Raw genomic sequence first — 60948 nt, 5'->3', positions numbered from 1 at the left:
GACTTATATACCGGCACAATTATACTGTCCGCCAAGTATTTGGAAAAAATCCTGTATTAAGAATCTTATTAAATAAATCGCGAAATAAAGGTGTTATCAGATGCATCGTACTTTTAAAAAATTCCGCCCCAAGGCCATCGGTCCCTTGCGATTTTCCATCTTTGAGTTTTGAAATACTTTTGATTATTTCTTCGTTAGTGATTTATGTGTTTAAAATTTGATCTTGATCATCTTCAGTTTCGTTAACCTCTAGGTTTATATCATTTAGACTTGGTTGATTGTCTTCACAAAGAAGGCTTATAAAATAATCGCACCATGCTAATGGAGCTATATTACAAGAAACTTTGTTGTTCTTCTTATTACTACCTTATATTATTTTCCAGAACAACTCTGGTTTAGTACGCGATAAAACCAATTCGTTCCTTTTCGTCGTCTGATACGCTTGTTTTTTGGCAGAGCACATATTTTTAAACCCCTACGGAGTGATATATGGTATTGATAGTCCGATATATCATTACTTAACCGGAATCTTCTTAATGCTGCGTACTTCGTTTGTTTAGCCGCGTTGCATTCTCTATCCCACCACGGTTGATTTACTGAAGTGTCCTTTTCATTAAGATAGTTTGTTTTATAATTAACCTTCATATCGGATGCAGTGTATTTGAATAAATTTAATATTTTATCGATCGCTTCGGCAATATCCGTGCACGCGATTGCTTCAAATATTTGCGTATGTTGAATGTTAAAACTGTTTTCAAATACTCTCAGGAAATCTTGCTTGTGCGCGTCTTTCCATTTATACTTTTCTATTTTTGGATAGTGTTCGATACCGTTATTTAAGTAATATTGATTGACGAAGTTAGCATGAATGATTTTCTTTTTGCCCAAAACTATTTTAGAACTAATAGGCATATGATCAGACTCGTCCCTCATCTCCACGCAAAAATAAGTAATATGAGAAAATAGCTCAGTGGATACAACATGGTAATCAACAACACTAGCGCCATTATATGTAAGACATGTAAAATGTCCTAAAAAATCATCGTTGCTACGCCCATTTAAAATATGCATACCTTGCGTGCAACAAAGTTCAATGAGTGTTTTCCCGAAATTGTTATATCGTTCAGAGTCTTTATTCAAAGATTGACTTATTCTGCATATTCCCCCTCCCCCCCCCCCCCACACACAAAAAGTAAAATAACAAATGAAAGCGAACGATGTGTGCAATTTATTTTGTCATTTTTCGCATATACATGACATCTCATTTACATATATTAATAGAAATTAAAGTAGGATATGCCACGTCTACGATTAATAACACACAACGAGAGCATCATTTGAGCAATCTAGGGCTTTGTCACAGGTGTCACTAATACCCGGCACCGCTTTGTCGGCTCTGTTCAAAGGCAAATAGCTTAGGAATGTTTGGTGGATCAAAGGGAGTATCAAATGTATCTTACACAACCATATTTCATGCTGCTACACTATTCAATATAATGTTCAAGTTTCAACTTTATTTCTTGAGATGTGGCAGAATTTAGCTCCACAAACTTAATAAAGAATGGAGAGAGACGAACGGACCGACAGATTGAATCCAATATACCCCTTCTCCTGCAGGAGTATGATTTACACATGTTCAACTTTAAAACGGATATTATCTAAAACAATTAAACAGAAAAGATACTTTTTTGCGGAAATGTCTTCATAATTTACTTTTTCAGTCAGTCATTCAGTAGTATGATAACATAAACGAACAATGGACCCTATGAATACAAAATTTATTGAATACAATAACATGAAAAAAAGAAATACACCTAACAAGCAATTGTTTCTCTTCTACATATTTTGTTACTTACTATCCAAAGAGTGCAAAAAAAGTTCATGAGTTTTTACATTACATAGCATGTGTTCAAGATAAGTTGCTTTGAGTCATAAGGGACATTAGTTTATCACATCCAGGAAATAGTTGAACCCACAATAAAGTGTCTATAGTTGTTATAATATGCTCTTAGATGAGTTTCACATGTCTGGTCTATGTATTGCTATTTCAACTGATACATTCTTTGTAAAAATTAGATTTGAATAACATAATTCACAGCTAACTTAAAAATTCAAATAAACAATTATTCATAACATAAACATTATGCACTAATGGTATAAAAGGCTAACACAAATTACTGAGTATATCACTTCAACATAAAATTCAACCAAAACACACATATCCTATGATTATTTGGTTTAGAGTCTAGTACATGTATTATATTACTGTCTTTGTATTTTACGTTTTAAGAAAAGACTGAATGCATTAAACTTCCTTTTTTCATGCAAATAACTGTAATCTTTTAGCACTTACCCTTTCCTAAAATTACAGCCATTATTTTTTATTCTTTAACAAAAACATGCAATAACCATTTGAGCATTAAATTGTGTAACTTATTAAATAAAAGATTGTATCTTCATCCTTTTATACAAATCAATTTAGAGAAAATGCATATTAAATGATTGAAAATACACCAAATTAGAATGTAATACGTAATTTAATTGTGTAGATGGGTATAATATTATACCTGAGAATAGTTTATTACATGAAACAGGCTGGAAGACTATGGTCATCAGAGTTCTATCAATAGCATTAAATATTCCTCCGTAAGAAGCAAAGTGAAAATGGCTTTTGCAACCAGAATAAAACCAGAACAGCCTGTGAGTAACTCGCAGTCTGTTCAGGTTTTATGCTGTTTGCTGCTCATCAGTATCGAAGGGTTGGAAATGAAGCCTTTAAACTTGAATTTACATGTAGTAAGAAAAGTCTATAATTAAATGTAACTTTCTATGGGACTACAAATACGTCAAAATACAATCTATTTGGGAAATAAAGGTTAGTAATAATGTAACATTGGTGTAATAATGTAACATTGGTGTCTGAAACATATCTATAATGCATGAAAGTCAAAGTTTATTTAAGAAGCAAATGTTTATCAGTGGTGAAAACTTTCACCTACATAATTATGTTAATCTATGACATGAAACTGTGCACCTAAAAAAGAAACAATATTCAGACTAAAGTGAATTGCTATCAATAAAATGAATTCAAAAACCTTAACCAGTTTTCTTGTAAATCCAGTTTTAAAATATCTATTTAAAACACCACCATGTGATATAAACAACTCCTTCACGTAAATAGATACCATAAAAGCAAGAAATCGGATAATGATTACAACTTGTGAACCTTTAAACAATGTTTCGTTGGTTTCACTGTAGGTCAACCCTTCTTCAGGTTACCAAGGCTATTGTGTTACGTTAACAGTCCACTAGAACTTCTGGATGTGTCGTCCCATGGCCACATACTGGCCCTTGGGCAACATGGCGTAGCGGAAAAAAGATTTGGAACCACGGTTCAGTTGTTTCTGGAAAATTGGACGCATAAATAGAAAAGTAAATTCATTTTGAAGGCATCAAAACCATGCTGATTTAGAATTGATGAGTTAATGTAGAACTTAATGTACCTTTCTAGATCTTATGATAACTTATACTATATTTCCTTTACTTAAAATATTATTGCAACAGCACATTTTTTTAAGATACACATTTTGCAGATTAAGCTACAAAGAAAACAAGGCCATTGTCAAGCAATATGGTCCCCTACCGGCTCCACCATTGTCAGAAATTCCACCATTTTCAGATTTTTTTTGTTTTGTTGCAATAGCAACCACAATTTTTGACGTAGGAACAAAATGAAATGACATGCATAATGTCCATATTGCCATCTAACCATGTTGCAAGTTTCATGAAAAAAACAAAAAAACTTAAAGTTATCGCAGGATCCAGAAAACCACCATTTTCAGCAGTATTTCTAGTCTATTTGTTGCCATAGCAACCATAATTTTTGACGTAGGAACAAAATGAAATGACATGCATAATGTCCATAATGCCATCTATCCATGTTTCAAGTTCTATGAAAACATATTAAGAACTTTTAAAGTTATCGCAGGATCCAGAAAAATGTGACAGACAGACAGACAGACAGACAGACAGACAGAGCGCAAACCATAAGTCCCCTCCGGTGAAACCGGTACGGGACAATAATTATTTCTCTACACTTGTATACATGCACATGTGTATATGATAAAAAGCAAATACTTAAAGCTAACCACTTTACACTTGCATACATGCACATATGTATATGATAAAAAGCAAATACTTAAAGCTCACCAAGGGCTTTTTACAAAAAATATCTGCACGTTAAATTCTTTTCATTTGATGCTTTTAAAACCTGCAATTTGTATTAAATTGACAATATTTACAGTCACTCTTAATTTTCTGTAGAAAAATGAACGAGTTCATTTTGCGTAACCCGTAAGCTGGCGATACCGCCTTCGAAGGCGGAGCTTCTAAAATCCGACCAATGGTTTCAAGACGCTGACGCGTAGTTATACAGTGACCAGTACTGTGACCGCACTACTTTTTTAATATAGTAACAAACATGAATAAACATCACCAGTTTGTTTACTTTTGTTTCTTTGATGTTTCATTAAAAACAAAAGCGAAATTGAAGAAAAAATATAGAGAACACTAGGTCGGTGCCGAATAAAGCGAAGTTTATTTTGCAAGGCTTAGAAAAACTGAACCACAAGCATCGGCAAGTGGTTCAGATTTTCGGGCCGAGCAAAATTAACTTCATTTTATTCAGCACCGGCCTAGTATTCGATTAATCTGATCAATTTTCTTAGTTGTCAATTATTTCTTTTAAATATATCACCGAACCAGCTTTCCGTATTTTATTTTTATCACTTGATTACGAAATTTATGACGTATCTCGTGTGACGTCATTTTGGTGATGAAACATTTTACGAAAACAATATGGACGTGGTGGATTGTTTACAGTTTAATATTTGTTTAAATTAAAGCACCGAAAGAATCCAAAACGTATTTCGGATTGTGTGTTTGTCATGCATAACACCTTAAGAACATACACTGGAAGTTGTTACTTTATTGTTATTAACATTGGAATAAAGTTGCCATTGAGGTAAGCGTGTCGTTTAAACTAAATATAGTTTTTTATGAGTCTATGACCCCTGTCGAAGCTTAAATAATGGCATTAATCTATTCTACAGCACAGTTTCAGCTGCAATCGATGTTTTAATTTTCCAAATAATGTGCTTAGTGTAATTATAATTAATAGAAAAACTTCAGAACTCCTTTTCTTCGCGCAGGAATAATGAATAACAAAACCTTAAGGGGCGGGTAGTAGCTGTTCCCGAAACTAAGATTACAACATGTGTTGCCTCCCTAAAAGCATACAATTCTAAGCTGTTTTTTATGCTCGGATATGTTCCAATTGTTTCAAATCAAAGGACAAATATAAATATAAGAAATGATTCTTATTTTTCGGGCTTTTATGCAGTATGAACGCTCAGGGGGAGTTTTGAAAATTTACAGAGAAGCGCTAGCGCGCTTCACGGAATTTTCAAAACTCGCCCCAAGCTTTCATACTGCATAAACGCCTGAAAAATAAAAATCAATCCTTAATTAAACGCCTGGATAAATGAGTGCTATGGAAAGATCATGTAAGTTATTAACTCTTTCAGTGTTGGAACAGAATTTTGAAAGCTGTGGCAAACAGTTTGGATCCAGATGAGACGTCTCATCAGGATCCAAACTGTTTGCTATTAAAATCCTGCAGTCACAGTAAGTCTACTTCAACAAGATCCCCTACCTCAGTCTTGAGGTTGACATAGCACTCTCTCCATCCTGACACAGGCCTCATGTTGGGAGGGTTGGCCGCTATCAAACTGAAACAAAATACCAACATGTGTACATAATTAGAAGGAATGACCAGTCAAAAACTAAGGACAACGTAAATGCATGTATTCAAAGCATTATTCAAGATCAGTATAAGATTTACATGATGCAACATGAGTACGTTTGTGGCTTTTTCTGAGGAAACTGGGCTTAAGCCATTTACATTATGTATCATCCCAGATTAGCCTGTGCAGTCTGTCAGGGACATCACTTTTCAACTAAAATTGATTTTTGTTTTAAAGAGACTTTCTTCAAATGAAAAATTCTATAAAACGTGGAAAGTGTCATCACTGTTAAGCCTGCGCAGAATACCCAGGCTTATCTGGGACGAAACTTAACGTACATGTGTCAAGTCCAATTTGCCCAGAATGTGACTTATAGATATCTATATATAAGCAAGGAACAGTAAAAGATTTAAAGGAACATGCATGCTCTTATTCATAAATGACATGTATAAAATCATGCAAGTGACCCACATCGGATCTTCGTTGCATGTTCCTTGACCAGGATCATATTAAATTATTGACCCTACATTCTACAGTGTAGAGATACAATCACATTGATGAATGCAGCAGTTCCCAGATTAGAAATCATTGAAAACATTTTGCGGTGCAAGGCAGAATCTATGGTTTCAAATACAAAGTAGCAGCCCAACAGACTAGTTCCTACACTTCTCATGTTTTTTAAATTCTAGAATTTCAAAAGGCTTATGCATTGTGCAGCTAGGGTAGCCCCAGACATGCCTTTGCATCTGAAAAATCTGAATTGGATCTACCATGTTCCCTAGAGTCATTAAAGGTGTATTGGTCTCATAAGCCGACAGGGTAGCTCCCGATACGCAGGCTGGTCATTAGCTACACTGGCCTCATGTGGCAAATGATCCATTTTCACATGACCTGGGTCCTATAGCCTTATCGCACACAAAAGGAAAGCCATACTCACTCAGTTCCAGCAATGGTCATAATATTGGCAACAAGGGTGAATGGATAGGAGAAGGGAGCCACTATCAGCTGAAATAGAAGATTGAAGTGTTTTATTTGTAAATTCCATTTATTGGTATAATACTGCGTTTTAAAGACAATAATTTTATACTCCTCTTTTAAACCAAAACAATAGAAACATGCTAACTATTTAGGTTTACACATGAAGGAGGTAAATCATTACCTATATCAGCTGAAATAGGACAATGAAGTGTTCTTTATGTAAAATTCCCGTAAATTCCATTAATTGGCATAATTCTTTTCACATTTTATAGAACATCATTTTTTTACACTTTTTAACCAAAACAATGGAAACATGCAAACTATTTAATATAAAAAAAAAAAAAATTATAACAGCCAAAACTGGAATAATATCTAGATTTTAAGGGCAAATCATTACCAGCATCAACTGAAATAGGAGATGGAAGTTTTGTATTTGTAAATTTAATTTTTTAGCATAATATGTAGTTTGATAGACAGTTATTTTTAAACTCTTAAAAACCTATAAAAATGTCCTACTATCTAGGTTTACAGGTAACTGTTCTCAAATAAAAAAATAATAATAACACCAAAAACTGGCAATAAAATTTCTCAGTTTACCAGCAAATATTTGCCAGTATACCAGTTTGTAAATGAAATAACTTCCACTAAGTTTGTGAACAACCATATCATACTACAAGGGTGAAACATTTCATGACTACAGGGCTTAACATGAATGGTTGTCCGATTGTAAAGGACAAACAATGCCCGGACATTTATTATTCTGCCAGTCTTACAGGACAAGTGAAACAATACACTGGCTTGTTTACCTCTAATAAACTAGCAAAAAATCCAGACATTTGGCAGGTATTTTGCAAAACTTGATGTTAAAATAAAACCATAAATCATAGAGTGTTCAAACACACCCTGTACTGTGCTTTAACTAGGGAGAATAATTGTTGTTACATGTTAATTCACAAGCCTGTTGTGGTTAGTTCCCTTAGATTTGATTTAACAATTTCATTTTTGCTTGCAGTTTTATTACGATTTTTTGGCATAAGTACGTTTGTAACATTTGACACTTATTCAGAAGTTTTAGTAAGTTAAGTTTGTTTATAAATGAATATGTTTGTTATGCACAATACCGGTTATTGACTGTTAAACTATTAACATTACTTTTGAAATTGTAACATTATTGTGATCTATAAAAGCTTCTAACACGGCACGCAACTTGTTTTCTATAGACAAAGAAGGAAACCCAGTGTGGGTTATTCTGCAATAACTTATGGGCGGAGCTTAATGTTTCGAAAATAGTTCCGAATAAATAAAGAAAATATTGCAGTGAAATGCACGTGCTAAAACCAGCTCTAAAAGAAATGTAATAAATGTAGCATGTATATAAATGTAATGAAACAACAAATTGTATATTTAGTGATAAGTGGCATAACCACGCCTACAAAGAATGTTATTTGTTAGGAAACGTAATTCAGAAAACATTTATAGCATATCAGCTTTTCAGTAGCATCAATAAACATGACGTCATTAAGTTTCTACGATAGTTGTTTTCAATGAAAGTGACGTCATTTGCAAAATATTTATGAATTAAAACGATGTCATATGTTTGTACAATTCAATGACGTCATTAAATAGCGAACTTTGTACTAAGAAGGGCGGAGTACTAAAAAATATAGTTCACTTCCTAAGCTTGAACCAAATCAATCAGAATCTTTTTAGAATCGAAATAATATTTTTCTATGATGGTTTGTTGTCGAAAAACCCACAGTAAGTTGTAAAGATGCGTGTTATCAAATCACTCGTGCTTCACACTGGTGATTTCATTCATATGCATCTATACTCCTTACCATGGGTTTTTCGACAATAAACCATGATAGAAAAATATTATTTGTTAAGCTGTAATATCATTAATTTTGCATAATTGAGGGACACTCTAAAAATAAACTCTTCTAGTCATATTATGCTTCTACATGTATGAAATTAAATTACTTAAAAGTTACACAGAGCAAGGTAAGAACAAAAAAGTATTATGTCAGGATAAGTGAAACTGTATGGCATTAGTCCACCTGAACATGTAGCTTAAACAATTAATGGGAGCCCTGGATTTTAAGATATCAAACAACTTAGCAATATTTTTTATCTTGGACTGTAAAATGTAAATAACAAGAGCACCGCATAACTGGTGCTACGCTCTGCTGCAAAAGCTTGTTAGAATTTTTTTAATTTTTTTTTTAGAGGTGACAGTGACCTTGACCTTTGACCTAGTGACCCATCAAGAGATGTGTTTGTCAGAAAAACAATGCCCCCTACTGCGCCGCATTGAAATAAAATTTCTATTTATCATTTGGCAGGTATAGAAATCATCTCCCTTTAAAGGCTATTACTTTCCTTGATTTTTTTTTTTTGGGGGGGGGGCGTCTCACAATCAATTATGACCATGTCAGACATCACTGACAACCAAGGCCTGTGGTTTAAAAGAGATCATAACCAGAGTTGATCATGTATCTATGGACATAAGTCCACAGGTATGTAATGATCATCAAAGAAATTATAACTAGAGCTTTGTCACAAATGTGACAAATACCCCCACATGCCGCATTGACACATATTATTTTGCATGTCGTCTTCACAAAAAACAGCGGACACCATGCTCAATTTTTAAAACGCACTAAGTGACTCCTTTACCTAATTTTTGACCCAGAAAGGCCCTTGTTCTAACTTGGCCTTAAGATCATCTCCATAAAACTTCTGATTAAGTTTGGTGAAGATCAGATGTAAACTACTTGAATTAGAGAGCAAACACCATGCTGAATGTTAAAAAACGCACTAAGTGACCCCATGACCTAATTTTAGGCTGGAATGGCCCATGTTCAAACTTGTCCTAGAGATCATTTAGATAAAACTTGTGACCAAGTTTGGTGAGGATTGGATGAAAACTGCTTGAATTAGAGAGCGGACAACATGGTGAGGTTTAAAATGCACTAAGATACCCCGTGACCTAGTTTTTGACCCAGCATGACCCATATTCACACTTGACCTAGACATCATCTAGATACAACTTCTGACCTAGTTTGGTGAAGATTGGATGAAAACTACTTGAATTAGAGAGCAGACAACATTGTGCTGTTTAAAACGCCCTAAGTGACCCCGTGACCTTATTTTTGATCCGTCATGACCCATATTGAAACTTGCACCAATTTTGGTGAAGATTGGATAAAAACTACTTGAATTAGGGAGCGGACAACATTGTGAGGTTTAAAACACACTAAGTGTCCCCGTGACCTAGTTTTTGACCCGGCATGGCCCATGTTCAAACTTGACCTACACATCATCTAGTTACAACTTCTGACCAAGTGTGGTGAAGATCGGATTTAAACTACTTGAAATAGAGAGCGGACACCATGCTCAATGTGTAAAACGCACTAAGTGACCCCTTGACCTAGATTTTGACCCGGCAAGGCCCATGTTCAAACTTGGCCTCAAGATCATCTAGATACAACTTCTGACCAAGTTTGGTGAAGATCAGATGAAAACTACTTGAATTAGAGAGTGGACAACATGCTGAATGTTTAAAACGCACTAAGTGACCCCGTGACCTAGTTTTTGACCCGGCATATCCCATGTTCGAATTTGACCTTAAGATCATCTAGATACAACTTCTGACCAAGTTTGGTGAAGATCCGATGAAAACTACTCGAATTAGAGAGAGGACAACATGCTGAATGTTTAAAACGCACTAAGTGACCCAGTGACCTAGTTTTTGACCCGACAAGGCCCATGTTCGAACTTGGCCTAGACATCATGTAGATACAACTTCTGACCAAGTTTGGTGAAGATCGGATGAAAACTATTTGAATTAGAGAGCGGACACTTAATACGGACAGACAGACAGACCGACCGACAAGTTCACTCCTATTTACCCCCCTAAACTTCGTTTGTGGGGGTATTATAATATCATTTAAAAAAACTTTGACAAATCGATCATTTGGGTTATAAAGAATCAAAATAATAAATCTGTACAGTAACTGTGAAAAGAACTTCAATTCTTGGTAAGGAAAATATATAATATGAGATTTATAATTATATAAATTACTTCCCTTGAAAATAATTGTCTGTAACAAATCTCTATTTTAGTAGCAAATAATTAAAAGCCACTACCGTGACTGTAGATTCACCACTCAAAATGTGCAGCTCCATGAGATACACATGCATGCCTAATATATAAAGTGGCTTTGTTCAATATTGAATGATTTTCTCCCTTTTTAAAGTTTATTACTTCCATTAAATCTGTATTTTTAACCATAGACAGTAAACGATGACCTTGACCTTTTACCACAATGTGTTTGTCAGAAACACAATTCCGCCTACTGCGCCGCTTTGATTTATTTAACAACAAGAGCTGTCAGAGGACAGCGCGCTTGACTATTCGAGTGCTTGACAGTATAACGTAAGCCATCATGGGGAAATTTTTCATATTTAATAATTTATTAGACGATCTTTCAAAAATAAAAAAGGAGAAAAAAAAATTGGGGGGGGGGGGGTAGGGGGGGGGGGGGGGGGGGGTGAGAGGGGGGTATAATGTGGGGTGTGGTAATTTATTAGATGTTTAAAAAAAATGGGTGGGGGGTGGGGGGGGGGGGGAAAGAGATTCTGGGTAGGGGCGTGGTGTATTGTTTGGGTGGAATCCATTGTGGTATTCAGGTTAGTGTTGTTTAGTCAAAGTAATAATAAAATGTGACCATAAATAAAGTTATGACAATTTAAGCAAAATGTTCAATTATTCAAGTGTAAAAGGGGACATAATTATGTCAAAATGCTTGATACAGTGGTCTGCTCTTGTTTATAGGTTGGGATCATGTTGGTAAACAAGTTTGCAACATACACAAGCAATATGTCAAAGGATATGGAAAATATTTGGGGTAGTACGCAAACTTTTACATAGATTTATCAATAATATGCATATTCTAAGTATAAAAGGGGCAATAATTATGACAAAATGCTTGATAGAGTTGTCTGCTCTTGTTTATAGGTTGGGGTGATGTTGGTAAACAAGTATGCAAAATATGAAAGCAATATGTAAAGGGACAATGAAAATAAATGGGGTAGTACGAAAACTTAAACATTTGCTGCATATTCTAAGTGGAAAAGGGGCCATAATTATGACGAAATGCTTAATAGAGTTGTCTGCTCTTGTTCATAGGTTGGGGTCATGTTGGTAAACAAGTATGCAAAATATGAAAGCAATATGTCAAGGGACAATGAAAATAATTGGGGTAGTACGAAAAGTTAAACATTTGCACGCTAACGCAGACGCTAACGCCGGGGTGAGTAGGATAGCTCCACTATATATATTTCATATATAATAGTCGAGCTAAAAATATATACGTGGGCAGGTCAGATAACTATGTCCATTTAAAGCTTATTACTTCCCTTGACTTTGTTTTTTTCGACCCTAGACCTTGAAGGATGATGTTCACCTTGAAATTTTACCACTCAAAATGTGCAGCTCTATGAGATACACATGCATGCCAAATATCAAGGTGCTATCTTCAATATTTAAAAAGTTATGGCCTATGTTAAGGTATTAGCACGACGCCTTTGTCGGACGACAAGCTGGCTATGACAAAAGCTCGGGTTTTCTCCGAAAACAGCCTCGGTAAAAATTACACGAAACCAACACAGATCTTTATTAAGTTAAGCAAATAACTTTGAAAATGATGTTAAGATCCAAAAGAACATGTGAATATGAGGCCTTAGGCCACTTACCCCAACAACTCCATTGGTATAGGAAGCATAGTCCTGAAAGATAGATACAACAATAATGTTTGATTACTCAATAGGCAAACCATTCTAACATCACAAAAGTCAACAGATATCAAAATTCACTGCTGTTAACACCCCTTGAACAACTAAAACGTTTGAAAACACTTTAACACAGATCAATTTGAAATGTAGTATTTTGTCAGTCAAGTAATATTTATATTATCATTGATTATCCACAATGTGAGATATAATTTGTCAAACATACGCATGTGTTTAATTACTGTGGCAAACTCATAAAGATGGATTCCTACACATTAAAACTCAAAATACTTTTTAGTTAATTAAAAAGCAATATTTAATCTGAACTCATTATTTTATTTGATATGAATCAAAACAATCAGCTTAAACATGGTCTTAACATCTTAAGTTCACAATTTTTTTTTTCAAAGTATTCATCACGAATCTTTTAACCCTTAACATTGTTATTGTTCCACATAAGGCCATGAAAAATTACTCAAACCTCACATTAAAAGTGAGATACCCTCACAAGACAGGACAATTCTTACCTTGTTATCCACAAGGTATTTGTTGATCACCTCGACTATTATATTACCCAACCAGATTTGAATCAACTCCCCTATCAAGCGAGGAATCAGTCCTCTGGAAATGATAAATGGTCTAATAATGGTCTAATAATTAATTCAGGAGTCTCTTAAATAGGTGGCAAGCGCATTTTGTATTATGATTACACACTGCACACTTTAAAATTAATGTCCAAGTTCAATCACTAGAATGAAAATATTTTTGCTCAACTGCCCTTTCTCAAAAACATTAGGGAACCTTAATAATGTTAAAAGATTTCATTATGTTTTATTTAAGTACATTGATAAGTCAAGATGTTACAAAAAAGATTGCAGTTTTGTTTAATACTAATTTTCTTATTCACCACTTTATAATTGACTGAGATGTCAAAGCATTGAAGCAACTTACGAAAACAATCCTTTGATTCCATCCTGATGATATATTTCAACCATGCCAGTAAATAATCCACTGAAATACACATAAATTAGTTATAACTATCGGTAATATTATACAGAATTTAATGATAATGTTTATTAATGCATATTATTCAATAAATTCAGTATTTTTAAACAACAGTCAATTTTAGATATCAAATTTTACTGTGACTTATTTCAAATACATAGAAAACAGATATGTAAGAGAAAATGTGCTTCTTTCTTATTCAGTATTAAGTTTTGTCAGAATTAAGTGTTAAAAATATAACTTATTGATAAATGTTGCAATTATGTGTTAATAATTATATATCTTTAATTTATCACTTCACGATTAACCCTTTCCCACTAAGAAGCAAAGTGAAAATTAATATGTGCAAACAGCATAAAACCAGAAAAGCCTGCAAGTAACTTGCAGTCTGTTCAGGCTTTATGCTGTTTGCTGCATATCAGTATCTTAGGGTTGGAAATCAAGCCTTTAAAATTTGAATCTAGTAAGAAAGGTCTTTAATTAAAATTAATTTTCTAAGGGACTACAAATGCATCAAAATATGCATCTAAGATGTAAAGGGTTAACATACTAAATGGACATACTAAATGGACGATGCTCTGTGAAAAAGGGGTTTAATGCATGTGCGTAAAGTGCTGTCCAAGATTCCTGTGCAGGCTCGTCCCTGATTTGCCTGTGTGGACTGCACAGGCCAATCTGGGACACCACTTTAGGCACATGCATTAAAACCCTTTTTCACAGAGCACAGCTTAAATCCTTATGCAGAATCTCAGGAAGCCACATAATCACACTGCCCATTACACCAACAGAGAGTACTCACTTGTATCGTGTCTCCACACCCACATACAGAGAGTACTCACTTGTATCTTGTCTCCCCACCCACATACAGAGAGTACTCACTTGTATTGTGTCTCCCCACCCACATACAGAGAGAACTCACTTGAATTGTGTCTCCCCAACCACATACAGAGAGTACTCACTTGTATTGTGTCTCCCCACCCACATACAGAGAGTACTCACTTGTATCGTATCTCCCCACCCACATACAGAGAGTACTCACTTGTATCGTGTCTCCCCACCCACATACAGAGAGTACTCACTTGTATTGTGTCTCCCCACCCAATACAGAGAGTACTCACTTGTATTGTGTCTCCCCACCCACATACAGAGAGTACTCACTTGTATAGTGTCTCGCCACCCACATACAGAGAGTACTCACTTGTATTTTGTCTTCCTACCCACATACAGAGAGAACTCACGTGTATTGTGTATCCCCACCCACATACAGAGAGAACACACTTGAATCGTGTCTCCCCACCCACATACAGAGAGTACTCACTTGTATTGTGTCTCCCCACCCACATATAGAGAGAACTCACTTATATTGTGTCTCCCCACTCACATACAGAGAGTACTCACTTGTATTGTGTCTCCCCACCCACATACAGAGAGTACTCAATTGTATTGTGTCTCCCCACCCACTAACAGAGAGTACTCACTTATATTGTGCCTCACCACCCACATACAGAGAGTACTCACTTATAGTGTGCCTCCCCACCCACATACAGAGAGTTCTCACTTGTATTGTGTCTCTCCACCCACATACAGAGAGTACTCACTTATATTGTGCCTCCCCACCCACATACAGAGAGTACTCACTTGTATTGTGTCTCCCCACACACTAACAGAGAGTACTCACTTGTACTGTGTCTCCCCACCCACATACAGAGAGTACTCACTTGTATTGTGTCTCCCTACCCACATACAGAGAGTACTCACTTGTATTGTGTCTCCCTACCCACTAACAGAGAGTACTCACGTGTATTGTGTCTCCCCACCCACTAACAGAGAGTACTCAATTGTATTGTGTCTCTCCACCCACTTACAGAGAGTTCTCACTTGTATTGTGTCTCCCCACCCACATACAGAGAGTACTCACTTATATTGTGCCTCCCCACCCACATACAGAGAGTACTCACTTGTATTGTGTCTCCCCACCCACATACAGAGAGAACTCACTTGTATTGTGCCTCCCCACCCACATACAGAGAGTACTCACTTGTATTGTGTCTCCCCACCCACATACAGAGAGTACTCACGTATATTGTGCCTCCCCACCCACATACAGAGAGTACTCACTTGTATTGTGTCTCCCCACCCACTAACAGAGAGTTCTCACTTGTATTGTGTCTCCCCACCCACATACAGAGTACTCACTTGTATTGTGTCTCTCCACCCACATACAGAGAGTACTCACTTGTATTGTGTCTCCCCACCCACATACAGAGAGTACTCACTTGTATTGTGTCTCCCCACCCACATACTGGGCCATCTGTCGAATCATTAACACTGCAAGCAGACAAGAGATTTATCAAGAAAATATGGCACATGAATTAGGTTGAAATCAACTTTGGGCCATAAATTACTAGCAACATATTAACCCTTTCAGTGCTGGAACCGAATTTGTAAGGCCTTTGCAAACAGTTTGGATCCAGATGAGACGCCACAGAATGTGGCGTCTCATCAGGATCCAAACTGTTTGCTATTCTGATAGTGTTCTTTGAAAAAAAATGAAGAAATTGCTAATTTTAGAAATTCAGCAAACGACATTTTAGCAGACGACAAATTTCCCAGCATGCAAAGGGTTAATAGGACACCAATACAGATCTCATTCAACATTACAAGTCCCCTCAGAATGACATGAAGACATGGTCAAACTTAAAGAATTGATTCACACAAACATCTCATTCAACAAACTTCATAAATATTGTACTGTTTTGCTAAGATGAAATGTTCTTTAAACTAGAGTGCTAACAATGTTTTACTTCAGCCTTATAAGGAAAACTACACCCCCTTGTTGCCATGTTTTTTTACCATCAGGAACCTTGTGCAAGATATCATTCAGACATGATCAGACCAAGTTTGTTAAAAATTGGATTAAAATGTGACTTTTAGAGTTGACAGGTATTCACAAAAGCCATGCCTCATGGTGGCATGTTTTTTGACGAACCATAACCATTTTTTAAATCAGCTAAGTTATCATTAGAACTCTATAAGTTCTGACCAAGTGTCATAATAAATGTTTCTTCTAAGGTTTTACTATAGCCATATAAAGTGCCCCAAGCCCAGGAAGCCATGTTTTTCAACGGACCGGAACCTTGTTGGAACTCAGGAAAAAGCCCTGCCCCTTTGTGGTCATGTTTTTCAACAGATCTGAAACCCATTTAAGAACGCGTCCAGGATATCATTAGAACAAATGTTTTGACTAGATTTCATGAAGACAATAAATGTGACTTCTAGAGGGTTAACAAGGTCTTACTATAGCCATATAAGGAAAACTGCCACTCCCCCTTGAAGCCATGTTTTTAAATCAATCTGAACCATTTTCACACTCGTCTAAGATGTAATTGGGACATATGTTCTGACCAAGATTCATAAAGATTGGACTAAAAATGTGACTCATAGAGTTTTATCAAGGTTATACTTTAGCCATGTTTTTCAACATACTTGAGCCATCTTCTAACTCATCAAATTTATAATAAGAACTAATGTTCTGACAAAGTTTCATGAAAATCACTCAATAAATGTGACTTCTAGAGTGTTAACAAGGGTTTTACTGTAGCCATAAAAGGAAAACTGCAACCCCCCTGGCAGCCATGTTTTTCAACCAAACGGAACCATTTTTGAACTCGTCCAAGATACCACTGGGACACGTGTGCTGACAAAGTTTCATGAATGTTGGACTATAAATGCAGCCTCAAGACTGTAAACAAGGTAAATTTTTTGAAGATGGATGACTGACAAAAGGCATTCACAAAAGCTCTCTATGAGCACATTGTGCTCAGGTGAGCTAAAAATCACTGGTTATACATACCATGGAATGGCTGGCTGAAGACAACACCCACACACTTGGAAACACTCTCCTTGGCTGTCTAAATTGCAGAAACATACAGTCAGGTATTTTACATACTCAAAAGTTAAAATACAAAGTTATCTATCAGAGAGAAATATTAATAATATGATGTGCATGAGTAGGATTGAGAGCATGTTTGAATCATAAATTTCACCATATAAAGTGGGTCAGTAAAACTACTCACTCTTTTCTTGGTTAAAATAGTTTACTTAGAGCACATAGTGTCAACTGCCCTAGTAAGTGTTTTTCCCTCACTATTTTGGAAATGCAACCAGTCCATTTGGAATGGAAACAAGAGGGCCATAATGGCCCTGTATCGCTCCACTGTTTTTTTATGCAAAAAAAACGTGCAATGCGCATGGGTTGAAATGTACTCAAGCATGTGACTTTCTCTTTCTATCCCTCGTCCCACTGGGCGCTTAAAAGTTGGAAGGGTGAGCTTTTTTATACATGTATATGGAAAAAGTTACTACCGTGTTAACTAAACAGACTAAAAAGCCCGGGAATTGTTGCACAGGTCCTTTGCTTATAACGTAGGTACATTTATCTCGCTAAAAGATATTGTTGTTCTTTCTATTTCACATATTTTTAGATGCTGAAGATCAAATCTACGCATTTGATTTGAAACAGATTCACAAGACCCATAGGAATCAAAATGCCTTAACCCTTTACCAAACGACACCGTTTGGACTTTCCCAATTTGAAAGAGGTTGCAGACAACAATTAAATTGTAATGGAATATGAAGAAAATGATCAGGTAGGGTAGAAATAATTGTGATAAAAGGAGAAATTGCTAATCTTGAGCAATTTCTCCTTTTATCACAATTATTTATAAAGTTGTCAGCTACAAACCCGTAAAATCCTGTTAGTGTTTGGTAAAGGGTTAATTATCTCTGGTTCCTTCTTAGAGTCTTTCACACATTTATAACAAATACAATAGTAGCATCTTTCTTTGTAAATAATCATCTCAAAATATAATTAACAACCCACACATCCTAAGACCAACAGGCCTGAGAATATTATGATAATCTAAAGATTATTTCTTTAAATTTATAAATGTATATAATTAAGTAATACATTTGACTTCTAAGATCAATTCATAACTTATTTTAAGAAAATTATAAAATGGTCAGAAATATATAGATCTATGGATAATTGAGCAATTGACAATCATATCCACAATTCATGAGTCACGAATCACAAATGAAACAATGAATCATTAGTTATTAAAAAGCAGCATATACGATAGTTAAGAACATTGCACTTCATTAATTCCAACACCTTCTCTTGGATACAAAGTTTGAGTTAACCATGCAGTATCATATATTGACTTTTCTTTAAATAATTATGTTCATGGAAGTTGTGTTTTAAAAATCAATAAGATATTATTAAACTGGTTTAAACACTACAAAAAAGACATGAAATTAACATGTCATCCGAAATATTGTTATACGGATATATGTTCACTTTCGACATATTTAAATAAAACCTGACTTTTTTTAGTTTATAAGAAAAACATTCATAACACTTTTTTTTACTATAATTCCTTTGTAAGCAGTCACCATCTGATCTAAAATGGCACTAAATGACAGGGTTTTATCTCATGTTTACAAGATGTTGTTGTTGTTGTTGGTCACAGACACACGGCCACAGTAATCTCCCCTGGTAAACGTCATATGTTCAGTTGTGTGACCCTCGGGGCAGGGTCAAATTTGAGCCCAGGGAAATAAGTTGAACAAATTTGGTAGAGGACTATTAGATATCACTATACACCAAATTAAGTAGCCCTAGGCTCTATAATTATGAACAAGAAGATATTTAAAGTTTGCACAAAATAGGCCTTATTTAAGCATATGTTCATTTTTGTGACCCCCAGGGCAGGGTCAAATTTGTCTCCAGGGGCATAATTTGAACAAACTAAGTAGAAAACTATTAGATGTCACTAAATACCGAATTTGGTAGAAATAGGCCCAATGGTTATGGACAAATAGATTTTTAAGGTTTGCAAAAAATGGGCCCAATATAAGCATATGTTCAATTTTGTGACCCCTGGGGAACGATCAAATTTGATCTGAGGGGCTTAATTTGAACAAACTAGGTAGAGAACTATTAGATGTCATTACATACCAAATTTGGAAGCCCTATGCCATACGGTTATGGAAAAGAAGATTTTTAAAGTTTGCACAAAAAAGGCCTTATATAAGCAAATTTTCAATTTTTTGACCCCCTGGGGCAAGGTCAAATTTGACCCCAGGGGTATAATTTGAAGAAATTTGGTAGAGGACTATAAGATGTTACTACATACCACATTTGGCAGCCCTAGGCCCAATGGTTATGGATGAGAAGATTTTTAAAGTTTTCACAAAATAGGCCTTATTTAGGAAAATTTTCAATTTATTGACCCCCGGGGCAGGGTCAAATTTGACCCCGGCGGTAAATTTGAAGAAAATTGGTAGAGGACTATAAGATGTCACTACATACCAAATTTTGTAGCCCTAGACCCAATGGTTATGGACGAGAAGATTTTTAAAGTTTTCACAAAATAGGCCTTATATAAGCAAATTTTCAATTTTCTGACCCCCCAGGGCAGGGTCAAATTTGACCCCAGGGGCATAATTTGAAGAAACTTGGTAGAGGACTATAAGATGTCACTACATACCAAATTTGGTAGCCCTAGGCCCAATGATTATGGACGAGAAGATTTTTAAAGTTTTCACAAAATAGGCCTTATATAAGCAATTTTCAATTTTTTGACCCCAGGGGCAGGGTCAAATTTGACCCCAGGGGCATAATTTGAACAAATTTGAAAGAGGTTCACCCCAGGAACATTCCTGAGAAATTTTATCAGAATTGGACCAGTTGTTTAGGAGAAGAAGATGTTAAAAGAAAAAGCACTGACGCACGCACGGACGCACGCACGACGGACACAGGACCATGACATAAGCCCCGCTGGCCTCTGGCCAGTGGAGCTAAAAAATCAATTTTTTTTTGCTTAAATTGGGAAATTGGTGAAGTTGTTTTCGGTTAACAAATCATTTAATATTGAGAATAACAAGAGCTGTCTCCATTGGAAGACATATGCCTCAGAAGAACGCCTGGGATTTAAGGCAGTCATTTGGGGAAAATATATACTTTTGGAAATCAGGAATGGGGCAAAAATGTTGTACCAAATATCGAACAAAAACAAGAGGGCCTGAAAGGCCAAAAGTTGGTCACCTGAGATACACATGAACTGACCTGTTGTCTGTGCAGCCCCAGATATCATTAGAACAAATGTTTTCATTTGTCTTTATGACCAAGATTCATAAAGATTGAACTTCAAATGTGACTTAAAGAGGGTTTACAAGGTTTTACTTAACCCATATACAAAAATGCCACACCCCCTGGTAGCTATGTTTTTCTACCAACAGGAACCCTTTTTCGAACTCCTTCAAGATATGATTGAGACAAATCTTCTGACTAAGTTTCATGAAGATCGGACAATAAATGTGGCCTCGAGTGTTAACAAGGTTTTATTAAAGCCATATAAAGAACGCCCCCGTCCCCTGGGGGCCATGTTTTTCAACCAACCGGAGCCATTTTCGTGCTAAACCGAGTTATCATGAGGACAAAGGTTCTAATCAAGTTTCATGAAGATCAGTTGATAAATGTGGGCTCTAGAGCGTTAACAAGGGTTTACTAAAGCCATATAAGATAATAAGGAAAACTTCCCCGCCCCCTGATGGCAATGTTTTTCAACCAACCAGAATCTTTTTCAAACTCATTCCAAGATATAATAAGGAAAAAACTTCTGACCAAATTTCATGAAGATTGGACAATAAATGTGAGCTCTAGTGTGGCCAGAAGGCCAATGTTGACGCCGCACACTGGACGACTGACAAAAGGCGATCACAATAGCTCACCATGAGCACACTGCTACTTGAATTGGTGGTAGGGGGAAGATGGCTGTAATTTGTTATCAAGTTATCTGGCTGAGCTGAAATTCACAATGCTTGTATTGACAGTCAAACACTCTGCAAACTATGCAGCCTGTCTAGACATAGTTGATGCAAAGTAAGTTTTATGGAAAATCCTAATTGTCCATCTGTGTGCAGGCCCCTACTTACCCGGACCACAAGCACTTTCTTCCAGTCTTCAGGCTCTTCATCTTCCTTGTCATGGGACTTCTTGTCCTCCTGCAATTCCTGTAAGCATACATCCTAAGCACTGACTGTTTTGTTTAAAGGAAGTCCCTTCTTAGTGAAAATCCTTTTTTTACCCGTCAGTCAAAACATTTTAAGTTTTAGGTTTGTATCCCTTAACAAATCTTGTGTAAAAGGCCATATGGTGCAAAAAAAAATGTTTTTTAACATTCATTATATAACTTTATTTGTCTTCAAAACTGGGCTCATTGGAACATTCAACAAGCTAATGTAGTAGAAACTTCCACTTTTAATAATTACAGGGCTCGACATTAACTTTTGAAGCCACTTGTCCAGTTGGACAAGTAGACCAAAATTTCATTTGTCCTGAACAAAAAGTAACTTGTCCTGACCATTATATCTTATTCTGCTCTGGCAGAACTTTGCAAAATAGTGAAATAATACAAAATGCTTAAATCATAAAGACCATGCATTCAAAATACATGTTAACATAAGTGTAGGCAATTTCAATGCAAAAAGAACTGACTAGAATAACAGGAAAACTCGAGATTATTGATTTTTAAACATTATACAAAGCCATAATACCTGACAAAAACTTGTGTTTTGCCACCATAAAGCAGAAAATGTTTAAAGCATATCTACAGTACGGAACTGATATTTTAAACAACATTAACACAACTCACTGACCAAACGTTCACTGAAAATGTCCCCTGGCCTTGGGCCGTTTACAAAATAAGATTGACAAATAATACTGACATTGTACTAATGAAAACAAACCACAAATGGGAATGATGTCGTAAAATCATTCTATACAGAGAGATGACGTCAATACGTTAATTGTCTGTAAGATCGGTGTGTAACGGTGTCATAAAATGCATATTCTTTACAAGGGAGAATATTCTTGTTATCTTGGCAAAGAAAAAAATGTTAAGGGTTGCTTCCCTTGTTAACAGTACGGTGTAGTATCACATGGAACTATCGGAATGTCTTGCGCTTTGTTGTTAAAACGTTAACAAATATAATCGAACAGTTTTGTGGTAACTCCACAGAAATAATGGATTTAAAGCAAATTCTTTATTTACTTGTCTGGACTAACAATTTGGTTGTCCCAGACAGTTGGACTACCATTAATGTCGAGCCCTGAATTTACAAACAAATTCAACAATTAATGACTAACATAAGAATCGTTTACAAACGTTTATAACATGTGTTAAAATCTCATTACCATCATGACCCTGTTTTGGAAGAAATTCCCGATCTGTCCTCCAATCAGTCGAGGAAGAAATCCTACATACATGCCAAAGAGGCCCTCAGTTTTCCATATATGATTTGCTGCAAGAAAACAAGCGAAGGTAAGTAACTTTCAGCAAATGTAATTCCCACACATAGTTTATGTAACAAAATAGTCAAAACTAATCACTATTGCAAATAATCATACAGTAATAATTTGACATTCCAAGGAAAAATATGTTAACATATGTATGGTAAGGCAGCCACATACAAGGCTCCATACCATGCAGCTCCAGACTATGGAATGCCTCTCACCAAGGTTATGATTTCGGTTAACCCTTTACCACTAAGATACCTATTTTGAATCATTTGTACTTCCTTAGAAAGTTAAATTTTGTCAAAGACCTTTCTTACTAAATTTAAGTTTTGAAGGCTTCATTTTCAACCCTTTAATATATACTGATGAGCAGCAAACAACATAAAACCTGAAAAGACTGCTAGTTACATGCAGGCTGTTCTGGTTTTATGCTGTTTGCACATAGCCATTTTCACTTTGCTTCTGAGTGGGAAAGGGTTAAACCAAGAGCACTTTGTCACTTTATTGTATAGACTATGTAATACTAGTACATCATTATCCTCCAATAAATACACTTTCACATATCATCAGTAGATTTACATGTATGTTATAAAATAATGTAAATTATACAAGTACCACACACAACCTTAAAACTGACTCCAGGTCCCTTGTTGTTACTGGATAAGGCTATTACTTACTGTATGATAAAATGTTTGGGTAACAGAGGCCCTCTTTGCCGAGTCCAAACCAGGTCTTACATTTGATGGGAGAAATAGGTTCATGCCCAAGCTGAAACAGTCAGTTCTCCAGATAAGCAGTGCTGGTTTGAATGAACTGTGTTCATTGAAAACTGGACTTAATGCATATGTGTAAAGTGTCGTCCCAGATTAGCCTGTGCTGTTCCAATAGGCTAATCAGGGGGCAGCTTACCACCAAAAATAATTTCGGTTTAAAAGAGACTTCATTTGAATTAAAAAAATCATTAAAGCGACAAATTCACATGCATTAAATCCATTTTTGCAAAAAGAGGCTTTTATGTTGACTTCTAGAAACATACATAACAGTGGTAAACATACAATGTATGTCACATGTATGAATAGAAAGAGTTCATTTATATCCATCAAGGCGTAATAATTTGTGTGAAAATAATACTATCAATCTTATAACAATCATTAACAAGGTATACAAGAAAAAGGACAGAAATATTTTTAAAAAAAGGTCTACATATCTGGAAAGATTTTTTGAAAAGTTAATAACAAATGATAGCTGAAATAAAAACTTTTTTTAACTACCAAGGGGCAAATAAATCTGGAAAGTATAATGCGCTTTGGCTGGTTAATGAAACTGGCCTGATTTTCATGTCAACAAACAATAAATCATAAGTAATCATACATAGAAATTGATAAAATTACAAGAGGGCCTGAAAGTCGCTCACCTGAGATTCAAAGGAACTGACCTGTTCTGTGCAGCCCAAGATGTCGTTAGAACAATATGTTCTTACCAACTTTCATGACTAGTGCACACCCTGGCAGCCACGTTTTTCAACAGACCAGAACCATTTTCATACACATCCAAGGTATCATTTAAACAAATATACTGACAAAGTTTCATGAAGATTCGTAAGTTCATATTAGGAAAAATGCCCCGCCCACTGGTGGCCATGTTTATCAAGCAACTGGAACCACTTTCGAACTTGTCCAAAATATCATTGGGACAAATCTTCTGACAAAGTTCCATGATGATCGTACAATAAATATAGCTTCTAGAGTGTTTAAAGGTTTAACTATAGCTATATAAGGAAAGATGCCACGCCCCCTTGGCGGCCATGTTTTTCCACCAACTGGAACCATTTTCGAAGTCATCCAAGATATCATTGGGACAAATCATCTGACCAAGTTTCATGATGATTTGACAATAAATGTGGCCTCTAGAGTGTTAACAAGGTTTTACTAAAGCATGATATATAGCCATATTAGGAAAAATGCACCGCCCCATGGTGGCCATGATTTTTAAGCAACCAAAACCATTTTAGAACTCATCCAAGATATCGTTAGGACAAATCTTCTCATCAAGTTTCATGAAGATCGGAAAATGAATGTGGCCTCTTAAGAGTGTTAACAAGGTTTTACTAAAGCCATATAAGCAAAAATTCCCCGCCCCCTGGCAGCTATGTTTTTCAACCAACCAGCATCATTTTTGAACTCGTCCAAGATATTATTTGGGTGAATCTTCTGACCAAGTTTCATGAAGATCGGACAAAAAAATGTGGCCTCTAGAGTGTTAACAAGATTTTAATAAAGCCATATATAGCCATATAAGGAAAAATGCCCCGCCTCTTGGCAGCCATGTTTTTCAAGCAAACCTAACCATTTTCGAACTTATTCAAGATAACATTGAGACCAATTTTCTGATTAAATTTCATGAAGATTGGGCAATAAATGTGGCCTCTAGAGTGTTCACAAGGTTTTACTATAGCCATATATAGCCATATAAGGAAAAATGCCCCGCCCCTTGGCAGCCATGTTTTTCAAGCTAACGTTACCATTTTCGAACTCATCCAAGATAATGTGTTAACAAGGTTTTAATAAAGCCATATAAGGAAAACTGCCCCCCCCCCCCCCCTGGGGACCATGTTTGTTTACTGATCTGGACCATTTTCAAACTCGTCCGAGATATCAATGAAACCAATGTTTTGACCAAGTTTCATGATGATTGGGCAAAAATGACTTCTAGAGTGTTCACAAGGTTTCTCTATAGCCATATAAGGAATACTGCCCCGCCCCCTGGTGGCCATGTTTTTCAACGGACCGGAACCATTTTTGAACTCAACCAACATATCATTTAGACAAACATTTTGACAAAGTAACATGAAGATTCGGCATCAAATGTGACCTCTACAGTGTTCACAAGGTTTTTCTTTTTTTTGGCCTAGTGACCTAGTTTTTGACCCAGCATGATCCAGTTTCGAACTCAGTTGAGGTATCAATGGGACAAATGTTCTGATTAAATTTCATGAAGATCAGACAATAAATGCGGCCTCTAGAGTGTTCACAAGGCAAAATGTTGACGACGGACGACGCACGATGGACGAAAGCGATCACAAAAGCTCACCATGAGCACGTTGTGCTCAGGTGAGCTAACAAAGCGTAAAAAATGCAAAACAAATGAATAATTTGCAGTGTTTCTGTAGTTGTTGTTACATTTTGTGACAGTGCATGTTTCACTTATATCAAGTATAAAATGCTTGACTTAATGTCTTAACCCACATGGAAATGTAGTTCAGACGAAAAACCTTTTAATCTAAAAGTCAGTGGTTTGCCCCCTGTTGTGGTGATCATTTTTCCTTTTCCTTCTTTCTTCATTTTGTTTATAAATGAATTTGATCAATTTTAAGCATTTAATGACAATCTTAAAAAAATCTCTGAACAAGTCCCTTTAAATAGTAATAATTAAAACAAAAGATGTGTTTGTCAGAAACACAATGCCCCCTAATGCACCGCTTTTTTGTTTGATCTTTGACCTTGAAGGATTGTTTGACCTTTGACCTTGAATGATGACCTTGACCTTTCACCACTCAAAATGAGCAGCTCTATGAGATACACATGAATGCCAAATATCAAGTTGCTATGTTCAACATTTCAAAAGTTATTGTAAAACTTAACTATATTAAAGTTTTAAAATTTTGACCTTTGACCTTGAAGGATGACCTTGACCTTTCACCACTCAAAATGTGCAGCTCCATGAGATACACATGCATGCCAAACATCAAGTTGCTTTGTTCAATATTTCAAAAGTTATTGCAAAACTTTACTGTAAGGTTAAAGTTTTGGGACAGAATGACATACAAAAAGACAGACAGACAGGCCAAAAACAATTTACCCCCGATCTATCGATCTGGGGGCATAAAAAACTAGAGCTTTGTCACAGACGTGACGAATACCCCCACATGCCGCATTGACACATAATATTTTGCATGTCGTCTTTACAAAAAACAGCGTACACCATGCTCAATTTTTAAAACGCACTAAGTGACCCCTTGACCTAGTTTTTGACCCAGAAAGGCCAATGTTCTAACTTGGCCTTAAGATCATCTCCATAAAACTTTTGACCAAGTTTGGTGAAGATCGGACTTGAATTAGAGAGTGGACAACATGCTGAATGTTAAAAAACGCACTCAGTGACCCCGTGACCTAGTTTTAGGCCCGGAATGGCCCATGTTCAAACTTGTCCTAGAGATCATTTAGATAAAACTTGTGACCAAGTTTGGTGAGGATTGGATGAAAACTACTTGAATTAGAGAGCGGACAACATGGTGGGGTTTTAAACGCACTAAGATACCCTGTGACATAGTTTTTGACCCAGCATGACCCATATTCAAACTTGACCTAGACATCATCTAGATACAACTTCTGACCAAGTTTGGTTAAGATTGGATGAAAACTACTTGAATTAGAGAGCGGACAACATTGTGATGTTTAAAACGCACTAAGTGACCCCGTGACCTTGATTTTTGACCCGTCATGACCTGTATTCAAACTTGCCCTAGACATTATCAAGATACAACTGCTGACCAATTTTGGTGAAGATTGGATAAAAACTATTTGAATTAGAGAGCGGACAACATGGTGAGGTTAAAAACACACTAAGTGACCCCGTGACCTAGTTTTTGACCCGGCATGGCCCATGTTCGAACTTAACCTACACATCATCTAGTTACAACTTCTGACCAAGTGTGGTGAAGATCAGATGAAAACTACTTGAAATAGAGAGTGGACACCATGCTCAATGTGTAAAACGTACTAAGTGAACCTGTGACCTAGTTTTTAATCTGGCATGGCCCATGTTCAAACTTGGCCTTCAGGTTACATAATCCTAAACGGAAGTGGAATTTGGGGGGTTACATGCAGTCAGTTTGCTACTAAGTACATATGATGCAGGTCCTGGTGCATAAGATTTTAAAAATGTATTTGAAATGAAGAGTTTAGGTATCAGTTTAAAGGTACATGTGTAAGTCACAGGGCAAAAGGCCTGATTTGTGCATTTCTTTGTATGTTAGTGGTTGCCAGTCTCAATAGTAGGGCATGGTTTTTGCCTTCAAATGGCAGTGCCGGTAGCTGTCAAAACCGGTTCATATGTTCTAAGGTAATTATTTTGAGTTACACGGTATAGAATTTTTTCAAATGCAGTTTTTTTGTAAGCTTATGAAACCACCTTTCCAGTCATGTATAGTACTATATTGGCTCATCGCTCGGTCATGGTGAAATTTGAGATCAAAGATTGCGAATTCTATATATAACAAAGAAGGAAATTAATTGGGCATGTGTAACCTTTAAGAACTTCCGACCAAGTTAGTCGTCTTCCAGAATGTTGACAATTGACCATCAAAAACTATCTGTATTGCAAAACATAACTGCCAGATGTCATTTTGACCCAATTAAGGGCTGTTTGCAATTGGGCTGTTGCACTTGGGGTCCTAAGGGGGGTAAATGCTGGAAAATCACACCGAAACCTGTTCCGGAGACATATTCTAAGACTACGTAAACACTCGGTATTGTTTTTCAGTGACATTTTGACATTAATTTGCATCAATCTCAATAATGAACCTAATTCATGTCTTTATTTCATCTGTATTTATTGCTATTGTTTACTTTTAGCCTTTTACTATTTAAAATGTAATGTGTGTTGTTTCTCCATGCAAGCAATTTTGGACCGACACTGCTATCTGCCTTCGCTTTCAACCCCGCCAGGCAGATCTACTCAGAATAAAACTACTTTGCCTTATTTTTCCTGTTTGGATATCTTGCTGAGTTCAAGTTAAATCAAGTATTCAGCTGAAAACACAAAAATGATTATAATATTATGCTTTCTTTCTTGGAACGATGTTGTTGTGATAGACCGTGCGTGAAAAACAGCAGGGAATCTGTATTCAAGTGACCTCAATATTATACGTAAACCTAAATGTGCATTTTTAGGTGGTGTCGAAATTGGTCTATAGCTCTGCCTGAAATGCCGTCAAATTGGTTTACAAGTCCGGCTGAAGTGACAGGCCATCAAAAACTGCACAGTATGACTGATTCGGAGACGGCCCTCAACACTCGCCCAGTCGTGTCGAGAGGATCGGTGTCTTTGCAGGTTAGTACGCTGTTATTTTCAATGAAATCTATTGTAAAATGATTTCTTTGATATCACGGCATACTTTTGTCACCAAAATTAGAAAAATTGTTTTTTTTACAATTACTGCAGCTCTGAAACCACATTTTGTGGCGATAACTTTGCCAGTGTGCCCGACAATGTGATGCCGGCGTGGTGACTTATCCATTTACAGCAAATACAGCAACACAGACTGTTGAAAGCTTACTCTAATTGTATCTCACTTACATTAGTTAGCACCGTAATGGGTAAATGTGCACAAAACAACTTTTTGTTTTCTCAGATGACACGGAATTGAGCACCCGGGCCAGACTGACACTTTCCGGAGCCTGTCCGAGACGGACTTCGAGCCGAGGAATTATAGGTCCAGGTGTGACAAAAAACTTAAAGCTCATGTCTGACGATGACTTTTTTTGAGTCAGGAAGTAAAGTGTGTTGTTTTCCCATGCAAGCAAGCCCTTTTGTTGGGTCAAATGACATCAGAAATGCTGCTTCTACATGGATTTTACCTAAAATGTGCCAAAAAATATATAAAAAGTTTGTTCGAATCTTGTTCAAAACCTGCTATGATGCACATATAATGCCATTGATGATTTGTTTTCACTTATTATGTCATATGTTACATCTGCTTTGCTATTAGAATCGCGAGTGATGCCTTGTATGGAGTTTAAGTGCTGCATGTATGATGTAACCAAGGTCGGCTTTTCTACCTTAATTCTTGACGCGAAACGCTGTTATGCGTGACGCTTTCAACGTCAACTTTAATGAATAAATCTGTGTGTCATGGCACTGGAACTTTGTGATCTTTTTTAAACCAGATTATACCTATGGAAAAAGTGCCTTTAATTCAAATTTGAAGGGGTTGGATTCCCTTATAGGTTACATAATCCTAAACGGAAGTGGAATTTGGGGGGTTACATGCAGTCAGTTTGCTACTTAGTACATATGATGCAGGTCCTGGTGCATAAGATTTTTAAAATGTATTTGAAATGAAGAGTTTAGGTATCAGTTTAAAGGTACATGTGTAAGTCACAGGGCAAAAGGCCTGATTTGTGCATTTCTTTGTATGTTAGTGGTTGCCAGCCTCAATAGTACAGCATGGTTTTATGCCTTCAAATGGCAGTGCCGGTAGCTGTCAAAACCGGTTCATATGTTCTAAGGTAATTATTTTGAGTTACACTTAGTGTTTTTCCCAGGAGGGCAAAGGGGCATGGCGCATTACTTTCAAAAAGGGCATTTTAGCGCGCAGTTTAGGCAAAAAAGGGCAAAAACGTTCCGTGAATACCTGAATTACGGGGCAACATGTAATCGCATCTGAAGCAGTTGTGGAAAAAATAACATATAAACAAGCACATTAAATGGTAATTGATGTATTTAACTGACTATGATTTATATTAATGTATTTACCTTGCAATGTACAGTTCCATGCTGTTTCAATAAACTGTACAGCACCACAAACATAATAAAGCAATATATGCATATGATTCTGATTATACACAGATCCACTAACATATAAATGAAACCATGTTTGTCTTATCCCATTTTCTAACAATAATCTTGCCAGATGTTTAAAATAACATTGCGAGTAAATTGATCGCTAACAATATGCAAACACTCGTTTCCGTGACATACATCCACCAAGTAGATTACAAATAAATACATAATGTTGTTGCTATCTAAAACATTTTTATGCATCGTTGATTATCACAGACATTTCATTAATTCCTTCTTAATGTATAATCTCCATCGTTAATTCGATCGTTTACGACGTTATTTGCCATTTTTGCCGAGTCGCATTTAAATTCTGTATAGTCTGCCATGCTGTTCAAATGTCAAATGATGTAAGCGACAGGTGCGCATGGCAATGTTAAATTGTATACGCGATTCACATTTTGTTAAATTAGTATACGTCTCAGTAAATATTCCAGTAATTAGATCTAATTTTCTTAAAGACGAAATCGATAAAGAATAAATTTGTTTGTGTTTTTAAATGTAATTATGCGTAAAAATATATGTTTTGATATAACTGAATAATGCATGCAATGCACAATTGCCACGAGCATCAAAAGTCTCCATAGTAAGTGCGCTTGGTATAACACAGCCTCTGGCATTATCGATTAATACTGACACGGGGTTATTCACGCATGACTAATTCACAGCTTCGGAGCAGTCTTCCTATAAATCGAGCACTGTAATAGATTAAATCTGCTCAAATAATATAGTCGATTAGACATTGACGTCTCTCGAGTAAATCAAGCACAGTCGGAGCGTCACACACAATCAAGGACGCTGATTTTGCGCACCAAGTTAGATCGTAAGGCAATAAAGATGTTATCGATAAGGGCGCGTGGCGAAATTTGTCTTTGAAAAGGGCAGCGTGGCGATCCGGGAGGGCAGCGTGGCTTTTCGCCACGCTAAAATGGCCTGGGAAAAACACTATACACCGCATAGAATTTTTTCAAATGCAGTTTTTTTGTAAGCTTATGAAACCACCTTTCCAGTCATGTATAGTACTATATTGGCTCATCGCTCGGTCATGGTGAAATTTGAGATCAAAGATTGCGAATTCTATATATAACAAAGAAGGAATTTAATTGGGCATGTGTAACCTTCAGATCATCTAGATAAAACTGTCTTCTGACCAAGTTTGGTGAAGATCGGATGAAAACCACTTGAATAAGAGAGGACAACATACTGAATTTTAAACAAGAGCATCGCCTTGCGGGTGCAGACCGCTCAGCAATTTTCTTTTAAAAGGTGAAGGGACTCTCAATTTCAATCACAAAGGAGGGAGGTGTGGAGTGAAGAGGGGTGTATAGTGTGGGGTTGTGGATATTTATTACATTATCTTCCCAAAATGAAAAAAACAAAAAAACAATTCGGGGGTGGGGGGTGGGTAGGGGGAGGGGATTCTTGGGTGCGATGGTTGGACGGTATTTCAAAAAGAAAATAATAAAACAATTATTTGTGTTTTTTAACGGTTTCAAAAAAAATAATTTGGGGGGGTCGGGGTGGGGGGGGGTATAGTGTGAGGGTGTGGTGGTTATTTGTGAGATGATCTTAAAAAAAAAAAAAAAATAGGGGGGGGGGGGGGGGGGTTCAGGGGGGGGAGGGCACGGGGGATGGTTTGGGTGAAGTCTATTGTGGTATGTCAGGTAAGAGTAGTATGAAAGTATTTAAAGTTTAAGAGCAATAGCCTTGATACTTTAGAAGTAAAGTGGATTTAACCACAAAATGTAACCATATATTCAAAGTTACTAAGTCAAAAAAGGGCCATAATTCCGTAAAAATGACAACCAGAGTTATGCAACTTGTCCTTTACTGTCCCCTTATGATAGTTTGCGAGTGTTCCAAGTATGAAAGCCATATCTATGATACTTTAGGGGTAAAGTGGACAAAAACACAAAACTTAACCAAATTTTCAAGTATAAAGGGCCCATGATTCTGTCAAAATGCCAGTCGGAATTACATAACTTTGCCTGAACAGTCCCCTTACGATAGTTAGTAAGTGTTGCAAGTATGAAAGCAATAGCTTTGATACTTTAGGAAAAAAGTGGACCTAAACACAAAACTTAACCAAATTTTCTAAGTATAAAAAGGGCACATAATTCTGTCAAAATGCCAGTCAGAGTTATTTAACTTTGCCTGCACAGTCCCCTTATGATAGTTAGTAAGTGTTGCAAGTATGAAAGCAATAGCTTTGATACTCAAGGAATAAAATGGACCTAAACACAAAACTTTAACCAAAATTTTCAATTTTCTAAGTATAAAAAGGGCACATCATTCTGTCAAAATGCAAGCCAGAGTTATCTAACTTTGCCTGCCCAGTCCCCTCATGATAGTAAGTAAGTGTACCAAGTTTGAATGCAATAGCATTGATACTTTATGAGAAAAGTGTACCTAAACGCAAAACTTAACCGGACGCCGACGCCAAGGTGATGGCAATAGCTCTTTTTTTTTTCAAAAATTAGATGAGCTAAAAAAAACGGTGACGAAGTGCATGTGCAAGAATGCATATGAAATGTAACCAAATGAAGGGTTAGAAAAGAGGTGAGGTTTCAGAAGAGGTACTTTAATGATAGTTGTCCAATTTGTATATTTTCCATTAAAGTTAACAATATCAAATCAACAATTATATTAAAGAAAACAGAGATGTCCCTGTTACCTTATTATTACACAAGGACTTACTTCTGAGCTAGGCACAACAATTTAACATTTGAAATTATTGTGGATTTAACCGGTACCCGGATTTAACCCAACTTCCACCAATTCACCCTTTGAATAGAACCACGACACCTGGGACAATATATTAGCCTGGCGCTCTATAAATGTTTTAAATATAAATATTAACAATAAAAGTGAGCTAGGATAACATTGTGGAGAACAAATTAAACAATTTAAGAATGTGTCATTGAACAGAAATGAAAAGAAGATTTATAAATCTGGGCACATTCCATAAATGTGGTCTGACACCCTTTACATGTCATATAAAGCCGCTGTTTTCGAACACAAATTTTGTGTCAACCTACTTGAATAAGAACTTTAGAATAACCTATCGGGTGAAAAACAGCCGTAATAACACTGTTTATCGCAACATTAGTGAGCGAATCCATTTTTCTTTGAACCGGATGTGAAAACCGTAGAAGGTTACATTCCACTAAATCATTAAGAGTAAGTGCCTATTTGTACTGTTCATTTTCGTTTTCTCCTCTGATTTAAAGGCCATTTAGCGATCGCAACATGCATTCACATTATTTATCTTATCCTATGTGTATCTGCAACATTTCGAAGCATTTCATTTTGGACAAACTTTAAAGTTGAACGTTTGCGGTGAATTTATTTATGCATTGTGCTGTTGTAATAATTTCGATGAGACACTTGAGTACGATGTATAATCAGCTTTATTTCAAACGCGATTCAAACTTGCCAGTTATAAGGAATAAGCGTTTTAACTAAAGAAAGAACTCGCTGCCTCCTGTTTTTCCAAAATATTTTATGTTTAGGAATATAACAGTTTTTTGACAAATGTATTTCAGTTTTTTTTTAGATTTACGCATTGCTTAATTCATAAATGTGTTCTTTTATTTTATTTGACTATTATTAGGACGGGTGATATTCATTACTACATTCGTCCTCGAATAACCATGGCCTCCGTACTAGTATACCCAGGTTACGTCACGGTCCTCCAATATTTCATCAATATTCTTAGAACCTTCTTTTGGTTCCAATGTAAGATTATCTTCATTCGAATTCTGATGCAGATACTGATGATGATGGTTATGACTATGCTATACATGCAAATCGGTATGGGGACGCCCACGAACATCGCCGAGGTCATCAAGTACTAGACCAGAATTCGAATAAAGATAATCTTACATATGAACCAAAACAAGGTCATAAGAATATTGATGAAATCAATGCTAATAAGCGTCTTGATGTTGAGCTTATAGAAGAGAGTGAAACTGAAAATGCAACAGGTATACACGAACACAGAGCAACAACACCAGACAATGACGGGCTAGAACATGAGATAAACGTAGAACATTCTCCAGATGTAGAGGAAAATGATCAACTTCAGACAAAAAAAGTTAGCATACAACCTACACCTATGCCGAGACGTTCTGGGAGAGATAGAAAACCACCAATAAGATGTGACGATTTCCAGATGTACAGAACTCAGCCTGTTGACCGAAAAACTCAAGCGTTAGAAAATTAGTGATGTCTAAGATTCTGCATAAAATGGACAGTGAGACGGGACATCAAATTATTAATGCTGTAATGCATAAATAGCCAAAAGGTTCACCATTGAGATATGATTTTATTGATGTTTTATGCCAAAGCCATACACTTCAAAGGTTTTCTTAATAAGAAGTTAACTATGTATTGTTTACTTAACTGTGAGGGTCCAGTGTTATTTTAAAGGGGGAGAGAACATTAGAAAATGTATAAAGATTTTTTGTTCAATGTCATGTAAGGCCAATGTCATTTGAAACATTTTTTATATTTCAGAAATACTAGTTCAAGTTGTATTGCTATTATCGATTTGTATTTATATTATTTAAGATGTTTGTGGTATAGTTTAATACTAACAATAGTATACGTATATATGCACTTAGTTCAAATAATGTAGTTGCCAGCTTAGTTAAGTTGTCAGCTTTGTAATGTAGTGAATTGACGGGCGTCATTTTACGTCAGGGGGGAGTATGTGACGATATTGTATATCGAATCCACTCCACCTTTAAATTATGAGTCGGGGAACTTGCCCGATTGGGAAATTTGGGGGAATCCCATTTTGACTTGCCTGATCGGGAAATATTGATTGAAAAATTGCCCGATCAGGCAAGGCAACAACCATTTTTCATATACCTTGGCAAAACGTGCCCGGGCATCACACAACTCATCCAAGCAACAACTTAAATATCTGAATCCAATCTTAAAACAATTATCTAAAATTTGACCGTAGCGATTAAAAAAAAAATGTCGTTGTTCGTCAGATATTCAAGCCAAAAACTGAGCAACTGTTAGCATTTATCAAAATTTTCCGCACTTGCCTGTTTTGAACACAAACTTGCCAGTCGTCTAGGTTACATTATTTAATCACTTGCCCGTTTTGAATTTGAATGTCCTAAACGAGCAATAGACTGTGCTGTTTTTCATGTTGATTGGTGTATAGTATTCAAGCATGACAGGAAACATAAAAGAATAACATTGAACAAAATGATTCAATCTTAAAATAATTATCTAACATTTAACCGTCGCGATTTTCTTAAAGCGCCGTTGTTTTTCTGATTTTCTAACTCAAAGTTGAACAATTTAAATATTAATTAACATTTTTGCCAAAACATGAGCAAATGCGCACACACTGTCTTCATATCGATATCACTGTTCTAATCTGGGTAATTTCAAATTATCAAAATAATAAATATTGAACCAAATAATTCCAGCAATACAGTGCCAAGATGTTCAGTGTTCAAACAATGGAACTTGCGTTCCCTCAAATGGATCCTTCAGTTGCACTTATCAAAGAGGAAAAGTAATTTGGGTGATATAAGAGCACTATTATTTCAAACTTTTGTGTAATAACAAAGTAAGAATGCTCTGCCACTTGTATTTTTACAACCTACATATAAGTATATTTCTTTTCTGTTGGTGTGACATGGTGTTTTGTAATCGATGTGAAACTGTTGGCCATTAGTATTAAAACCGGAAATTTTATAAATAAGTTTTATCAATATTGCGAGATTGAATGCTAGTAATAAAAAATACGTATTTGAGTTATACACATAAATAATTTAAGTACTCACGTTGGTTGTAATGTTATTATTTAATTTTAAAAAACACGAAATTTATGCTTTTATTATGAAACACTGACACGATTTTTAATACTCTTTAACGAGGTATAAAACCACCAAAAATAAAATAAAGAATACCCAATTAAAAACTAAGTCGCTATCTTACTCTCAACTCGTTCATGTAAGAAATCAAACAGTATGATTTTTCAAGATATCGCTTTAAGAAACAATTATTTACACTTTACTGAGTTAAGAAATTTAAGTTAATAAAGTTTTTAATTAAGGTTCATAGATGGAATAATTGTAAGCAAAACGCGTTTTTGTTATTTAAAAATAATTTTACAGGTTTGTGTTGTGCAATATTTTCTAAATCTGACTTTTTGGTTGTATTATTATAATTCCTGTTGGTATAACATGCATTGGAGATCAAATGTCTGTATGAGTTTCAATTCATGACTGATTTTCTTCCAAGATCGAACGATAAGACAAACCATACTCATTTTAACATAATAAATATTAAAACAATTATATTTGGCAATCAAAGCTGCATGCGTGTAATTATTGCAATACGGCGAATAAAGTGTTAAACTACTTTGTTATTTAACTTTATATATTGAACCATGTTGTTCATTTAAAACATTGTAATAGTATTTCGAGAATAACTTTCCCAATCGACCATTGTCACGAACATTGTCATGCAGATTCTTTGGTCAATATTAAGTACATACATATAAGCGAATCGTATAAAGAACAAGAGGACCATACTGACACTAACCAGTGCTCACCTGAGTCCATAGACAATTGTATAATGTACTTGAGCTGTTGATCTAGTTTTATAAACCTCTTGACTCTGATTCTTAACAGTATATTTGAATTTTTTAAATACTGGATTTGAGCTAAATTTTATTCAAAGACACACAAATTACTGAACATATTACCTGTAGTATATTGATTGGACAAAACTAGAGTGTTCACAAGATTTTTTTACGATATATATATAAGGAAAATGTGCCGTCCCCTCCCCCCCCCCCCACTGGCAGCCATGTTTTTCAACGGACCGGAACCATTTTCGAACTAGACTTTTGTATCTTGAAAACAAATGATCTGACCAAATTTCATGAAAATTGGGCCAAATATGTGACTTCTAAAGTGTTCACATGTTTTCACTATAATAAATGTAGCGAAAACTGCCCCTCCCCCTGATGGCCATGTTATTTTCACCGATCTGGACCATTTTAGAACTCGTCCAAGATATCAATAAAACCAATGTTTTGACCACGTTTCATGATGATTGGGCAAAAATTTTGAATTCTATAGTGTTTACAAGATTTCTCTATAGCCAAATAAGGAAAACTGCCCCGCCCACTGGCGGCCATGTTTTTCGACAGACCGGAACCACTTTTGAACTCCACCAACATATCATTAAGACAAACAAATTTGACAAAGTTATATGAAGATTGGGCATTAAAAGACTTCTACAGTGTTTAAAGGCTTATTTTTAGACCTAGTGACCTAGTTTTTGACCCAGCATGATCCAGTTTTGAAATCGAGCGAGGTATCATTGGGACAAATCTTCTGACCAAGTTTCATGAAGATCAGACAAGAAATGTTGCCTCTAGAGTGTGAACAAACCAAATGAGGACGGGTGGACGGACGGACGACGGACAAAGACCGATCCCAAAAGCTCACCTGAGCAATCAGTTGAGCTAAAAATCGAGCACTAAAGCATTTACTTCTGAAATCATAAAATAAAAAATGACATCCCAGTGATTGTAACTAGAATTATAATTCGAACCTTTGAGTTGCAACGATCTTAACCATATCTCCATTTCGTTCGATTTCTACTTTTCATACAAATTCGATTAATGTTTTTTTTGTGTTCTGTTGCTGTGCGTATAAAAAGGTTAATATATGCAAAAACAAATCGGTTTTAGATGTATCGTTTTTTGCATTGCTTTTTGTGAAATGTAGTTAACAAAATGTTTATTCCAAACAATCAATTCTAATATTCGAAATGATTGCAGAAACAATTACATTGTATACACATTTTATTCCTTATATTATATAAAATCAATACATGTTCTTTTTATTTTGAGAGTGGTTTTTGACGATGCTGCGAAGCATCGTCTAAGTTATCATATCATGAAAAAATTCTTCACAATGGCAACCTATGTAAAAGACCGAGCCAGTCCGATTGAGATAGCTAGATTTTTCTAATCGGCATACCTCGCTGATTATCATTGATAAAGGTATAGGATGCTCAGCTATAAATAGGACAGCATATTCTGGGAAAAGGTTTAATAATAGTTTTAAAACGTTAATTTTAAATAAGTTATATTCAATCCATTATATGTTTATAGATCAATGAAACAACTTGTCGTGATTCAGTAAATAAATTGCGAATTAAAACGTGTATAATTAACTTTCAACGCGATCATGAGTGTAAAGAAAACGAATTATTTCGAACCTGTCATTTGTAAACGTTGTATCGACCATGGTATATAAACAACATAATAGCCGTAACATATCTGTGATACTCGCTCTTCTGCGTGCTTTCTCATTTTGCATGTTTTATAAACTTTTCAAACATAAATTACAGAGCCACATCAGTGCACATACTATGTTTGACAATTCATTCGTTTGTTGGATATTGTTTGCTGTTTTAAACACATATTAGGTCATATCGCTGAGATTTTGTTAACCTTACCATGTGTTCATGGGCGAACTCACGTATTCAAGTGCTCTTACGACTATGTGCTCATACCCACTTTCGATCGGGAATCATCATGAAATTATTGCCGTACTTAACGAACAAACATGCCTAAGCTTATTGAATAAGAGAAAAAGAACAATACTCAAAAGAGAAAAGGTATATGTTCATGCACATGGGATTGTGAAATCACGTCCGTACACATAGCATCATTAACTAAGGAAAGGAAACAACGAAATATAAAGTTTGGTGTGATATACATGTGAAATTTAAGAGCATGGTGTAATTAAAGAGCATGTCAAGTTTTGAATTTATATGCTGAAACGTAATGTTATAACCCACAAACGTTTTACTGTAACAGACAGTTTTTTAAGATAAGTGGTACAGAAAATACAAGTCGAATACCTTTTTAAAGATATTTCTTGTAATATTTGATCGAGAATGTAACCCGCCTCCCAGTTTCGCTGAAAGGATCAAGTTCCCCACGGGTACTACTTCCCCGTACCCCCAATGTTTTTTTCGTACCCTACATTTTTCGAACCCATTTTTTTTCGTACCCAATTTTTTTTCCTACCCAAATATTTGCTCTTTACCAATTTTTTTTTCGTACCCAATTATTTTCCTACCCAAATTTTTTTCGTAACCAAATCTTTTTACGTACTTATTTTTTTTTGGCATTATTGTTGTACCCAAAATTTTCGTACCCAGTTTTTTCCTACCCCAAATTTTCGTACCCACATACACATTTGTGGTGATGTAGATAAACTTAAATAGATGCTTATATATCAATCCTGTTCAAAAGCAACGTCACACCAGTACTGTCAGTACTTTGATTGAATGTATCAAAGTAATTCGCGTGTGCGGTTTTGTCGTGTTTTTAAACAAAAGCAGTACAATAGCAAACATGAAAAACATGTCTTCGTTTTCATTGCAATCAAGCAACACAACAACGCAACTGGTCTCAATTCTACATGAGCATCAAAATACGCTTATGAATGCATACATTAAATGCATTTGATTACACATTTCCTAAATATTTCCTCAAAATGAACTTTAGAAAAATAATGCCCAAACTAATATAGCATTGAACACGGTCAGTTATACAGAACGCGTTGATAAAATGATAAGTAAATATGTTTTCTGTATATGCTCTGCTTAAGCAATTTATATGTGATAAAAACGAGCACTTCAAACGCAATTACAATAAATGGTTTTACACTACTTCTATTTGTAAAGAGAACATAAAATACTTGAAAATACCTACATTGCCTGAACCAACTGCGCTAGTATGACACGTTTATTTCATTAAATGCATTAAGACTTTAAGATAACAAGCATTTCAAACATAACTTACCGTTTTTTATATTACCATTGTCTTATCGTGAGAGAAAAAGCTGTGTAACGGAATATCTTCATTTTTTTAATTGTATCACTTTGTCAATATTTTGTCAATTTCACCACAACAAACGGACGCGGAATTTTTAAACACAGCAAAGCTATTATGCTTATAAATGAGAAATACATAACACATTAAACCTCTTTTAACCAAATGCATTTTAACGAACGTTTTCTTTGAATTTCTGAAACTTAGTTCAGAACATTTTCCTTTTATATATAAAGGAAACAAGTCGTGGGCAAGTGATTAAATAATGTAACCTCTACTACTTGCTCCTTCTGGCAAGTTTGTGTTCAAAACAGGCATGTGCGGGAAATGTTGATATATGCTTAAGGTTGCTCAACTTTGGGCTTGAATATCTGACGAACAGCAAGATCTAAACAAAATCGCTACGGTCAAATTTAAGATATTTGTTTTAATATTGGATTCAGTTATTTAAGTTGTTCCTTGGATGAGTTGTGTGATGCCCGGACACGTTTTGCCAAGGTATATGAAAAATTGTTGTTTTCTTGCCTGATCGGGCAATTTTTCAATCAATATTTCCCGATCGAGCAAGTAAAAAGGGGATTCCCCAACTTTCCCAATCGGGCAAGATCCCCGACTGATTATACGAGACCGGTTTTTTACGCTCGAGTGATCATTTCTATTGTTAGTTTAAATTTGATTGTTTAGTAACTTGTGTAGTTATCCTCGAGGGGTTATCCTCGAGGAGTGTAGTGATGTATAAATCTCATTGACCACGAAGTTCAGAGCGGGAAGACGCAATCTTCAGAGATCTTTTTCATGTACAACATAGAGAATAATAGGTTCGTGTTGATTATAGATGGTTTATCATGCGAGGCTTAGAAAACAAAAAAGCACCAGCCTTGGCGAGTGCTTTTTCGTTTTCGTGCCAAGCATGATAAACCTGATTTATAATCAACACTAATCTATTATTCTATTTATCCTACTTTTTATTTTGCAAACCTTTTTGTTGAAACAAAATTAGTTTGAATGGATAATGTCGCTGGATTATGACGTCATTTCGCCGAAATATTGACGTCATTTCCTGCCGTTGATTTAGATGATATTTAATCAACGGGGCTTTAATCAACAGAATTCGCTGTAAAAGCGGGATAAAAGTTTATATAGTCTTAATCTTCCCCCTGAACTCTGGGTTACAACACAATAGAACTGTAAAGCTAACCCTTATTTGGCAAATCTGCCCGATGAAGCTAAAGGCATTTTTACACTAATCATTTTCAGCTGTATTTAGGATTAATTGTTGTTTTTAAACCGTTATTTATTATATTATAAACTTGCATTAAAATGTATATTATTATATGTGTACGTAATTGAAAGATGCCTAACTAAATTATTTCATAAATTAATAACCCCCCCCCCCCCCAAAAAAAAAAATTAAAAGATTTAGATAATTTAATTATGTATTTTATTCACTCAAATTTATAATGACTTCAAACAGTTGCAAGTTACAATTCTTTTTAAACAATAAAATTATTTTACATAAACTGGGAGAAAGGTTCATATAAATGTATTATGGAACTTATAAACATATTTTTAGGTGAACGTTATTTCAAGTTTACTGAAATATTAAGTTTCAAACTCTGTTAGATATTGAGTGATTTATTCGCCTCCGGTAGGATTGCATATAACAGTCAGACTGCCTGCCCGTCCTTTTTTCCGTCCGGCATTTCATTTTTTGGACTTTTTCAAAATGCTTTTAGATATTGGCCTTATATTTGGTGTGTGAGTCTACCTACATGACTAGACATCAGATGAAGTGTGAAATTCGTATTTTTTTCGTGTCGGTCCATTGATATTTTGGCGAAGTTATGGGCCTTGGACTAAGACAAAAAATAATACCGGTTTAAATTAATGACGATTACTCATATCACCTCTCTAATTGCTTCCAAGATTACTTGTCTTTCACAAATTATTAACGTCAGCAATATTCAGACCTTCGACTTCCCTATCAGTTGATTCCATTCGCTGCTTCTGTTTTCTTGGCCAATCAAAAGACGTGTTACATCAACCATCGATAGATGAAGCATTCAGGATCACATGCTGATCGAGGATGCATGAGTGTTGATGTCGATAAGAAAAACATGCCTAAGGGCTTATCTCCTGATTTACTGGGGAGTAAATTAGCGCTAATCTCCTTGTTTATCAGCGACAGTAGAACACATCTGCTCTTTTTTATTGAGGGAAAGAGTACTGTGAGCCCTTTTATGAGAGAATTTTTTATTAGGTCCATTATTTAAAATAATTCCTAACTCGAAAGCCAGCTGGGGGGGGGGGGGGGGTCGGGCCCCATGGCCAAGGGCCTGGGTACGGGCGTGGTTTGTTCAACTCGACGAAAATGTGCACATATAATTTACACACACACACACACACTATTTAACAATTATTTGAAACAAGCACATAATTGAACAATAAAAAAAGTTTTATAAATTGATTTCACATTTATTTAATAAAAAATGTCAAATTTGTTAAATTAATAATGCTTATATTTAGACCCTATTAAATAATCACATTTATGAAATGGTTTCGATTAATAACAAAATGAATAATGCTATATTCTGATATGTGTTTCAGATTTATTGATGATTACAATAATTTACATTATTTTTAAATATTCTATGCTCAAGAAACGTGAACAAATGCAAACAAAAATCATTTTCTTAATATATCGTTTGATAGAATGTGTGTTGAAGCAGACCTTAGGTGAAGTGGAAGTATCCCCGGTATATTTTTTTGAATGGGAGTTTATACATAAGCTGTACTTGTGGTAGGTTATCCGATTCTGGAAGTATATACCAAGCGATAATTTTGTTTAAATCTTTAAGGCATACTCGGGTATGTCAAGCGTTCCAGATATTGAACCCTTTGATGTGGCGAGACGTACGATGACACTGTTTCAGATTTATAAGGTATTGAGAGCAGGTGCAACGTGTCTTTCCTACGTTGTTGGCCTAAAGCAGATCGAGCCTTGGGGCTTTGTTGAAAAATCGTACGTATGGCCCTCTTCAGCATTGCATGCAACAATTTTGCGAATCAGCAGCATCTTGCTTCTCAACAGTACAACTGTATCATCCGGGATTATATTCATTGGAACACGAACGTTTGGTTCTTGGCTGTTATTTACTTAATCGGACGTATTTATCAACTGATATAGTACCACTTTTATAGACTATTTTTGGGACGCATGGGTGTTAAGACACGACCTTCGAGCTTTTGCAGCCTACGGGGTCTGCATTCTGCTGATATTATGGGCTCTCTTATGATAAACGTGTCAATCTGTCGGGCATAGACTCTCTGATGATAAACGCGTCAATCTGTTGGGAATGGGCTCTCTGGTGATAAACGTGTCAATCTGTTGGGCATGGACTGTCTAATGATAAACGTGTCAATCTGTTGGGCATGAGCTCTCTGATGATAAACGTGTCAATCTGTTGGGAATGGGTTCTGATGATAAACGTGTCAATCTGTTGGGCATGGGCACTCTGATGACACACGTGTCAATCTGTTGGGTATGGGCTCTCTGGTGATAAACGTGTCAATCTGTTGGGCAAAGGCACTCTGATGATAAACGTGTCAATCTGTTCGGCATGGGGTCTGGTAATAAACGTGTCAATCTGTTCGGCATAGGCTCTCTGGTGATAAACGTGTCAATCTGTTGGGCATGGGCACTCTGATGATAAACGTGTCAATCTGTTGGGCATGGGCTCTGGTGATAAACATGTCAATCTGTTGGGCATAGGCTTTGATGATAAAGGTGTCAATCTGTTGGGCATGGTCAATTGAGATAAATTGGTCAATGTTTTTGCCTTTAAAATAATATTTTCAGACTACCGGTATGACATTTTTAATTCAAGAGTGATACTTCCCGTGTAATAATAATTAATCGAATCCTGGTTGCATGTGAATGAAATTTTGGTGAACGATTGACATATTAAATTATTAACCAAATAGTTTGATAACTAATTGAAACTTCCTTAAACGCGCCTTTAATTGTATTTTTTTCTGGCTTTACGAGGTGTGAACCTTTAATACAGAGTTTTCATCTTAACTAGGCATCAAAGCATTGAACTCTATTAAACTATATTTATCCATTTAACTAAATTTCAGCAACATAAGAAACTCTTATTGTATAAGAAAAGAACCATGGTATTCAATGAATGCTTATAAGAACAATCAACTAGAATTAACATAGGATAACAACCAGACACACTAAACAAGAAATGCGAAAGGGAAGAACATAATTTTACGTAATTTGGGATGTTATTACTATATACATTAAATGTGAAAGTCATTTGTATGTTGAACTATCATGGCATTTAATACATTTAAATTAGTTTTTGTAGCACTCTTACCTTTGCATGACTTTATACATTGAATATGATGAAAGTCCGGACTCGAGAAGCCTCCTTGCCAAGTCGGGGTCGCCTCAGTTGAATGAGATGAACACGAACATTCGCGACATAAGGCAATCTTTAAACTATCATATGAGCCGTGTCCTGTGAAAAGGGGTTTTAATGCATGTGCGTAAAGTGTCGTCCCAGGTTAGACTGTGCAGTCCGCACTGGCTACTCAGGGACGACACTTTCCGCCTATACTGGATTTTTTCTAAGAAGAGAGTTTCTTTAAACAGAAAATAACATAAAAGCAGAAAGTGTTGTCCCTCATTAGCCTAATGTTGGACGAAAATTTACGCACATGTATTTAATATTCTAGCGATTCAAGACTTGTGCGACAAATATATACCCTGATCAATGTGTTAGTCGTGTAATGCAAAGAACGAAAGAAAGTACTTGAATAAGAAAGATATTTTTAAGATTTAAAGCAATTTTACGAACAATTTAAGTAAGATAATAAATGTTTCTGAACAATTAATAGGTGTAAATCTGCGACTAGCAAATTATCGCAGTATAGTATTATACGTGTGAATGTTTGTCTTAATTTCCTTCAATTAAACAACCTGTTCTTCGGTTATTTTTTATTAAGTGTCGTGTATTTAACTACATAGTAGTGTCTCATTCAAGTGTCTAGCACAATGGTGTTCATTGAGATGTTGATATGAACATTGACCCTATTGCTACTTCATTTGCTTTCTGTTATAATTGGTAATGATTTCCATACTTAGCATTTAAGTAAACATCCTGTATTCATGATTTATTAAAATGATCAGAAATCGTGTGTAATATGTAGTATTCAAATACTTAACCCATTTATGCCTAGTGAACTCTCCCATCCTTCTAAATTGGATCAATTTATTTCCAAAATTAGGGATGTCTAGTATATTTATTTATATATTTATAATATTTCTTACAGGAATTCCTTTAAGCAAACAGCGAAGACCATGCGGCGTCTCAACAGGGTCTTCGCTGTTTGCCAAGGCCTTTTTTGTAGACGCTAGGCATAAATGGGTTAACCCTTAACTTGAGGCGAGGTTGTCTAGATGTAATAAACTGGGCTACCAATCCAAAGGTCCTCAGTACAATTACGGGTAGGGGCCACTGGGTACTTCAGCAATTTCCACCCAACAAGACATGTACTGGTAAGAAACACAGGACATTCTCGCGAGCGCGTTAAAGAACCAAGGAGTCTATTCGCCAAGATTTAGGTTATCGCACCGTGAGTCATTCAATCATAAAACGGTATCTTCCTCCTGCTATCTCTTCAGCATATATCAAAGGACCCCATATGATATGATGTTAACTATGCAGGCAAGGGCGAACTCTATTGAATTAGATGACACCATATATACATACACATGTAATAAGCACACAAATGCGCCATGCTAGTTAGATATCATATATGCATAGTTTTGAGGGACGATAGAAAAAAGTAGAGAGACGGCAAGTCATTATAACAGCCGGAATGTACAAGAAATAAGAGACAAAGGCAATACATTAAAAAGCCAACCTATGTATACAATCAAAGAATCTTACGCTTACAATATTTATTTAATCAAACATACATACAATCATCAGAAAACATACATGGTCAATGTGAAAAAGTTAAATATTTCATATAGAATAATTACATAATGTATATTTAAAAAAAAATCTATTAGATCACCCGAGTTAGGCCTTGTTCGTGTGGTAACGTCTGGCGGGCATCTGTTTCCATGGGAAAATTGTGACATAATAACATACTTAACAGTTAATGAAAATCTTCATATGCAATAAAAAAGATATCCTTACATACTTTACATCTGATAAAATCTTGTAGTTAAACAAGAGATTGCCAAGCAATATGGTCCCCTACCGGTGAAACTCCAACATTGTCAACATTTTTTTTCTATATTTGTTGCCATAGCAACCCGAATTCTTGACGTAGGAACAAAATTAAATGACGTGCAGAATCTCCATATTGCCATCTATCCATGTTTCAAGTTTCATGACAAAATATAAAGAACTTTTAAAAGTTATCGCAGGATCCAGAAAAATGTGACGGACAGACAGACAGAGCGCAAACCAGATAGGAGACAATAACAAGAGATTCTATACATTCTATACATAGCCCCTAGTCAATTTATAAATTGATTCATCGAGCCTATTTTCATTATAGTTATATTGAATTGTCAATCCCCAGGTTTAAATGTATATTCTTATTAACAATTTATGTTTAACTTCTTGAAAGATTCATGTTTATTTTGCGCGATGTATATGACATACTAAACGTTCACACGATATCTCTTGTACAGATCATCATTGGTCAACTGTGCAATGTCAATTCGCTCACGATACTCCCGAACTGCCATTTTGCTGCAAGCTGTATAACCAAAATGCTGAAAATATCACAATGTACTGTATGAATTGCTATATGGTAGAAAAGTAACTTACCATCAAATATATCCTGCCATTTATGGATTGATTTTCATTATCTTGCAAGGCAAAGTACATACAAATACTGGAACAGTGTTCGTCCCGATATAGTATAGATTAAGCCCAGCAAGATTTGTAACTTTTATTTCATACAGTATCATCTTGGTGACCGGATATTCCGAAACGCCAATGTTGTTTTTTCATCTCCAAATTCAATACAATGGGGGGATTGGGCGTCTGTCATTTTGTAACATAACGTTAAAAATGGCAATTGAATTGATAATAGAAAACACAATCAGTTTTAATTACTGGTTACAAAAATAACCGATTTGGTTACAAAATGATCGATTAATGATTACGAAATAACTGAAAATGCGTAGCTACGAGTACGAAACGGCTATGCTACGAAATGACCGTAAACCCAATTCAACATTTCCGGATTTTCCTCGTTACTGACTCAAACAAACAAGTATGATTCTTTCATAATCACAAAAACACTTCACATCAACTGCTTTTAAATCAGTGTTTACATTTGTATAACAAAATAACAGCTTGAAACCAACGTGCGAAAACTTCCTCGATCAATTCCTTATTTTTTTACATACGGAAGTAAACATTGCAACTTCCTGTCTCGCTAACAAATATAAACGGGTAGAAACAATTACTATTTAAATCAACTGCACTATCGATAAATTTATCAAAAGAAATAAGATACACCCACCGATTGTGATGATTTTCTAACTTCTCTCCTTGAAAACAGGATTCCGCGTTAAAATGGACGCTACGTTAGTTTTTTCCTTAATATTTAAGGGTCCTCCGGAGGTTCCTTAAAAGTTAAGGCGAAAATGCCGACTTAAGGCAAAACATAAGGGCATTTTGTTTTGTGGATAATACTTGAGGAATATCTTAAAAATTAAGGGAAAATAGCGAAAATTAAGGGGAAAATATTTAAACTTAGGCAAAAATCTCCCTCAGGATCTTTGTGGATACGGCCCCTGGTGTTTCAAGATATATTAAGCTAGTTTAATTTTGTAATGATGGAGTGATCCATCACATCATTCAGCAGATACATCATATTCGTTTTCTTGTTTTGTGTGGACCGCCAGGATCCAGTATCGATCTTATTGATTAAAATATGTGTCGTGTTATGAGAAAACTGGGCATAATGCATGTGCGTAAAGTGTCGTCCCAGATTAGCCTATGCAGTCCGCGTAGGCTAATCAGGGACGACACTTTCCGCCTAAACTTGATTTTCGGTATGGAGGGACTTCCTTGAAACTAAAAATACCATAAAAGCGGAAAGTGTCGTCCCTGATTAGCATGTGCGGACTGCACAGGCTAATCTGGGACGACACTTTACGCCCATGCATTTTGCCCAATTTTCACAGATCAAGACACATATCAATATAAATCTCAATGAACAGATCTGCGAGTATATTCGAACATAAAGTTAATTTTTAGTCTTTTTTGACCTCAATACGCTACTAGATTAAAGATATGATGTACATGTAAGTTTACCATAACTATTCCAGTCCATAAGACGGCAATTATTAGCCTGTTTATTGACAATATCAGTCGGGATATCAATACACTACATTAATATACGTATTTTTAATCTATAATAAACAGTACATAGTTGAATCTCAAAATGAAATGTCAGAAAACCGAAAGAAGTTTAAAATCTATCTACAAATCATTTTTTGAAATACTTTCAGCAATGCCGAGCAACAATCTCATACTGACAAAAAGATCAAAACATATTAAAAATAATCGAAATAAAACACATTAATAACACAAAATATTATCAAAACCATCAAAGTGCACCATTAGATTTTTATTTTGCTCCGCAGTGCGTATCTTCTACGGTTGTAGCAATACACGGGGACAAGCACGATCGTATATATTTAATAATAAACGGCGAAGAACGATAAAAGAAAATGCACGATGCAAAGCAAAATATTATATACTAAACAAAATAGGTTTAAGTTCCATTTGTTTATTATTATAATTTTGAAAATAGCTAAACAAAATAAGTATCTTGAAATGCAATAGATTTTTTTTAAATGTTAAACACTTTTAAAATGATAAGAAAGATCAATAATGGTTAAATAGTATTCATGCAACAAGAAAACAAAATGTATCATAGGTATACATAATATTCAGAGAACATACTTGTGTCTTTTTTCGTTTATGTGTTGTTGTTGACTTGTTCATTTTGAGTAACAAAACGAACATTGGTTACAATGCTAATGTAACATTATATAAATGTAATTTATGTTATAGCAACATTTCTCGTAGTCATTGCGAAATTTCAAACGTTAGTCGATATGTTAAATTTATGTTGCATTAACAATAATACATCTTAAATTGATAGTTTACAACAAAAATATCATTTTTAAATATATAGGTCTAAATATTCATATCAAAACATTATAAAACTAACATTCAAATATAGGCATAGATGTTTAACTACGTATACCAGTAAATCTACCAGTCTATACGTATAAACTAAATAACGTTATATCGGCAATCTTAAATGGATATGTACATGTGAAACTATGTCAGTAAATCTAAAGGTCTATGAGTACATACTAATTTAAATTATATCGCATATATTCAATGGAGGCATAAATGTTTTACTATTTATATAAGTATACATATGTTCATGTACAGAGTTAATATACTTTGTTGCAAATCATGTCGTTTAAAACAATTATAATTTCGTTAATACATTTCGGAAAATACATTGTATTTCCATGTACACTTTTGAATATTAAAATAACAGTGACTTCATTTACAGTTCACATTTCATGTTCCTCGTTAATTCAATGTTAGAGCTTTTGTACTTTCAACGGTTAACATAAGCAATTAAAGTTTATTTAAAGTTGTGTTAAATATCAAACCTGATATTCTATATGTGGATTTGGTTTTTAATTTTATAATCAGTATTAGGTAAACAAATGGGGCGACCGATTGCAAATGAGTCAATATTTTTGCCAGTGTTTGGTTAAATCAATATAAATACTAGTTTTTGCAATGTAAGTCTTCCGATTAAAAACGAGCAATTTAAGGATTTAGTTGGTTCACATTTAAGTAACTTTTTATGTGTTTATTGATGAATATCATTTAAATATGTATGTCGGTATCTGACATAGAAACCTAGATTGGCATTGTATGTGGCGAGTCAAGTCAAGGTCGCTTTTATAAAAGAACGAGAGCGCCGATGGCGTTAAAAGCATAGGTGCAAGATACAGGGAAGAATGGCGTCACGTGGTATAATGTAGTTCGATATCGCCATCCGCGAATTTCTCAAATCAATAATTTCAAACAATTACCGACTATTTAAATAGATAATCTTTCCATTTACATCAGTGTTTGAAACGCTTATGAAAAATAATTACCCAAGCCTTTCAAAATTTAAGCACGGACAGATCTGTATCGAACTATTCTTTTCACAAATGAAAATAGACGCTACCCTATTCGTCTGCGTCAAGAATTTGTCGTAAAACTTTTGGTAAGCGTTAGATGCAGACGTGCACAACAGATTGAGTTCTGAATACAGATTTCTGAATGCAGATTTTTATAGAAACTCCTCACAGCAGTTACTTCCCTTGCTTCGCCCGGTCAGTAACTTCTCGTATAAGGGAGGCCACTGCGTAGGAGTTTGAGATTTATAGTGCAGATAGAATTGTTTTACGAACGAAATTTGTTTTGGTTTATAAGAAGATTTTTTGACACAAAACGGTCTTAGAAAAATTCACTAAAAACGGTGTCAGCAATATTCTTGGAAGAAAACGTTAGAAAAACGTTTCCAAAAAAAAATTGTAAGAATGACCATATACTAAATTAAATAGATATTTCGTCTGATTTTTGATCAGGTAAGGCTTCATAATGGGTAACCGATAGATGTGGATTTTCGAAATGTGGTATATACCATAAGCATAGGTGCGTAAACGCACCTATGCTAAAAACCCAACGGTTTCCGCTCAGCAATGTGGTTTTGACGCAGGTGTCAAATTGTAGTCAACCTGCAGAGCTATCTGGGATTGCATTAATTGTGTAACATTAATAACATTTCAATATATAAGTCAAATGTATAAACATACTTCATATATAACAAGTGTTAATAAAAATAAACAATGAATTAATAAATATTGAACACAAATAGCTGTTCATCTGGTAGAGGAGAGACGAAATTATTACCTTTTATGCAAATAATGTTCATATAGGATATACACTTTATCAAACAATTATTGGTTAAATAGACACAATAATGAAAATACTGTATATACTGCCTTAAGTTGTCGATGCGGTATCTGGTTTTTGAAACTGCCAAACTACTTCAGCATACATTAAACACAGCAATATAGCAACATGATTGCTGTTTGCATACACCTGAACACACGTAAGAGTTTTGTTGTAATGGTATTTTATGTAGACTGCTCCTTTTCATGCAAGAGAATATTTTCATTATTATCAGCTGTTCGCTGTTTCAGGTCGTATGCATATATTCTGTTATTTCAATGTCATCTTTTCCTAGGTTGAGGTCTAGAATACTAGTGCATTGAGTACTTCTCGATACTGTATCTTCCACATGTTTATCAGCAGTATCGTGAAAACCTTTTATTGTGATGCATGTTAAGCTATCTCTGTAGGCGTTTTTCGCTAGATTGGTTCTTCCTTATTCAGAGCTCCAATTGGTCTTTGTTGTTCCCATCCTTTTTATTTAAAAACTGCTCTTTTCTATAAACAAAATCAAACAATTCACATTCAGTTGTAAAATTATATTTATGATCAGTTCAGCTAGCTCAGCTCCATCGTTTGTTAATAAATTATTTAGTTTTAAAGTGTCAAACTTAAACTCATACGAACTGTAAAGTCACTATCATTGTGGTATACCCAAGGTATACATTTGCTTTCTTTTTCTTTGTTTGGCTACTTTTACTTCATTAATATTGTTCCAAAGTCCGCATGCTTTGACGTATCTTTCATTCGATTTCATTATTTTACAATATTCTAGTTCTAAATAAATAGTAAGTGTTCCTATTGAACTATAACTGTGCATATTTTCATTCTCTCGTGCAGCGTGGTGAACCTGGATGTGCCGTGTTTTGGATGATGTGAAACAAAATGACATTGCATATAAATACATGCTTATGTATGGTCATTTTACTTGTATTTTATTACTTCAAATTCAATACTAAAATACAAAGTATGTTAACCCGTTTATGTCCAAAACAACACTATTTTAATAAACTCTTCATTTCAGCTGTACTTAAAGTCAACTTTATGTCTACTTTTAAATCACTCTTTTCTAAGGTCAAATTACAAATCAATGTAACATTATAATCAAATGCATAATTTGCATTTCTTCAATCTATCTTGCTTAATTAGAATTGAAATCCATTACATTTGTTAAATTAATAATCCAAGGAGTTCCACTTATTCTGTTGAAACCAAGACTGCACACTACGCATGGCAATTCATTAAACATACGACGAATAATTATAATGCTTTAATTAAAATGAATGTCTTTGACAATTATGGAAAAATATACCGCAAAACGTTTTTGTAAACTTATGTACTGTGTATTATATTGCATCCTACTGGCAAGAAATAACTCAAACGAAGCGTCGGGAATTAACCAAACATAGAAACACAAAAAGGATGCCCGTGAAACTCGATCCAGTCAATGCCGGTTTCCCATTTAGTCCAAGGGGAAGATCAGTCATGCACACCTTTATTATGGTGTGGCCATCTGGACATTTTGATGTCACAAATTCCAAATCCCCGAAGTATTTATTAAATGCTCTTATATACAGAGCGTAACCAAAGAAAAGCCTGTCTGTTTCATGTTCAGCAAATTCTACCAGGCTACAGAAGAACGTTTTTGTTATGGTCAGAGAACGGCGTTTGGAACGCCATATCCACCTCCTTACTGAAATCATGGTATAATTCATGCCCCTGACATCGAGACTGGTATTTGACGGGTTTTCCCATACGTACGAGACAATGTCATCGTTATATGGCATGAGTTCCAATGTACATTCTCTAGTTTCGTTATGCACACGAAGAGTCCATTTTGTACGCAGAAGCTCGTTTACTTGGCCTAGAATTTCGTTTGGATCAACGTTATATACATGAATTGTTACTATAACAGCAAAAAAGTCTACCTTCGATTGATTTTCGGCTTTGATTAAGTTTGCCAAAATCTTTTCTGTATTAAATGGAATTTTTCGTTGAATGAGAAATGAAACGGATACAAAATAAAAATTGATTTCATCTGCCGTCATTTCCGGTGGAAATGTGAATGGTTTGTTCATTTGCAGTTTAAGAAATAATTGCAACTCGTCTATGAACCATGTCTGTGCCGGGTAATAACACGCACCAGCTGCATTTCGAATTTGACCGACCGGGCAGTACACTTTCCTACAGTTATTGTAGTCCTGCAAAGAAACACAACACATATATTATGTATTATGCCGTGTTGTTAGGTTGTGTGTTTTATTTATATTTCCATCGAATATTTTTAGATATGAAAATATAGCTCACAATCAACAAAATACATTCTCGCAATCCATTTAAGCATGACTTATGTACTAAGATTTCAACTCGGCGAACAGCTATAATCTAGATCATCATAACTTCGGAAAAATCGATCCTATCCAGATGTACTAACATCGCTGGCCTACATTATTTAGATATTGAAGTTACATTCAAATAGTAATTGTTTAGATGGAATGCGAATTAAAGGGTCCTTTTCACAGATTTTGGCATGTATTGAAGTTTGTCATTAAATGCTTTATATTGATAAATGTTAATATTGTATATTGGATCTTAAAAGCACCACTTAAAAAAGAATAAAATATATATAAAAAAAGTAACCCTCAACTGAGCTCGAACCACTGACCCCTGGGGTAAAAGTCTATCGCTAAGACCACTCGGCCATCCGTGCTCATACAATGAGAGATGTATTTTATACTTTATATAAGCAAACCTGGTAGTTTCACAAAATATAACGACAACAACAGAACTCTCCAAATTATTCAATCGTTTCGCATTGCAACGCTTTATAATTTTCAGTTTTTAAATCGTCAAAAGATGCATATAATGGATATTTTAGAGCATGGTAAATGTTCAGTATTACTGTTACCTCACACACATATCATAACTAAAACGAAGATGTGCGAATCTGAAACAACTTTTTTTTAATTTTGTCAATTTACCAAAACGGGAAAAGGCCCCTTTAAAACACATTTTAAACGAGTCAGCCTGGTTTGTTTGTTCAGATCAGATGGGTTTCCCAACATCTGTGCAATTCCGTGGTTAGTCCATTCCATCAACTGTTTGAACAAGGTAAACGATGTTATTACATTATGTACTGTACGCTAATTTAAATTCAACTGTAATTGATCTGGGGCAAATATTGTTAATCCTGAAACAGTGTAGATGCTCGGGAAACCATTGCTGGATTGTTGTTATTTGATCATGCAAGTATTCTGCCACGTGCTAATACAAATGACGCTATGCAAGAATTACCGGAAATCGATTGCATATCGAGACAGAAATATAAATAATACAGGACGGGGCCGGTATTTACATATATATATTATATTATATATATTATTAATATATATATTATATATATTCACTTGGAGACTTTTCTTACGCATCACTTGATCATATCAATATAGCTCCCTTATTTTTGAACGGCTTGTGTTGAAATTTGAACCAAGAATATTTCAATACATATCTGATAATTCCTGAAAATTTAATTGAAATTGAAAAACAACAACATATAAAACTTAACAAATTATAAACATCAGTGTACGTAATACTTGATCTTTAAGTTATAATCATATTGTATTTTGTAAACAATGTACTAATATTGATTGAGCCAATTTGCTATGCTTTATTGCTTTTGAGTGTGCTTGAACAACTGTGTACTTAATTAAGTATTAATTATGTAAATGTTCTAACGATTAAGCTTAATGCTTAACATGTATTCCGTATTATTTTTTAATTCTTGGTAGTAATACTTTTTTCAGTTCTCCACATTTCAGTTAGTATATCTAGCAATCTCTTTTTTTCTACACGTGAACATTTCCTTAAATTGCTTTCACACTATTACAAGTTTAACGAGCCAAACCTAATTCTCACGTTCTAACTTAAATTGTGAACATCACTTTCCTGATCGTCAGAATCTATTTGTAACTTATTAAAGGTTGTTATCTCTGTCGAATGCATCACTTTGTCTTTGGCCCACGAAAACCGATCACCAAAATAACCAATTGTTTAAAATGTACTAAGCACTTAAAAATTATTGAAGTGACCTTTACTCATAAAATGAATTCATACATTTTGATATTGTTCCCTATTTCTTTTTTTATTTTCATTTTATTTTTGTTTGACTATGTACAGGATGAAGGGTTCGTTACAGTCTTCTGGTCTATTGTAACTCGAAAATATAACGTGCAGTACCTAATTTTTCAATTGTTTAACGATGTATACCCATAACATCCTACCAAGATACAAAGCGATCGGATTGTTTTTCATATTCCTAAATCTGTTTTTTTTTCTGCTCTCACTTTACATCAATGAAATTGCTCTTATATCGACACTTAATATAATCAAAAGTCAATCCCAACTGTCCCGGTCCATTAAACGACCATACAAGCGCATGATAGTTGGAAAACGCTTGATTGCCAATTCTTATTTCTTAAAAAGAATATTTTTTATATTTCTTAAAGTCATGCTAGTCACATGGCTGGCATTATTAATGTTGCTTTCTGGAGACATCGAATTAAACACAGGCCCGTTATCAACTTTTTCTTATGAATCCTCTGCCACGGAGTCCAATAATTTTACTGATATAGTATCATTGCAAAACAACTTTTCTTTTATTCAGTATAATGTACAAAGTATACGGCACAAGATAGACATCCTCACAGCAGAGCTCTCGTGTTTTGATTTATTATCTTTTTCCGAGACTTGGCTTATAATTCAATCGTAACTGACGAACTTCTTTTCCCCTCATACCAAACACCGGAACGTAACGATCGAACACAGGACAGCCACGGTGGGGTAATGCTATATGTTAAAGATTTTATACACTAGGAACGTAGACTGGATCTTGAACTTACTGCATTCGAAACTATTTGGATTGAACTACATTTTAAAAGTAAAAGGAATGTTCTTTTTGGGTTATTTTATAGACCACCAAACGCGGATGCAGCATACACTAAGTTAATTGATGACTCCATCGGTTTGGCAATCGATTGGCAAACTGGTATATCCGATATTATAATAACCGGAGACTTTAACCTTTACAGCAATCAACCCTCACAAGCCCGCAAACTTGATTCTTGGTGTACTGAATATGGTCTTGCTCAAGTTATTGACGAACCTACGCACTCTATGGAAGGTTCTTCATCTATTCTTGACCTATTATTAATAAGTAATCTTGATAGCTTGGCTTTATCAGGTGTTGGTGATCCTTTTCTTAACCAACAAAACCGTTATCATTGTCCCATATATGGTCTATTTAAATATAATAAGCCAAATTCAACAGTATATGAGCGTCACATATGGAAATATGCAGATGGAAATAACGACCTGCTTCGCGAAAAGTTCTCTACATTTGATTCGGATTCTATTGCAAATGATAATGCTAACACTTATTGCGTTAATATCACCGATCCTATTGTTTCTAACGCTAAATATTGTATCCCAAACAAGTCTATAAAAATTAAACCGCGTTACCCACCATGGCTTAATACGCACATTCGTCGAATGATAAGAAAACGCATCACGTGAAATCTAAAAACTCAAATTAGTATTGGTCTAAATTTCGTAAAATTAGAAATAAGACAATTTTATTAATAAGGCAAGCGAAAGATCAGCATTACGAAAGTTTAAGCAATAAACTCAAACAAAACAACCATTCATCTAAGGACTGGTGGAGAATACTTACGTCATTTATTAATAAGCCTAGCAATATCCTAAATACAGCACTCCTAAATCCCATTGACAATACTACCACAGCCGATTGTTTTGAAAAGGCAAATTTCCTAAACAATTTTTTTTCAAAGTCAGTCCAAAATTGAAATCGCTAATGAAGATATGCCGGAACTCACTAATTTACCGATAGCTTACTCGTTGCAGTCTCTATGCATTACACCTACCGATGTTCTTGACATTCTTAAGTCACTTCCCGTGGACAAAGCAGCGGTGCAAGATGGAATAAATAATCGAATTTTAAAAGAATGCCAAAATCAACTGTCCACTCCTCTTTGTCAGTTCTTTAACGTTTCACTTAATAAATGTATCATGCCGAGTTGTTGGAAAGAAGCTAACGTTAGTGCTGTTTTCAAAAATGGCGACCCAAAAGTAGTAAGCAACTATAGACCAATTTCACTCTTAAATACAATGGAAAAGGTTTTCGAAAAAAAAATCAATTTCAAACACGTATATAATCACCTCATTAGTAACAAATTACTTACGCCTTTTCAGTCTGGATTTTTGCCAGGTGATTCAACTACTAATCAACTGACATATATATACGATACGTTTTGTAAAGCCCTCGACAATGGTATAGAGGTAAAAGCTGTCTTTTTTATATCAGTAAAGCCTTTGATAAGGTCTGGCACAAAGGTCTTCTCCATAAACTAAATGCAATTGGCATTCGAGGAAAGTTACTATCCTGGTTTACTAATTATCTTCATAACAGACGACAACGCGTAGTACTTCCAGGCGCAGTTTTTCTAACTGGGCAATATTAGAAGCCGGTGTTTCCCAAGGTTCCATATTAGGGACTCTGTTATTTTTAATTTTTATTAATGATATTGTTGATGAGATAAAAAGTAATATTCGCCTTTTTGCTGATGACACTTCCCTATACATTATTATCGATGATCCAATCATCTCAAATACAATACTACAAAGTGATATCAACATAATATCTAAATGGGCTTTAGATTGGCATGTATTATTTATCCCTCAAAATCTGAATCCCTAACATTCTCCAGAAAGCAACATCCAAATCCCTGTACTTTTACAATGATGTCTAAACAAATACCAGAGGTCGGTTCCCACAAACATCTAGGGGTTTTCCTCTCTAAAGACTGTAAATGGAACATCCATATACATATTAAATACATAACAGAAAAAGCATGGAATCGAATTAATATTATGCGAAAACTAAGGTTCACACTTGAGCGGAAATCTCTTGAAATAATTTACATATCGTTTATTCGACCTCCTATCGAATATTCAGATGTGATATGGGACAATTGCACCCAAGCGGAAAAAACGAAATTGATAAAATTCAAAATGAAGCAGCGCGAATCGCTTGTGGATCGTCTACACTAGTTTCATTAACTGGCCTGCATAAGGAAATTAAATGGGAACCGCTTCAGGAGCGCCGTGACAAACATAAATTAACATTATTCTACAAAATGCAAATTTCGATTACCCCACAGTATTTATCTGACCTTGTACCCCAACAAGTTGGATCTGTTGCTAGGTATAATCTTCGCAATGCTAATGACTTACGTACTTCCGAATCTAGAACAACCATTTACTACAATTTATTCGTACCCGCAGTCATTCGAAAACGGAATAACCTACCAGATGACGTTAAAAATATTTAATCGTTGTAGCATTTAAATCTAAACTTAACAGGAATAAAGTTATAACACCATCGTACTATTACATAGGTAAACGTCATTCTCAAGTCATTTACACGCGTTTAAGGACCAAATCCAGTTCCCTTAATGAGCACCTCTACGCTAAAAATATTATTGATTCTCCTCTTTGTCGCTGTGGAGATATTGAGTCTAACTTCCACTTCTTCTTCACATGTTCTTATTATAGAGTAATACGGACAAAGTTAATGAACGATGTCTTAGGAATTATAAGTCCTGTAGACCTTGATACGCTCCTCTTTGGCAATACATCCCTAAACGATGATGATAACTTTACTATCTTTCTTTGTGTCCAACAATACATCACCGAATCTAAGCGTTTCTCATAACAATCCGATCCCGACTCGACGTTGCATTTATTTGACATTAACCCACAACCAAACTCCTTCATCCTAACTTGATCACCTCACTTTTTTAAATGTTTATATCCCGTCTTGTTACTACTGGCATATATCATGAAATGTTTAGTCTTTAAACACTGCCACTTCCAGGTGTAAATATTAATTCTAAGGAGAGACACTATATAAGAACTTGCTTCTTTCGTTTCAATCCTTTTCTGCTTATTTTGTGTAACATCTGAATATGTACATGCCATAAGAAATAAATATGTTTAAACTAAAAACGTCATTTCAAAAGTCAAAGTCGCAAACTCGTACAACGTTAAATAATAACAATATGGAAAGTAAGACGCATAAACTTACACGTCTTAATAACTGACCTACTTGCAACATGCCGATTGAGCCGGTTCGCTCCTGAATATTCATACGAGCCATATTGTTTTTTTTTTAGTAAATGTTGTTTTTCTTGTGTAAAAACTTACATAGAATTATGAAATTGAAATTAAAGTGGAATATCGTCTTTTGATTTTTCTAACGCAACACTTTCAAAACTTACATATCTCAGTAATGAGCAAATATTTTTATTTAAAATTGCACATGTGATCATTCGACTACAATATGTGCAAGCTAACGATAAAATCATTCATCCGTGACGATCGGGCGCTTAAGCAAGTGGGAAAGATAGCCTGGAAAATGCAAAGTGCGCGCTTGCGCTCCTGAATATTCATACGGGCTATATTTTTTGAAAATTAATTTTAGGTTTTCCTTGTGTAAGAACCCACCTAAAATAATTAAATTGAAATAAATTGAAAATCACCATTTGCACGTGCAAAAATATTGAACCACACCTACCCCATTTGCTAAAGCGTCCAATCGTCACGGATAAATGATTTTAACGTGAGCTTGCATAGAATGTAGTCAAAATGATCGTATGATTTTTTTTTTTATCAATATCCTTACTCATAATTGAGATATTCAAGTTTGAAAATTGATGCGTTAGAAAAGTCCCCAAGTGTAAAATCTGAAACATGACATGGAGAATAAGCAAGTAAAGATAACAACATATTATCACAATTTAAAATCTTGATATTTATTCTGAATCATGTTTTTTTTAAAGCGAGATTTTACGATTTTGTATATATATTATATATATATCAATAAACATAAAAGTTAAGAAGAACATGTGTCGAATAATGCGAAATAAAAAAAGATATTTAATTCTGAAATCGAAAATGTATGTACAGTCGAATTCGCTAGCATGTATTTCATGCATGTACGATGTGAATTTAAATTTAGATAAACGGTTCATTTTAAACTCATGCAACGATATATATTCATACGACACACGAACACTAACTCTGATCCTAATAAAAAGACGAATGCTTCGGTTATTGTGGTAAAATATGTACGAAATATCTTCGTCACAATCGGCTCGGGTCGCTTATTTGTCTTTGCTGCATTTAATGAAATTCGTCTTCAATGTATAATTTGTCTTGCCTATTTTGTGTTAAAATAACATATTTTTATCAATATATTACAATTTAACACATATAAAAAATCGTATAATCTCGCTTACGGTAAGTTTGAGTGCATAACACATTATTTTC

General features: G+C 35.1%; 1 protein-coding gene across 1 annotated transcript; it reads right to left on the bottom strand.

The window, feature by feature from the left end:
* Positions 1-1213: 1213 nt before the first annotated feature.
* LOC127851840 (mitochondrial carrier homolog 2-like) lies at positions 1214-33727 on the bottom strand. Its single transcript, XM_052385787.1, has 12 exons — positions 33600-33727; positions 23619-23709; positions 22840-22946; positions 21579-21656; positions 17434-17491; positions 15857-15908; positions 13527-13586; positions 13103-13196; positions 12540-12572; positions 6742-6809; positions 5714-5789; positions 1214-3404 (listed from the first exon to the last, which is right to left on the bottom strand). Exons 1-12 carry the CDS (start codon positions 33681-33683, stop codon positions 3309-3311), a joined length of 897 nt encoding a protein of 298 aa, XP_052241747.1. The 5' UTR covers positions 33684-33727; the 3' UTR covers positions 1214-3308.
* Positions 33728-60948: the final 27221 nt, after the last annotated feature.

Source organism: Dreissena polymorpha, chromosome 11 (assembly GCF_020536995.1).
Source record: "Dreissena polymorpha isolate Duluth1 chromosome 11, UMN_Dpol_1.0, whole genome shotgun sequence".
In the NCBI taxonomy this organism is placed as follows: Eukaryota; Metazoa; Mollusca; class Bivalvia; order Myida; family Dreissenidae; genus Dreissena; species Dreissena polymorpha.
This window is presented reverse-complemented; position numbering and strand designations above follow the sequence as displayed.

Coding starts and splice junctions, on each gene's coding strand:
- LOC127851840 (XM_052385787.1), bottom strand. CDS start 33,683: ATGGATTCGCTCACTAATGTTGCGATAAACAGTGTTATTACGGCTGTT. Junction 23,710..33,599: donor ATTCTAAAGTTCTTATTCAA/GTAGGTTGACAC, acceptor TGACTGTTTCAG/CTTGGGCATGAACCTATTTC. Junction 21,657..22,839: donor TCCAAAACAGGGTCATGATG/GTAATGAGATTT, acceptor GTATGCTTACAG/GAATTGCAGGAGGACAAGAA.